We start from the raw sequence: 71,923 nt of genomic DNA on the forward strand, positions 1-71,923 counted from the left end.
CGGATCACACCGCCAAGAGGACAGCGCATGCGGCAAATCTTGGTCAACACAGTATTTCCTGGTCATTGTTTGGGAAAAATAGTTTTCCCACAGCCAATTCCTCATGAGCCACAGCCCATCTCTCTCTCCCCTACATCCTTAGCCATGGCTGGTGAACTGGAAGGAGAGCGCTGCCAGCCTCCTTGGCCTACCCACAAGCTCTTTATGCAGGCAGAGGCGATGGCTGAAACAGGGTCCCACTATTAAAACCAGGCTGGCCCTTGAACTCACTGTGTAGCCCAGGCTAATCTTTCACAATTCGCTTGTTTCAGCCCCCTGGGATGCCTGGCCATCCTATCTGTCTACGGGAAAATTAGAAACTAGCCAAGCATGATGGTGGATGGTGATCATCCCTGCATTCAGGAGGTGGAGGCAGAAAAATCAGGAGTTCAAGGATAGCCTAGGCTACATGAAACCCTGTCTCAAAAAAAGAAACGGAAGGGGAGGGGAGGGGAAGGGAGGGGAGGGCAGGGGAGGGCAGGGGAGGGCAGGTGAGGAAGCAGGCCAGTAGGCCTGTTTAGAAATCAGAGGTCACGCCGGGCGGTGGTGGCGCACGCCTTTAATCCCAGCACTCGGGAGGCAGAGCCAGGTGGATCTCTGTGAGTTCGAGGCCAGCCTGGACTACCAAGTGAGTCCCAGGAAAGGCGCAAAGCTACACAGAGAAACCCTGTCTCGAAAAACCAAAAAAAAAAAAAAAAGAAATCAGAGGTCACAATGGAGAATCGAAGGAGTGAAGGGCCCTTGTGACCATGCCCTACACCCACCCTTGCCCCTTCCAGGAGTATTTTGACACCACATCTGGAAGGCAAGAACAGACTGCCTTTAAGATGCAACCCAGGGTCAGATTCCAGTCATGGAGCAGCAGACCCCACATCCTGCCCTCCTGCACATTCCCGCAGAGTCCTCTCCTCCTCTCTGCACCCCTCCCCCACCTTCCCTCTGCGCTCTCCCCCTTGCATTCCCTTCTTCCCAAAAACAACCTCCAGGGCCTGAAGGATTTCAGGAACTTCCCTTTTCCCTTCTAAAGCCACAAGGTCTTTAACTTTTTCTGCCCATCTTCCGTCATGCCAAATGCTTGGGAGCCCTGAGACTCTGAAACACACAGAATGACAGAGCTTTAAAAACAAACAGCTGGATGTGGTGGTGCACGCTTTTAATCCCAGCACTCAGGAGGCAGGGGCATGTGGATCTCTGTCAGTTCAAAGTCAGCCTGGTCTACACAGTGAGTTTCAGGGCCACATAGTGAGATTCTGCCCCCAAATATTAAATTAAAATTAAAACAGAAATCCACAATAAACCAGGAGGGACTGGTAGGAGCTTGACGGCAGGAAAGGGGACAGAGGGTGGGTGACTGAAGGCTTGTATCAGGCCAAGGGGCGGGCACAGCAGGAGACTAAGCTGAGAAGCCTTCTGTTTGCTTTGGGTGGCTGCGGAGGCGGAAGTAGCAGCTTGGAGACAGCCGCCAGGACTGTCAAGAGAGAAGCCTCTTTTCCCAATTCTCACACTGCCATCAAGTGGCTCAGTGAGCCAGTGCAGGATGCCTGTGACAGCCTAAGGTACCCGGAAGGAGAAAGGAGGTGGGGCTTTACCTAGAGACTCAAAAAGCACCCCTCAGGAACAGAGGGAACAGCCTAGAGCATTGAGCTGTGTGGTAAATGCCAACCCCTAGCAGCATCTGCACGGATGTATACAAGATCTTTCTGGGCATGTGCAGAGTGTCTATAAGCAACTTGCCCTGTGCAAGTTGGGCACATGACTTCTTGCCATATGTGAAGACATCTCTGGAAGCATCAGTACAAAAGTCCCTGTCTCAACTGGGCATGGTGACAAACACTGATGATCTCAGTATGCAGAGGAATCTTTAATTTGTATTTTAAGGGTATTTTTTGAGTATTTTGCCTGCATGTATGTCTGTGCACCATGTATGTGCCTGGTGCTCATGACAACATAGAGAAGGAATCAGGCCCTCTGGAAGAGCAGCCAGCACTTTTAACTGCTGAGCCATCTATCTCTCCAACCCCACAGGCAGGAAGATCTCAATCACAAGTTCAAGGCCAGCACGAACTATGTAACAACCCTGTCTCAGTAATGCAAGGGAAGGGACCAGAAGATAGCTCAGCAGGTAAATGTCCTGCTGCACAAGCATGAGTACCTGAGTTCAGGTCCACAGCACCCATGTTAAGGGAGTGGGGGAGGGGGGAGAGGGAGCTGGACATGGCATGACTTGAACTCTAATCCCAGTGCTGAGGAGGGAGAGACAAGAGGGGCTCCCTGGGACACCGGTGTAACTGAATCAGTGATCTCCAGGTTTAGTGATGGACCCTATCTCAAAACCTAAGGTGGAAAGCAATACAAGATACTCAACTCAGGGCTCTGACCTTTGTATCCACAAGTACACACATACATGTATACCTAACGCACACAATACACACACACACACACACACACACACACACACACACACACAGAACAATTTAGAATCCAGCCGTCCTACATTTGGGTAACTGGGGATAGGAATGAAAAGAGAGGGGATGCCTAAAGATTCAAGCCCTGGTGTTCTCTGTCACTTTATCTCCAAGGAAATAGCCTCCCCTGAGGAAACAGAGAATAGGGCAAGATCCAGGAGATCCAAAGTCAGCTGTACGGCCTAACTATGTGACACCAAATGAGTAGGACTTCAAGCCTCATTCCCTATGGTGGGTAGCTTTAATCGTCAATTTGACACAACCTAGAATCACCTGGAAAGTCTCAGTGAGGGACTGTGAGCTGCCACGTGGGTGCTGGAAATCAAACCTCGGTCCTCAGGAAGAGGAGCCAGTGCTCTTAACCATTGAGCCATCTCCCCAGCCCCTCTATGAGGGACTGTATACACTGGGTTGGCCTGTCAGTGGGAAACTGTCTCAAGTAAGCTGATGCAGGAAGACCCAGCCCACTGTGGGTAGCACCATTCCTAGGCAGAGGGTCCTAAATGCTATACTAATATTGAAATTCAGCTGAGTCCAAACAAGCAAGCAAGAATATATACAGTTATTTCTTTCTGCTCTTGACTTCGGATGCTGCGTGACTGGCTGTTTGAAGTTCCTGCCTTGATTTCTCTCCCATGATGGGCTGTCCTGGGATCTGAAAACTTCCTCCTCCCAGCAACAGAAACGACATTGCGATACTTCTTTTCCAGACACCTGTCTACCTTCACGTTTGGCTTTTGCTTTGGTTTTTTTGAGACAGGGTTTCTCCATGTAGTTTTGGTGTCTGTCCTGGATCTCACTCTGTAAACCAGGCTGGCCTCGAACTCACAGAGAACCGCCTGGCTCTGCCTCCCAAGTGTTGGATTAAAGGCATGCACCACCACCACCACCGGCCACATTTGGCTTTTGAACAAAAGGTTCTATGATGGACAGTCACGTCTGGAGTGAGGTCCATTGCTTTAGACACCTCCTGTCATGCCTGCAGTCACAGCCAGCAACTCATGTTTCTACTTTGTAACTCTAGACCTCAGCCACTGTTGGTTGGTCAGGAAGTGGACACCCCTACAAGAGCCCATTCAAATCTCCCTCCTACAAACCAAAACTGAGTCAAATTTGATCAGAGTCAGTCTTTGCTAGAGTCTAGAGCTGTGCATGTTAACCCAAGACCGAGGTAGCAGAGGCAGCCAGCTGCCACTGTGCACACCCATTCCCTGTCTCCCAGCACCCACCCCCGGCAGCTCTTTCCTGTGACTTGTTCACAAGGACCTCTTCTTCTGTTATCTTCTATGGAGATCAGCCGGGGTCTTGAGCACATTAAGCAAGTGTTCTACCACTGAGCTACATCTCTAGCCCATGTGTGTGTTGTGTGTGTTTGTATGTGTATTTATGTGCAGAGGTGTACATGCAGGTGTAGGCCAAAGGGTCACCTCAGTATTGTCATGAAAATACTTTGTTCATTTGACAAGGTCTCCCACTGCCCTGGAGCTACAGGGGACCACACAGGCTGGCCAGCCAGCCCCAGAGAGCCACCTTTCTGGCTTTGGGGAGGGTGAAGGGGTTCAACTCATATTCTTATGCTCGAAAGGCAAACATTTTACCAAGTGAGCTATCTCCACATTCAGATGGGGTCTCTCACTGAATGGCCTAGGCTGGCCTTTGAGTTTGCAAATCCTCCTGCCTCAGCCTCTGGAGCAGCTGAGATGACAGGTTTGAACCACCACACCCAGCTTCCAAGGACAAGGAGTAGTGGTACCAGTCCCGGCACTCATGATGCAAGATTTGCCTTGAGTTTGAAGCTCGGCTAGAAGCAGGTTCAGGCCAGCCTGGGCTACAGTGTGAAACACACACACACACACACACACACACAAAGCCAGCAGTTTCTGGGCCTGGCCAGCCCGTCTTCACGCCCTGCTCAGGCACCAACTACCACAAAGGTCATGACCCATGTCCCTGGTGCCCTGGGATTCTCAGCATTCCAGAGCGCTGCACACAATGGCAGTGTTTGTGGCAACTCAGAGCATGCTGGGAAACTTAAACGTCCAAATGAATGATGTGGAAAGATGAGGAGAGAAGCCGAAGCCAAGAGGCAGAAGCAGGGTAAGGGCAGCCATCTGGGGCTCCTTTAATAAAGGGTTACTTCCAAGAGCACAAATGTCAAGAGCTGTCAGAAACTGAGATGTGTTAAGAATGTGCAGACTCAGGAAGTCGGCAGGGAAGGCTGGTTGTGGACTGTTGGTTTTATTCAGGCGCTCCCTATCAGTGGCTGGAGGATGTGAGCTGGCTGAAATGGCATCAGAAGATACATAAGCTCCAGTCTCACAGAGAGGAGTCCCTAGAAACCAGGTCCCCACACTGAAGGCCAGGCCCGTTGAGGGTGTCCTGGGTGTCTGTTGATCCCTCTGTGGTGCTATGGTTACTTGCATTGTGCTGGATTCAGGACGTTGTGGCTTGGCCCCAGACCCTCCCTGCCTTCCATCTGCCTAACTCTGATGTTTCATCTGCACTGGACCAGGGACCAGATACAGTCCCATTCCCTTGGATGGCAAGAAAGCAGCACCCAGGCTGGGGATGCAGCTCAGTAGGAGAGCATCTGCCTAGGACACACAAGGCTTGCTTGGTTAATGAGCCCAGAGTAGTCAAGGAGAGACAAGAGGACCAAAGTCCATAGCCATCCTCTTCCACGTAGCAAGTTCAAGACCAGCCTGAGCTACAGAAGACCTTGTCTCAAAAAAATAGATAATATAGGAAGCTCCATTTTGTGGGTGAGGAAACTTGAGTCCAAGAGGCTTTTTCAATGAGTTTAGCTGACCGTGGGAATGGCCAGTTTGGCAGGGGGATGGGTGAAAGAGTAGTCCACCAGGATGGAGAGCCACTCTGCCTGCCCCTTCACCCCCACACCCCCACCCCCTTATGACCTCTGTAGCCTATGACAGCACTGTTTCCAGCTCCTTGTACCTTCAAGTACCACCAGGAAAAGGAGTGGATCTGCCCGGTGCCTGATGCCTCACGAGGTGGATCCTGGAGCTGGCTCTGCTTCACACGCTACCCCCACCCTCCATCTGTGTTCCTGCACTTCTATCTGCCCTAGCTCAGCCCTTCTGAGGACCCAGAGCTGGACAGCTCCACCCCTATGCGGATGAGGCTGTCTCCTCAAACATCCTTGATTACTTCCTAGGCTACTCCCATCCCAGCCTGCCTGGGTAACTGCAGGGCAGGGAACGTGGAGAAGAAACCTTGAGACGCCTACCTACTCCACTCCTCCATCATCCACAAACCAGGCCAGTCCCTGCTCTCCTCTTCCTGGCCCTCCTCTCCCGGTAGCATGAGGTCAGGTGTGCAAAAGCCTTGGTGTAAGTAAGCACTTCTCATCCTCCCAGCAGATTAGTGGCACATCTCTTTCCCCTTTCCTCACAAATCACTCGTAAGGCAATGCAGAGACCCAAGTCTAAAATGAACCTTTCTTATTTTATTGAGACAGTCTCACTGTATAGCCCAGGCTGGCCTCAAACTTAGGACAATTCTCCTGCCTCAGTTTCAGCCAGGAATTATAGCTGCATACCATCACACTTGTTAAGCAGAATTACAAAGGGTGCTATCCTGACCTGTGAAGATTCTGTACTCCGCAGACTTTCAACGTTTTAAAAATAGCTCAAGGTTTGTGAATGAAGGTAAGGAGTTTAATTGGAGGTGAGAAGTAGGTGTCAAGACTGCATTCCACTCTCCCAGCAAAACAGAGGTGTAGTTGCTGACAGGAAATAGCTAAGCAAATCTGCTGGTAGGAGTCAGACATAGCGGTTTAAATTGGGGCTTCAACACTTCCCACTGGCCAACCTGTTAACCCAGTTAATTTCTACATGATCCCAGGTACTGGGTCTACGAAACAGACAAATTAAACATTACTGGTAATAAATCATAAGAGTATTTATTTTGAAACGAGGTGCCTACAAATGAGATGAATGTGCTTTTACATTACATAATTTTGGGTGAGCATTTGATCCTGCAGGATGCAGAGTGCCTTCAGCATTTCAGAGCTGGTCTCAATATTTCAACTTTATAATCACTGATTCAAAGAACACTTTACACAAACATGGCATAACATGGAAGAAGTGTTTTTAGGGTCATTTCAAAAAGTGCTGGAATTCTTCTGTTACCACCAATTCAAATTTTCAAACCATTTTTATGAAACTCAAAAACTCTTGAAAAGCAAAGCCATGGAGGCAAATGACCATAATCATAGCAGTTGGAAGTTACAGGATCTTCATGGGGGAGAACACAGAGGCAGCTAGATCTCTGTGTTCCAGGCCAGCAGTGAGATCCTGTTGTAAATAAACAGCCAGGCATGGAAGCCCACACCTGTAAACCCAGTACTCCATAGATGAAGACAAGAGGATCAAGGCCAGCCTAAGCTACATGAAAATACTCTAAAAAAACGAAGCAAAACAAAACCCCAGCTCCCTCCCAGTGAGTTTAATCTTGTCAATTTACCCAATTCAAACCCTCAAACTTCTAGCCTTCACAGGGTCCAAAGCTGGCCTCAAACTCAGTCCTGCCCCAGCCACCCAGTGGTGTGCCCCCACTCCAGACCCTTCCTTATCTATTAGTGACAGATAATTGCGAGGGAGCTCTTCTACCATGATCATGTTCTAACAAGTGCTGGTATAGTCTTAATTCCAAAGCCAGGTCCTAAAGCGGGCATAGTGATACATTCCAAACCCCCAGCGCTTGGGAGGCTGAGGCAAGAGTCACACAGTGGAGACTGAAATGGGGTGTTAGGAAGAGGGTTACTCTGTCAGTGGAGTCCTAATTAACACAGGAAACAGAGGGCCTTTGGGATTGTGACACAGACAGCATTGCCAGCACAGGCTGTGCCTAGTCTCTGCAAGGCTTTATCACTCAGGTGTTAACTGTCTCGGGTCACTAGAATACACAGGCTCAGCCTTAGAACTTCAAAGTCACACCCTAAGCACAGAGGACTGCTACAGTCAACTCAGAGCCTGCAGGGCGTATACCTCAGGGAAGCCCAGCAGGGCACTGTCTTCAACATGTTCACTTCACATTTGCACACGGAGGCCAGGGCCACCACCCCCACCCCCATCCCGGCCTGTTGAACCACTCTCTAGGGTCAACTCACCTCCCAGCCCCCTTGCTTCTTGGCAAACTCTGAGGCTTTTGCATGAAGCCTCACCATGGTACCAAGTTCCTAATGTACTAATGGGCTTTAAAGGTTCATTTCACAATGCCTTCAACTGTAGTTTTTAATTTGTCTGCAGTGACTCCCCCCACTACCCCCACACACAGAGTAGACAAAGAGTAGTACCTGACTTGGATAAAGGTAAGATTACAGGATTCTTGCCTTCCAAAACAGAAAAAGAAACTGCTTAGTGTAATTTTGTGAATAAATCTATCTAGTTGTACTATAGAGAAATTTTAGTATATTTAAAATCTTGAACATTTCAGAAGTGCTACTGAGTTATGCTCCAGACTTTCAATGACTAATGATTGTCACTCCGTAGTCAAGCTTTCCTACTGGTGGTTCCCACATCACTAAACATGGTCACTTTTACAGATATTCCAGTCTATGTCTATCATCACACTAGCAGCCAGACACTACTACACAGGATCCCTCACCTACTGTCATTAAGGCAGGGGTTCTTAACCTGGAATCTGAGATACTTTCCATGCTGGAAGTCAGGTAGTAAATAGGCTTGCTTTTGTGGGGTGAGGTATGGGCGAGGGCCACAAAGCTCTTTCTCAAAGGGATATTAACCTAAAAGGTTGGTATGCTTTCTAGTTAGTCACCAAAAATCAACATTCAGTTCTGCAAATATACACCAAGCCAAATGTTCTCCAAACCCTTTAATACAGCTGAGGCACAAACAATAACACTTTTTTTATATATATATTAGAAGAAAGATTTGTTGTCAGGATCATACACCAAATTCCCCACCATTTCTTCAGCAGCAATTCCATTATCAATACTCTGGTCCATAGGTTGATTCAAGGTCATAAAGGCAAGTCATAAAGGCAGGTGGAAATGGAATAAATATCAAACCTGCTGGAGATGAAAGGAACACAACACCTGGACTTTGCCTAAGTATGCACACTATATTAGGGCATTTATACCACCTTTCCAGGAAGCTCCATTTAAAATGTTTTCAGTTAGAAAAAACAGTGGCACCCAGCAATACACCTTTGCCTGAGGCAGCATACCAACATGTTGTAACATGCACATTCTCGAACGCTCCTGGCAACCCTCAAGCTGTTTTTTTTATACTACTTTAGTGTTAGTCTTGCCTTCTGGCATCACTTACCAGCACCTGGTTCCATCTATTTAATTTGGGGTGAGAAGAAATAGTGTTCAGCACTTGTTTATATGGAGGAAAGTAGTCCCTCCATAACACAGCTAGTGTTCAAAAGTGGCAATGCTGAAGCTCCCTCCATCAGTCACTTAAGAAAAGTCTTGACTTAATCAGTCTCAAAGTAAAGACAGCATCTCTAGCCTCTCCGCTGCCAGGAGCCAGGCCACCAGGTGCACACTGTAGAACCGTCTCCAAGAGCGCCCTACCCCTCACTTCCCCAACCTCCACTCCCCCCATGGCTCTCTTAGCCACACCTGGGCTGATGCAGGACTTTGTTGGCAGTGCAGTCAATCTCTGGTCACCATTATGATACTCGGGACTGGAGTCCTACCAGCAAAACTCAGCCAGCCTATTTGTAGCATCACACCCCTAAACACACACCTATCTAGAAAGCACTGGCAAGGGTTCACCATCAAAGGCCTGGAAAGGACCTATAGATGCCTCAAATGTGTGCCTCCAGGTCTGGCATTCCACGAGAAAATACTAGAGGTGAGTTGTTCACAGCTGTTATCCATACACTAACCAGAGGCAGAAGCTAGTTAAAGCCTCATTCCAGATTCTTCCTACTAAACTACCATCAGAACAAGCCCATGGTGAGGCAAGTCAAAACAATTCCAGGGCATGGAGGCAGACAAGCTGCCCACGAGAATGCTGCTCGGTGAACAGATACCAGCATAGACCACAAGGTCTTCACACTTGAATCAGGACAGCCCATGTCACCAGGTGAAAGGTTGCTATCTGAGAAGAGATCCCACTGCTTCAGCCAAGTCTCCAGTCAAGATGACACTCTATTGTCACCGTGAAAGATAAATTAGTTAATCCACAGGAAGATTGAAAGAGATACACTGTTAAAAGCAAAAAGGGAATCAACACTTTCACAAGCAGACCATCACAACTGCCTTAAAGACAAGTTTCTGGTTAACTGACACAAGAGTAACAAAATCACTTCACATCAGTAATAACTGACAAAGAAGTTATTTCACTTAGAGGTTTAATTGAGAAATACTAAGTCAGATAAACATGCAAATTCAGAATATAAACAAGTGCAATGCCTGGTTGTTCTGAAATAATCATCAGTCATCAGCTGGAGACAGACCTAAAGACTCTCAACAGAATCAATTAAACTCCACGATGAACAGAGCCACCCAAGAGAAGAGCAGGCTGGATCTCTCAGTCTAGAAAGAGCAGTGAGCGGACAGCAGGTGAGGCTCACCCAGGTCTAATCCTGGTGCTTTCCTCAGCCAGGTGCCTGAAATACTAGGGGTTAGTCCACAGAGGACATTAAGCCACTGATGCAGACTGAAGCTTTTAGGAAACACGGGGAGGGAACGGGATCGCTAACAACACAACAGCACACTTCACATGTCCAAAAGTAAACAGAAAGAAACAGTCTCTGCAAGATTTTAATGCTCAGTTTTCACAAACACAAGTTTCTATCCAATTTGATGACTTACAGTAAAATGTACTAGAGCCTTTAAAAAATGGGCATTATTCAACTATCCTCCGTAGTCTCTTCCAATGTTTTAAAATTCATCACTGTGAGTTTTTACCTAAGACTCTACTGTATTTACATTTGAATTGCATGTCTTAAGAATAAACGAAATCCATGATATTTTGGTTAACTCAGTGTATTTATAAAATGAAAAGTTCTATCAAAATACTTTTCACTGGAAAAAATAAATAGAACAGACAATGGATCTACTCAAAGTACACATTCACTTTGGTAGACTTCAGTGTAGGACAGTTCATGACAAGCATATTTGCCCTTATTCCCCAGAGCCGATCAGCTTCCAAGCTAATGGTTAAATCATTTTTAACTGAGATTTTATCGTGTTGATATCTGGCTCACTCCACATCATCTTCAGCCAAGCTCTGAGCACTTACAATTCTCTGAAAGAAAAAGAAAATTAATTTTGAGAAGTGTCTCATTTCAACTTAAACTGCTCTTCACATTCAAAGAACCAACTCTTGCTAAAATTCTCGGATTCTGACACGGGTTCCACACTTCACACACTATCGTCTGAGAAGACAAAGGTCAGCTGGGAATGGTGACATATACCTGAAATCAACACTAGGGATGCTGAAGAGGGAAGCAGGAGTGTTGGTGATGATGTTGAGGGTATGATCATACAAGCTCCAGTTCCTTACCAAAATTCAAATGAATAAATGAAGTACACGACACAATGCTGTTTGTCAATTATATAATCTAAAGACTTTTCACCTCCACACAAACCAAGAACAGCAATGAAAATTCTTACCAAGCCTTCTTCTATGCTTCATAATTTCCCTTTCCAGCTCACAGCCATTACAGGAAGCAACACTACATTACAAAATTAACACCCGCCCCCCAAAAAAACCCTACATATATAACTTATGAAAGACAAGGTAACAGAGTAATACCAGCTGTTGAAGAATTTAGATGCCAACCAGGCAAATCTATGACGTTCTTACAGTGCTGCTTCGGCCTGGCCTTGCTTTGTTCCCAACAGTCCCTGTACTGGACGCTTAGGTACCAGTGTGGCAGTATTGAGAATCTGGGCTCTTAAGGCCTAGATGACAGTGATGAGATCTGTAAGGTTCCACTCTCCAACTGGATCAGTTCCTGAACGAGCAGCTAAAGCTAAACACTGACTCCCAGCCTTCATTGCCCACCACACAGGTCTGGTTCCCCTTTCAATTCTGTGTCACCATGTGACAGTTGGGTGGCTCCTGGACAGATACAGCCACAACAGCCAACTGCCTCGTCTTCTCCATTCTCAGAACTGGCTGTGATCACCGAAACACAAACAGACTAGAGAGCTACTCCTCCAACAGCACCTAACAGTAACTGAGGTGTGGACAGAATGGAACATATTCTTCTAACTTTAAAAGACTTAGCTCAAGTTCTTGGTTTTCTAAATATTCCTCAAATCTTTCGGGGAATTTAATTTTTCCCGAGGCCTCTAGCTGAGTTACTAAAAAATTTATGAAAATTTCCTTTCCCTTACCACTTTACTAATTCTTAACCATATCAAACTGAAAATCAGCACATGCAGTACCTGTTCTGAGATTCATTTTGGACTCCTTAGAAAGGATTTGTATGAACAGAATCCACTATATTGCATATTTACCCAATTTGTACCTAATGTTTTGAGACAAAATCTCACTAAAAGCCCTGGCTCAGCCCCCCAGAGTACTGGGATTACAGGCATGCACCACCACACTCAACTATATTAACCATGAATACGTGCACTTTGCACTTCTGAGTAGAAATTTCAAAGCACACAACAGCAGCCCAAAGAGGTACAGACAGTACCAAGAATGGACACAGGGACACCAGTATGGTCCAGACTATGCAGTCTTGACTTCTGTATATCCCCTGCTAAGTTAACTAAACTGAAACTTTGATATGATGTCCTACAAGCATGTCCAGAGCCTTGAGCACAATGGACAAGGGCTCCAAAACGTACTGCATCCTTAGCAGGAGTAGCCAAGTGGCCTAATTTAGGGACTCAAATGTAAATAAAGGCCGTACACTCAACACCAAGCATGTACACTTATGATTCTTACCTAACAGATGCCTGGACCTTATGCTAGTCACCTGCACAATGTATCATTAGGAAAACCACTCCCAGGTCTGGCACATTCAGTATTATACGCTCAGTAGACTTGCCCCTGAGCATATAGTTCTCAGGTCAATTCATGTGTTACTCTCTCCAACACTTCAACTCCTTACCTGACTAATGGTGGGAAGCTTGGTCAGAAGCATCTGGAACACTGGTGGTGGAAGAGTTTGCTGTAACACTTGCAGCAGCTGCTGAGGCTGTCCACACACAGCGATTGCATTTGTCAGGTGGTCCACACCCTTCTCGTATTCACCTGCAAGATTGCACATAGTATCTGAAGCCATCAAAATTTAGTCATCAACCGATCCTAACCTAAATCACTAGCAAGTAAAAAATTGATACTGAACTTCCTTGCACCCATGGAATGAACATATTTTACCAACTGACTGCTGTGGATGGACTGAGGCACCAGCATCTAGTGCTTTCAGAGCCTCCCAAGCATGGTCAGAAATAGCTAAATCTCAGCTCTTGTGGGAATTATGGATATCCCACCTATACAAATCAGGACACCACCTGACTGTGTTGCCCGCTGTCATCTGGGTATGTGCAGCCATCACTCGGACTCTGCACGGCCAGTTCCTTTCCTAGGGTACTGAGATGTAATGATGGCCACCAGGAGACCCTGCCCCGGGACAGGCCCTGAGACCGTGTGATGCAGAGCTGAAGGTGACAGAATGACTGGCTCGCTTACTCAGTCCCTACTCTAGTAGACACCAGGCCTCCTCTGAGCCAACACTGGCAATAATCTTTTCTGTTTAACCAGCAGTGCTCATGCTGCAGCTGGCCAGACCAGAGGAACTTACTCATTCCAGGCTGAAGCACCACCCTGGTGCTAAGAACACACAGTGCCTGGGCCTCTCGGGCACCTCGGAAAATCTGTTCTTCTGTACTTAAGATTTGATTACTCACATTGTTCTTAATCTAGGTAAAGTTTGGAAACAAGTTAAGTTTGCTGGTTATTTGAATACAAGAACTAGGGTACCTGACTCTTGGTGAAACTGACTGGACAAACTAAAACACAAAACTACTTCTCTTCAGAAAGAAACATTTCTTCTTTTTGGGCCCAGTGAGGTGGCTCTGCCTGGATATACCTTAGTTCAATCCCCAGACTCACATAAGGGTGGAAGATAACTGTTTCCAAGTTTTCCTCTAACCGCCACACCCACACATGGAATTCATGTACACATCCCACATTTTAAAACTTTAAGAAGTGTAAAGTGGATCACTACCATAAACTTTCCTCATAAAACAAATGGAACACAAATAAATATACATTATGCATGAAGTTGAACTCTATCTGAATCCAATATAAAATCTGAAACATGACACCAATTTTATCAATGATAGCAACAACTTCAAAAATACTTTTGCAATAAAAGCTAAAAAACAATCTCCCTAGGAACCATTTTTATTGTATAGTACAAAATGTTACCCAACTCTAGAACAAAATATACGTTATTAAGATGTTTAATAGCTGGGTGTGGTGGTGAATGCCTTTAATCCTAGCACTAGGGAGGCAGAGATAGGCTGGTCTACAAACTGAGTTCCAGGACAGCCAGGGTTATTACACAGAAAAACCCTGTCTCAAAAAATTCAAAGAAGATATATAAGGAAAAAAAAAACAAAACAAAACCAAAACCATCTTTTAATACAGGTAAGTAAAAAACTAAGACCCAAAGTAATTAAGTATCTAAATTCTGGACCACATAACTGATCAGATTTGAAACAAGATGCTAAAAACACTGGTGTGATGGCTACTCTGCCTGTTGACTTGACTCCATGTAAAAGTCAACGGAAACCCTAGCAGCTAGGCACATCTGAGGTTTTTTTTTAATTATTTATTTATTTTTATTTTATGTGCATTAGTGTATGTATGTCTGTGTGAGGGTGTCGGGTACCCTAGAACTGGAGGTACAGACAGCTGTGAACTGCCATGTGGGTCCTCTGGAAGAGCAGTCAGTGCTCTGAAGCGCTGAGCCATCTCTCCAGCCCTGGCCGCACATCTGGAGGCAGCGCACAGACACGAAAGAAGGCTTTGCTTTTCTGTCTGCTTGCCCTCACTCACCAGCAAGTTAATCTACCCCAAGCCATTCCCTTTCAGTGGTGTTAGAACACATTTCAGGATTCCAACGTAGACTGAAAACTGGCAGCTCTCTACGACATCCCTGGGACTCTAACACCAGATCGGGACTCTAACACCAGATCGGGACTGCTGAGACAGTCTTGTGAACTTGGCCTTTCTGTGAGGAGATGCCATTGTTGACACTAGTTAGACCACAGCCCATAAACCACTCAGGTGTATATGTTCATTCTACTGGTTCTGTTCTTTACAGAATCCTGACTAATAAATATTCCCATGACCCTGGTTAGGTAAATTAACTTTCTTTTGGACCAACACTGAGGAAAAAAACCTGATTAGCAGGTGAGTGTTGGCAAACCCGGCTCACGTCACTTAAGTTACTATTTATACTGCACTATGGATACACACACACACACTCTAAGTGACTTTAGAGTCATCTCTGCAAAAATGAAGTTCTCTCCTAGTTTCACTCAAGTATTATCTTATCTTCCATATCCTGTGACAGAGCAAGTAAAACTCACTTAAAACACAGGGCCAGCAATGGCACCCATGAGCCTGTCTTTCTAGAGCCAGCCTTAGTATGAAGCACCTAACTCACCATGAAATGTTTGAAATCTTTTTTCTAACGACAATTATGCAAGAAAGTCCTGTCATTATAAATTTTTATCAATATGAATAATTCATTCTACTTCTTTCTGAATCCTGAAATGACTATTACCTTGTGCTAATAACTCTTCACCAAGCTGTATCTCTTCAAGGAAGAATTTCTGAACAGCTTCAGCATCTTTTAAGTCAGGTAACTGGAAAAAAAAATAAGAAGAAATTAAACCAAGAATATAATCAACACACAGAAAACCAATTAAAATTTAAAAATGGAGGCAGAGACAGGTGAATCAGAGTTCAAAGCCAGCCTGGTCTTCAGTGTTCCAGGACAGCCAGGGCTACAGAGCCCCTGTCTCAAAATATCCTTCCCCAAACAAAACAAACACCAAAGGGGGAGGGGCGCTCATTCTAAGAAAACCAGAGTCAAAAAAGCTAAAGAGTACAAATATCTATTGTCTATACAGCTATAAAAATCTTTATTACCTAAACATGTATCATCTATACAGTGCTGTTGTAGCCATTATAGATAAACAACTGTCATCCATTCACTCTTCTAATACTTCATACACATTTTCATGTGCACCCAGAGGACTTCTTTGTATTTGTTACACCTGGATATACATAGATATTTTCAGAGATGTAAATTTTCTTGCTGATAGGACTAGAGGTTGAACCTAGGGCCCCCTACATACTAGAAAAGCACTCTACTACTGAACTATATTCCCAGTCCTCTTCTTATTGACAAGATCTTAACAGGCTGGCCATAAACCTTCAAACCTCTGACCTCAGAGGGATCACAGGTCCTTGTCAACGGGTCTGCCAGACTGAGTTTCAAATGGCAGAACATACCACTGAGGAATGACAGCATCCTCATTGTGCATTTGTTGGTCAGATCAGTTACTTCTAATTTTTTATGATAAACAACCATAAGCAATTGACAGGGAAAAGGGTACAGCTCACAATACCCAGTTCTACCTGTTGAATTTTAAATAATATACCTCCCATCAGACTCTCACACTTACACACAGGTCTGAAGTTATCTATCCATATCCCACATCTTGGAAAGGTAGCCTGGACATATTAGAAAAACACAGCAGTTCCCAGCTTCAATTCACTAGAACTTGTCAGCTATGCTGAGCACTCCACTGGATCAAAATAATAATAAAAGTGTAACATTTATCAGTCCCATTTTCCCTTACCTGAATGAGCTTTTAAAAGAACAATTAAGAGCCAGGCAGTGGTGGCACTGTGCTTTAATCCCAGCACTTGGGAGACAGAGGCAGGTGAACCTCTGCAAGTTCAAGGCCAGTCTGGTCTACAAAGCAAGTTCCAAGACAGCCAGAACTACTACACAGAGAAACTCTGTCTTGAAAAATAAAAAAATAAAAGATTTAAATAAAAAAGGGGAACAATTAATGATTTAATAATTGTTCTGCAAATCCGAAGGAACGTCAGCAAGGGGAAAGTGACACGTACAGTGACTAGCACTTGCCTAGTTTACTTACATATCACAGTTTAGTTTTAATCGAGTAGCTAAAAAAGCCTAGTCATTAAAAATTATGAACACAGGACCTATGAAAAGAAATGAAATAATTGACATTCTACAAGTTATGGTTTGTTTCTTAAAATCCATCAGAATCTAGACAATTCTGATCCATAGGTTTAAAAACTTTTAAAGAACTTTGAATTGAATATACAGGGTTCCTTTTGTTATTTAAGACAAGTCCATTATGTTGCCCAGGCTGCCTCTGCCTGAGTTTCTCAAATACTAGGATTACAAGTGTGGATTTTTTAAAGGACACTAGAGGAAGGAAGGGAAATCCAATCAAATGCATTTTAAACCATTCTGAAGTAGCTGAGAACACTTTTACCTCTTGGTGTCCACATCTCTAGAGACCCTCACTCTGCTGCTAACCCAGTAAGACGTTTGTTGTCACCACCAAAGGAAAATATAGCAGGCCTGGATAACCTACAGTCTAAGTTACTCTCTTAGAAAAACACAGACCATTTTATTACCTTGGAAAGCCCAGCTCTCTCCTTAGCAAGCTTCTGTTTCTTTCTTCCTACAAGAAAAATAAAGTAAAATTTCACTTGGCTATCATCAAAAGAATCAACACGTCTAACTGTTTCAGCAATCATTAATTCTACAAACCATTCCTAACCCCAGAATCACTGCCTCCCTGGTCCGTGGTGAGTGAACCGGCATTTCTGGATAGCAGCTTTCACTTTTCCTCTATATCATCAGGTCTAGCAATTCACAAGATAGACTGTTCCAATAGCTGCACCCCAGCAGAACAAAGTTCCCTTTCCAAGGTAAAAGAATTAAGTGTTTGTTGCTGAATTATACCAGATTCTAGCTTTACTATGAAGAATTATCCAGCATTCTTAAGCAACAAGGTTTTGTAAAAACAAAATATGTGACTTTGGTGGAGGTTTTTTTTTTTTAGACAAGTTCTGTGTATCCAGGCTGGCCTGCATCTGTTACATAGCCAAGGCTCCTGCTCCAGCTCCCAAGTTCAGGGATTACAGGCATGCAACAAGGTCCCAGTACTATTTATGTTTGACCAAAAAAGAAAAGGGGAAGAGGTCGTACTCCAAAATGCATTGTTACAAACAGCTGGCTAGTTAAAAATGGCCTCACAGCTCTCTATGGTATGCCCCATAAGAAAGAGCATTAGTGTATGTGGACCATCGACTTACAATAGAGTAAGGTACAGTACCTGGCCCTATTAAAACTGATCTAATAATAGTATTTATATAATTATGGGGCTTCTAGCAGGCTTGTGGGTTAACAGATGCAAACATCTGGCAAGAGTACTTAGGTTCATATTCTGCCATTTTGGCATCCCACAGTTAAATATTCAATACCTAGAAAGTAACAATCACTCAATACTATGACTTAGGACAATAACAAGGTGGCCCAAGTGAAGGGCTCTCTCTAGGGTAAATTTTAAGCAAGAAAATCTAACTTCAAAAAGTCTCTGAAAACCTTAAAGTACTCTACGAATCCAAGTCTCACCGCATGACTAAAGGACCTGTTGGTTAATCCTTAAAATGTAAGAACAGCTACTCAACTACTCAAGCATCCTAACTTCAGAACTCCTGTCCTCAGTGTACAGAGACACCATTCAGATGAAAAGCGCCCCTTAAAACAAAGCAAAACTGTGTAATACACAACAAAAAATACAATGTACTAAACCATAATTTTGAGAAAATAGCAAAATGAATCCCATTAGTTTTCAATAACCATCTAACTTATTAACAGTGCAAGGGCTTAGTTCATAAAAGTGTCTCTGTAATGAAAGGACGGATAGAAAAAACCCCACAATGGAACAAGGTATACATTCAATCAGCAAAATAAGGCCTTGTTTTTTATTTGCTGATATTAATCTCAAATGACATTTGCAAACCTTCGATGTTTAAACAACTATGAGCACTTTAAAAAAAAAAAGTGGTGGGCAGCCTTTAATCCCTGTGCTTGGAAGGCAGAAGCATTCAGATCTCTTTGAGTTCAAGGCCAGCCTGGTCTACAGTTGGAGCTCTAGGACAACCAAGGCTACACAGTGAAACCCTGTCTCAAAAAACCAAAAGCCCATGTAAACCAGGCGTTGTGGCACACACCTTTAATCCCAGTACTCGAGGCAGAGTTCAAGGACAGCCAGGCTTAGAGACCTGGTCTCAAAACCAACCAAACAAAAAACCATGCAAGGCCTAAGTTCAGAACCACCCCAAATCCAAGCCATTATTTAAACATTTAAATAAACTGATTTAATGTATCCCTAAGTGGAGTATCTTTCACAAAGCAGTTACATAAATGAAATGAACCTGAAGTGGGCACAGCAACTATTTAGATACCTGAGATCAAGCCACTGGGGAAAAGTGATGATCATCTGCTTACAGAAGCCAAAAGTCTGAATTAAAATATCTAATTTAATCTCAAACCCTCAATTTAAGCCCCTTTTCATTAAATAACAAAACAACAAAAATGAATTGAGAAACTATCCTTTTACTGCAGATGTAAATGATTTGAGTCAAACTACTTAAATCAAATGACCTAAATCCTTAAGAATCAACTATATAAATAGCTTTAAAGAAACTGAAATTATTCATTACTTGCTAGCAAAAATTAAACAAAATCTAGCATTCATTAATACCATGGTCTGCAACGGTACTAAGGACCCCTAAAGCGTAGATTCGTGTTTGTCACAGTTGCAGTTAGTAACTCACTTAGGCCATTAGAGTCCAGCTAAAGCTAGGAGGAAAACCACCCCACCACCAACACAAACCGACTACAACAGAACATGATAGGTGGGGGCAGTGGTAGAAGACCCAGCCTGAAGAAAAAGGCCATGGAGTCCATCGCCAGAAGGGCACAAAGGAAATGCTGGAAAGGTTATTTTGAAAAGAACACCGCTAGCAGGGCGTTAAGCCCCAAGCCTTTAATCCCACCGCTCAAGAGGCAGAGGCAGGTTGATCTGAGTCCCAAGGCCAGCCTGGTCTACATATTGAGTCCCAGTCTCAAAACAAAAACCACATAACCCCAACAACCCTAATTTTCCTGAAATGACAACTTACGATTTCTTCAACCAAAAACCATTTTCTCACGATTTCCAACAAGGCCTTCCAAAGGAATGAACCTGCTTAGCTATCTCCATGTGTGAGACACACAGCCCTCTGGGGACAGACTGTACTTGTGTACTCAGTCACACTTCGCAGCCAGCATTTATGGAGGGGTCTTGTTCAAGAGGCAACTTGTACTACCTTACTTCACAGTTAAGATAGATTAGGATTTGGAGTTGATGCTGTGGTCAGCAAACAATCTGGTCCCGGAAATGCAGTCTGAAGCCAAGCAGCATTCTTTCCATTATTCTACCTCGCCACGGACAAAAACGAATTCTCTGTATCTCCCTACATGATGAAAATAATGGGCTACTGGAGCACACAGGCTCAGGAAGGGATGGACCTCCTACAGTAGGCAGTAAAGGAAGTGCAATGTCCGATCACCTGTAACTACCCGAAAAGTTAAAAATGATCTAGGATGGCTTAACTAGAGAAGTTCGGTAGAATGAACGGTGACTCTTAAGCCACTGGCTGACCGCCCTACACAAGGCGCAAAAAACGCTTACTATCCCAACAAATGTTCTTTCGGACTGTTGAAAAGTCCCTTGAAATTCAGGGGGGGAACACGCTGGTTAAAGGAGAGCCACGATTTCCCTGGTAAACCTCTTAAAAGATGTCGCAGGTATGAAATAAGACTGAGCCACGTGAGGAGCGCAGCCCTTTGGACTCCCCCGCATTTCTCTAGCATTCACTCATATCTTGGAAGCACCAGAGCGAAGCCACCAAGAGGGTTTAAGAATGCAAGGGTGACACCGCACTGAGTCTGCAGATTCAGGCTCTAGCTAAAACGCGTCAACATTTTCGGGGTAAAGGATTGACTTTAACCATGTGTAGGCGCCCATCTGTAAAGCCAGTCATGAGAGGAGGCACCACGAGTTCGAAGCCATCCTACAAAATACAGCAAGACCGTGTCGCATTTTTTTTTTTCTTTTTTAACAGTGAAGTAGGCAGAGACGGTTCGTGCCTGTCATCACGGCACTCGAGAGTGCTGAAGCAAGGGGGCTGCCATGAGGTCGAGGCTAGCACGGGCGACACCGAAGGACCCTATCGTAAACACGCACACACCCCACAGAAGTATAGTGGCTGGGCGGGAGGTGGGGGGGACGCTCATGCCCGTCGCCACAATAGACCTGAAAGGCTAAGGTAGGAGGACTGCCGTGACTTCCAGCCTACCCGGGACGAATCACTAATCCTAAAAAAAAAATTATAGAGAGGTGGGAGGTAAAAAGTGTTACCCCTCCCGGGAGCCCAGCGTGCATTCCACCGCCAGCAAGATGGAGCCAAGCCCGCCTCCAAGATGGAGGCCCGCGGGCCCAGGCGGGACCCTGGCCGCAGCGCGCGACGCCAGGGAGGCCCCTCGGGGGGCGCGCGGGCCCGAGGAGGGGCAGGAGGCGCGCGGGCCCACTCACGTTCTCGAAGCCTGTTCTTGAAGTTGGGGTCACTCCGCCTTTTGCGGTCAAAGTAGATGCAGTACCCGATGAAGAGGGCACCGCACACGCCCGCGGCGATGGCACTGTTCCGGCCCACCATCTTCGCTCGGCTGGGGCGTGCGCCGGGCCGCCGAGGCCCGCCAAGCAGCGGTTAAGCTCCGAGCGACCGGAGCACGCCGCCCGACCGCCGCCTCCAGCGCAGACGGAAAAGGCCGAGCACCAGCACTTCCGGCGCGCGAGGACCCCGGAGCGTCCGCGGCGGTGCCTGCGCGGGAGCGCCTGGTGCGCACGCGCGCGCACACGGCCTGGGCCGCGCGGCTGGGGCGCCGTGCTGGGAGGGGGGGGAGGGCGTGCACTGCGGAAGGGTTTCTGCGTCACCACGCGCGCATCCCTCCCCCCTCTTTATCCCGCCCCCCTCCAAGGTCTGCGGCGTGGTGGCAGCACGTGGTTTGTGGCACGCTGAGTCAGAGTCCCACAGCCGCCATCCTTTCTGGAGAAAGACAAAGGTGACAGCCCGCTAGGACAGCGCCTCACCTCACTGTGCCCTTGAGGAATCCTGTGACTTAAAGCGCGAGCCTTTGCTTTTTACATTTTGGAGACAGGCTCTCCCTTTGTGTCTCAGTCGGGCCTGGAACTTGCTAGGTAGTCTACCCTACCCTGGCCTCAAACCTGCAATCTTCCAGCTTCATGCTCCTAAGTAATAATGATGGTATTGCAGACCTGGCGGCATCTGCTTTTTGAATTGTGACTGAACTTGGACACAGTAATTGATTCCAAAATAATTGTATGATGTGGCCTCATCTTATGTTGTGGGGGAGAAAACTGGTGTAATTCTTAAAAGAAAAAAACCTGTGAGGGATGTAGAAAGGCAAAAAAAAAAAAAAAAAAAAGTCTAGGGGTGGTTCCTATTTGTGCCCGTAGGCTGTCATTAAACTGTAACCTTAAGTATAGCAATTCTCTGGCGTTTTAAGTGAAATTAATTAGTAATGGAGAGAGCCCCAAACACTTGGGCCACCTATCTGTACTGAAGGGACCCACCCCTCCTGGGGAGCTGAAGCAGAGCTGGGCATTACTGAATACCACAGAGCACTATTGAATGGCTGTTTGTGTGGAGCTTTCCCTGAATCTTTGTTGTCTACACCTTTTTTGGTGCTTTCTGTGAAGGAAGTGAAGCAACCCACATGCTTTAACGCCCCCTGCTACCTGTAGGACATGCTCGAGCTGCTTGTTGGCCAAGACTTACTCCAGCTCCAGAAGGCACTGTCTTCAAACGCTTGTGCTGATCTTCTTGCCATCAAAAGCCATAGCGGACTCTGGATGGCTTTGCACCAAGGCTAGGGTGAGAAGCACTTCCCTTAGTGTTCCAGAATTAGTGCAAAACACGAGGCTTCATTTACATGAGGAGTTGTCATGAGTGGTGCAAGCACTCTCTTCATTCCCTCTTCCTCCCCCACACCCAGGTTGTTCAGCTCAATTTTTAAAATGTATGTGCAGAGAAACCAGAACAGGTCAGCTGGCCTGTCACTATTTTTGAGGCAGGGACAGCCACCCCCTGAACTGGAGCTGGTGTTTTCTCTACTAAGCCAGCACCCCCATAAGTCTCCACTTGCCTGGCTGCGGTTACAGGTTTGCACCAGACACTCCCAACTGATTCTTTTATTTATTTATTTATTTATTTATTTATTTATTTATTTATTTATTTATTTTTAAGATTTATTTATTTATTATGTATACAGAAGAGGGCGCCAGATCTCATTACAGATGGTTGTGAGCCACCATGTGGTTGCTGGGAATTGAACTCAGGACCTCTGGAAGAGCAGTTGGTGCTCTTAACCTCTGAGCCATCTCTCCAGCCCCCCCAACTGATTCTTTTAAACTAGCAACTAGAGGGGTGGCAGTCAAGTGTCAACAGCTGCAACCATGCCACACCACCCCCCCTTCTGTGGCAGTAGCAGCAAGAAAGAAAGGAAGGAGAGGGAGGGCAGATAGAGCAGAACCAAGGATTCAGACAAGGCCCATACAACAGAGCAGCACACAGAGCTGCTTTCTTATACCCTGCATACATTGTGATCTTCCTCATCCCCAAAAGCTACCTGTGAACTTCAACTTCCAGAGCCTTGGGTACACAGAACAGAAAATAGTTACTCAAAGCAACAGAGTTGACATGAGAGGCCTTGAACACCTAACAGTGGGTAGTCTTTGTAGCCATGACTTAGGGATAAGCCAGAACAGGGTACCCTTTTCTTATGTATAATAAATACAATGATTGTTGAGATAGCAACATGTTAACACAAAAACACACCCACAAACTCCTGCAAGGGAAGCAGCCTGGGGGGTGGGTATACACAAGTGTTTGGGAATGGAACCATCAAGGGGTTCTGGGATGACTTAAGTGAGTGATAACCAGTATTTTCACTTTAATTTGCTGTGGTACTATGGATTAAATCAAGAGTGTCACGCATGCTAGGTAGTGCTCTGCCTCATCAGTGATATTTTTAATTGTCAGCAGCATATACAGCCATGTGAAATGTTCATGTTCGTCAAATGTATCCATAATTATTAGTTAATAATGCAAAATTGAAAGTAATTCCATCAGACTCAAATTCCAACCTCTTACTTTATCTACAGAGGTATTCACAAGGGAGTTGGGAGACGTGCTTAATTATAGTCACTGACTTGGGTCAGCAACTTAAACACCCTTTAAATCCACGCAAGGGGCTTGTTACATGAAAGTCTGGGACAGGAACGAGCTATGCTGCAGTCACTCTATGGCGACAAGGTAAAGGGTAGGCAATTAAAGCTTCCCAATGCCTCTCATTGTAAGAATTCTTTAACTACTTGTAACCCTAGCAGAAAATATTTGAGGCCAAGTAAGGGAAAAAACTGTTCATGAGAAAAAAAAAATGACTAATTCTTATGATTAGAAAACACATACCCAGTATTTTTATTACAATTAAAAGCCAACCTCTAACCACTGTTGACCACTCATACATAGTCTTGGGGCTGTAAGTATTTAATCAGATATAACATAAGACAAGTATTTTTCCAAGTTAAAAAAAATTATACAGAGCATCTTAGGAAAATGTTCTATAAAATATTTTTTTTATATTTTAAACATTAAGTAGTACACACATATTCTGCTTATGAAAGTAGAAATCTCAATAATTACACAGTAATAAATTCCAAAACATCTTGGCCAGTAGGATGGCTCAGTGAATAAAAGTGCATGGAGTGGAGAGAACTCCAGAGTTCTCTGACCTCCACATGCAAATTGTGGAATGCATGCACTTGCATCCACATATGCACACACACACACAATAATATGTGTATGTGTGTATGTATATAGTATTATCTGCAATGCTTTAAGCTGCTCACTCACAGGAGTTCTAAGTATGCACACAGATCACAGCTGAACACACAACCTAATGTTGCATCTTTTATATAATTTAGGCAAAAATGCTCAAGAATGATCAAGTAACATTGCTGAGACTTAAAAGATTCTAAATACTGTAAGGGAAACAAAGCATAAAATATCCAGACTTGGATACAGGAAATGGAGCTTTCTCTGCTCTCCAAGAGCTACACTTTCATTTTTAATTGTATGTATATGCCTGTGTGTGTAGTTATATGCATGAGTGTAGGTGCCTGAGGCTAGAGGAGTTGGACCCAGGAGCTTAAGTTACAGGCAGTTGTGAACTACTTGATATGGGTGCTAGGAATTGACTCAGGTTCTGGAAGAGCAGTTCATGCTCTTAACCAGGAAGCCATCTCTCCAGCCTCTAGAACTACGTTTTAAACACCCTGTTAGATTTTCTACATGGTATTTCCTAAAGACAGAAATTTCAAAACTATATGAAAACTCATCCTGTGCTCTTGCCTACCTAAGTGATAGGATGTGCTTTTACTACAGACTCTGCCTGCCTAAATCAGCCACCTTGGCTTACCCCTTCCCATAATTCTCTATCCTGGACCTAGCCTCAGCTTGGTGAGATCAATGTCATTAGCTATAACCAGGCCAAACCCCTAGGGGACACAGCAGTATGCTGTCCTGTCATTCATCTTTAAGTTTTGTGATTTAATTACGATACTTCATTAGGAAATGTTATCATAATTCATTAGGAAATGTTTCTGGGGCAGCTATTTCATTCTGAGTAACACTAATTTAAAGACCACATTTACCTGAGAGAATTTTTCCTATGAAACCAGTTTTTTTTTTTTTTTTTTCCCCCGGGACAGAGTTTCTCTGTAGCTCTGCGCCTTTCCTGGATCTCGCTCTATAGACCAGGCTGGCCTCGAACTCACAGAGATCCACCTGCCTCTGCCTCCCAAGTGCTGGGTGAAACCAGTTTTATAGCCAACCTGTCAAGGACATTACTGACCACTCTCGAAGCTGGCTATGTACTAGAAGTCAGTCACACTTCTCCTGGTGCTCTTATTGGTTAGCAATTAATTAGATGGACGGAATAAGATAGAAATGCAGATTTCTACTACAGGAGCAAGAGAAAGAAAAATGAGAGGTGAAGATTGGGTGTATATTATAGACAGCTCACAGTCTTTCTTAGGGACCATGACTACATTTGGAATCAGTATTCCCACAGTAACCTCTTGAACACCTGGTCTAAGTACAGCCAGTATTAATGTTTATTATTTTTCTGTAAATCCATTTCTAAGAACAATGCTTCAAAGAAGCCTTATATACAATATGGATACAAAACAAAAAAAAACCACAACGCCACTTGGAAGTCTCCACACTTTCCACACAATCCATAAAAGCCCAGACGCTCGTTGCAAGGGTTCACCACAGAAAGGAAGGAGGCAGTTTCTGTCATTACTGCTGGTCTTTTGGTTTCTTTGTTCTGACTTTTTTCTTTTGTCCTTTCTTCTTTTTCATGAGAACTGCCTTTTCTCCAATGAATGCATTTTTGGAATGTCCTGCATCTTTGGAAGTAAAATTAAGTTTTTGCTTCGGTTTACTGGCATTCTTCAAGCTTGGATTTGAACTTTGTTGTTTTAGTTTTTCTTTATTGACAGAACGCATGACTCTCAGTTTTCTTCCCATTAGCTCAGAGTTATTTAACTTCAAAGCAAGATGAACAGCATCTGTATTCTGTAATAATAATAATGATAATAATAAAAAGACATTAATTTCCACCAGAAACTCCTCATATGTAATGAGACCAGTGAAGTCAGAATTCAGGGGTCTGTGTCCGTCTGAAAGCTTGCTCACAGAAGGCAAGGCCTCTTCTCGACTCTGTGCTCTAGAGGTCAAACCCTCCGAGTTCTGGCAGCCTGCTTGAGCCCGTTGTTCCTGGCAGCACTCAAGCTACCTCACCGACTGCTCAGTCACAACCACCGGTTCACTTTTATCATCACATGAGGTTTCTTTAAAAACGGAAGACAGCCCACAAGCCAACTTTCTGTAAAATTTCTGTTGTAAGTGGAAGGCAGGAAACTCTCCTACTGTCCCCAAGATGTGGGACTAGAGATCCTAGAAGGTTCTACAATTCAAATTCCTATTCCAACACAGAACGATTAATATTTGAATGTTGAGATGTTCTCAAAGAGGCAAGTTACATCTAGACAAACACTTAGCAGTGCAATAGAACAACACAGACTTCACACACACAAGACTCTTCGAGAATCTCCCAGGCAATACCTATCAAGAGTCAAAGAGCCTTGGTGCTGGACAGGTATCTCACCCAGTAGTTAAGAGTACATGCTGCTCTTAAGGAGAATTGGAGTTCAGTTCCCGGCACCCATGTCAAGTGGCTCACAACCACCTGTAACTCCAGCTCAAGGGGGATCCCACACCTCTGGCATGAGTACCTACACTCACATACACATTAAAAATAATAAAAATAAATCTAAATGCCATCAAGTAGTAGGTATATTCTTCTACTGCTTAAGAATATTGGGAAACACTGAAATTTCCATCTAATGGTCAAGTGTTTGCTCCATCTTACAGAAGGTAAAATTTAGAGGTTTTAGTTCCTCTAACACCCAACATCTGGAGTATTACTTAGTACTGTTAGCATGAACAAACAAGGAACTACAACATGTTTTGCTTGGGACAGCTGTAGCCACAGCACTCTGTTGTGGTGGTTATGAATTTAGCGTCCCTAAGTAAGAACCTGAGAATTCAAATAACAGCATTATCTGAAAGACAACACAGTACTGACACCACCACCACCCCCCCCCACACACACAGGCATTTCAAGGAGCATCAGTACATTAGTCTCCCATACCTCAAAGAGCACATAGCCAAACCCTCTGCCGACTCCTGTGAGTGGGTTTCTCAAGATCCTCACTGCCACAATGCTCCCACAGTCCAGAAAGTGTTCCTCCAAAGCAGCCTCTTCAACTTCTACAACAAATCCAAGCACAAATGAGGTGAACATGTGAACCTCCTTAGAAAGCTAGAGGGGTTTGATATTACTTTGAGTTAAGCAAAGCCCCATAAAAACACAGCATTATACAGCATGCCTTTCAAAGGTGGTCATAAGCCAATCATTAAATTACTCAAGGTTTGTCTGTGTGGGTTCTGGGAGTAAGGGAATTGAATTCAAAGCCTCACAAATGCCAGGGAGGTACTCTGCCACTGAGCAACAATTCTAGCTCTTTCTACATTTTCCTGGGGCAGCTAAAAGTTGGCCTTCACCTTTCAATCTTCCTGCCTTGGCCTCAAGTAGCTGGGATTAAGATATGCACTAAGCTACCACACCCAGATCTACTCAGTTTCCTTTTAGTTTTACTGTGCTGACTACTGTACTCATGAATGGTAGGTAAGCCCTGGCCACTGAACTATGCCCTGCTCCTTCCCTATCATGTAATAACAACAGTTAGACTTTTATTTGCTTAAATAAACTTACTGTAAGGAAGATTCCCAACAAATACCGATCTCTTGTCCCTCTGAAACAACAATGATGAATAAAAAACAGTCAGTGTATTAGAAAACACAAACTATCCCACACCCCACCCCCACCCCACATCTCCCTCCACTGGCTGTACTCATCCACTTCCTGACTTGATCATATACCTGCCCATGTCTGTTCTTATCTTCACTCTGCATAACACGAGAGCACCAAAGAGACTTCATTCATAGCATCACTCACAGGCAGTGCTTAGGGAAGGCCTGCTATTCAAAAGTTTTACCCATGAGAGGCCAATCAGCAAACACTTTAGGCTCTAGGGCAGTGGTTCTCAAACTATGGGTCATGACCCCTCAGGTAATGGAATGACCCTTTCACGGGGATCACCTAAGGTCACTGGAAAACACAGATATTTACATTACAATTCATAACAGTAGCAAAAGTGCAGTTATGAAGTAGCAGTGAAAACAATCTCATGGTTGGGGGTCAGCACAATATGAGGAAGTGTGTTAAAGGGCCGCAGCATTAGGAAGGTTGAGAACCACTTAGAGTCTAATGACCACATGATCTCCACTGCAATTTCTCATCTTGCTATAGAAGCTTTAGAACTGCTTAAGACATAGAAACAAATCTGTGGTGTGTGCAGTTAGTCTTAGTAACAGAGACGGCCAACACCACAGTTTGTTAGACCCTCTGTGGCATCTATCCCCAGTCCAGGCGGAGGTTTTGCTCTGACTGTTGTTCTCTTTCAGCTAAGTAACCCTGACACCAAGAGAAGCACACTTCTGTGGGACTTTTTTTTTTTTTTTTTCCGAGACAGGGTTTCTCTGTGTAGCTTTGCACCTTTCCTGGAACTCACTTTGGAGACCAGGCTGGCCTCGAACTCTCAGAGATTCGCCTGGCTCTGCCTCCCAAGTGCTGGGATTAAAGGCATGCGCCATCACCACTCGGTGAGAAGCACACTTCTGCAGGCTAACTCTACAATCCTTCTTCACTGTCTGAAGACACAGCTGCCATATACAATCTGGTCACACTGCTCCTGAACAAGACCCAGACTTTGCATGAGATGAGGCAAAGCAGGGTTTCATGGTTTGCCTGCTAACCTATCTACCCAGCAGCACTCTTAGCCCCACACACCCATTAGCCACACAAAGCTCTTGCCATTCCCTGAGCAAGTCAGGTTTCTGTCCCCAGTGCCTATACCTCACAGATATTGCCACAGTGCTTTGAAAACACTTTCCTCCCCAGGTAAATCTTTCAAGACTTCTATGAGATCTGTTCTCCTACAAACTGTCCTCCTTTCTTTTTGGCCTATTCCCAGGTGCACCATGCTGAGTAGACAAAGCACCCTGTGCTTATGACAATATTTACATAAAACAGAGCCACAGCCTGTCCCTCTATGTGCCTCCAGCACATTTCAAGCACACAGTCTTCAGACTGCTCCTTACATCTAACAAATAACAACTTTGCTTTTGGTTTCAGAGACAGGGTCTCACTGTATAGCCCAGTGTGGCCCAAAACGTGTGCTTCTCTTGTCTCTGCCTCCCCAGCACTGCCACAGGCATGAGCTAACAGCCTAACAGGAATAACAATATTCCCGACTTCAGTCTGTTAAAAAGGTGCTGGACCTGATGACCTCTTTCTTTCTCTACGAATGGAGAGTATCTTCAAATGCAAAGTGACCTGTTTGTGAAGGAAATGTTCACCTGAGTCCTGTGACCCTGTGGACACCGATACTGTGTCCCTAAAGAACAAAGGTTTCTTTCTCCCATTTCCTTCCTGCCCACACGATTGGTTCCACCTTTCCACAAGGCTCATGTTAAGATCTTTTTGTTGTTGTCTTGTTTTCTTTTTCACTTCTTCGGGACACAGTCTCACACTGTCACCAGGTGAGCCTGTAATTCCTGTCGCTGCTTGTCTCACCCTCCTGATGCAGGGATTACAGGCGTGAGCTACCATCTCTAGCTGTCTTGTTAAGACTGTTAAACAAATCACATTCTACTTACAGAGGTGGTTTCAGATGCGATATCAACTCGAATACGAAATCCTTCTGCAATCTGGGCCCCATTTCTAATTATAAAGACAAAGGGAATGATTGCTGAAAATGAGCACTCAGTTATGGAAACACTTGCTGTAGTAAAGCCAATAAGTCAAGTCCATCTCTACAGGACAGAGGACTGTAATGCACCACCCCAGCAATAGTGAAGCCAACAGTAAACCCATCTCTACAGGACAGAGGACAGTAATGCACCACCCCAGCAATAGTGAAGCCAACAGTAAGCCCATCCCTACAGGACAGAGGACAGTAATGCACCACCCCAGCAATAGTGAAGCCAACAGTAAACCCATCTCTACAGGGCAGAGGACAGTAATGCACCACCCCAGCAATAGTGAAGCCAACAGTAAGCCCATCCCTACAGGACAGAGGACAGTAATGCACCACCCCGGAAGTAGTGAAGCCAATAGTAAGCCCATCCCTACAGGACAGAGGACAGTAATGCACCACCCCAGCAGGTTACCTCTGCAGGGCTTTTGCAGCAGAACTCTCATCCTTAAACACTACATATGCGTTGATGCTTTTCTGGTCAGGATGAAATTTACGTCTACAGAGAAAACAGAAGGGAAAAAGATCATGTAAAACTTGCTAACCTCAAGCTACTCAAGAGAAAAATCTAGTTTCACTTTCTACAATCAATACATGATAAGACTTCCAGAGTGGAAGTTCCACATTTTCAAGTAAAGATGCAGTAATTTAAAAAGGAACACGGATCTATAAAGGTAGCAAAAGAAAAAAGAAGCCTACACTTTCTTGGGAGTCATCACTGTGAGGGAATGGTAAGAACAGGACACCCACATATGTCACCTGGAACAATAGAAGGATTAGAAATGTCATCCTGGCTTCAACTCTGTACCTAGCAAAACTGTTCTTTTTCACTGCAAGACACACACCTAGAAAGTGCACATCCACAAACAGCTCAGCACACAGGAGCTAAAGCCCTGGCAACCACCACCCACCAGGAGCCCATCCTTCCTTCTGATGGTCGCCACCATCCCTAACTTCCACACAGACTGCTACCCTCTTACAATACGGCCCTAGGGCCCTATCTACTCCCATACATTGCACTCTGACTTGTCCATTCTCCTTTCATCTGTCTCTGTTTGACCTGCATTATTTCCAACAGCCTGAATTTGCTGGCTGTGAGAAAACAGTTCAACATGCATCTTTATCTTCTGTATGTTGCAAACTTGCTACTGGATCCAAAGGTTTAATCGGGCTCTGACGAGGCCCCTTGGTCAGGACCACAGTTAAGTGTTATAATCTTTCTTAGCAAGGCACGTTATAGCTGCTCTTCACTTTCGTGTGAGTGTGCTTACACATATGTGCATGTATGTGTGGAGGCCAGAGTCAACCTCATGTGTCATCCTCAGGTGCTGTCTACATTTCTGCGTATATTTTTAAAACATTTGTTTAGTTGGTTGTAGGTAAGGGAACATGCACACTCATGTGGAGGCAGGGGACAACTCACAGGAATTATTCCTTTCCTTCCATTATGTGGGTTCCAGAGACTGAACCAAGGTCATCCAGCTTGGAAGCAAGGACTTTTCCTTGCTGGGCCATCTTGCAGGCACTACTTACATGTTTGAGACAGGGTCTCTCACTGGCCTAGGTCTCACCATCCAGGCTTGACTGCCTGGCCACTGGATGCCAGGGATCTACCTGTCTCACCTCTCCAGCACTGGGATTACCAGTGTACCAACCACTATGCTTGGCTTTTTCACAAGGGACCTAGGGATCAAGCTTAGTCCTCACGCTTGCAAGGCAACCACTTAACCAACTGAGCATCTCCCCAGGCTAGCTCTTCACCTTTAACGATTATGGCCAACGCTGCTGCTCAAGACCTACACTTGCAAAAGGGCAATATAATATGGATGTGATTCTGTAGGAAATAGTAATTAATATTAACGGTGAGACAGACTGGGGCTGGAGAGATGGCTGAGTAGTTAAGAGCACTTGTTGCTCTTGAAGAGGATCCTGGTCAGTTCCCTGCATCCACAGGGCAGCACACTATACCACCTTAAGTCTTTTCTTTTTTTGCTGAAAAAAAGTAATTTTTCAAGCCAAGTACGGTGGCATACACCTTTAATTCTAGTACTCAGGAGGTAGAGACAGACATATCTCTGTGAGTTCAAAGCCAGCCTGGTCTACACAGCCAAGTTTCAGGACAGCCAGGACTGTTACACAGAGAAACCCTGTCTTAAAAAAGCAAACAAAAAAATCATTTTTTATACAATGTATTCTGATCAGTTTTCTCTCCTTTATCTTCTCCCAGATCCTCCCCTTCCCATCCAATTCCATGCCTTTGCTCTCTTTCTCTTTAGAAAACAAAAACAGACAAACAAACAAACAAATAAAAACAACAAAACTAACAGAAAAAATAATAAAGCATGAGAAATGTGCAAAAACTATAATATATAAGCAAAACACCAGTAAGGTCAAAAAATGCCCAAACAAAACAAGACCCATCAAAGGCAAAAGGCTGAGACTAGCCTAAAAGACGGCTCAGTGGGTAAAGATGCCTGCCACCAAGACTGACAATGATCCTCTAGTACCACTTGGTAGTAGAGAGCCAACTTCCACAAGCACACTGTGGCACATGCATGCCCACACACATACATTATAAATAAACAAGCACTAAAGCAGGGGACCTGGGGGCCACAGCAAGGAGTAGCTGACCACAGCTCCTTGACAGAGCCCTGGGCCTGCCTGGCTCTGAGACTAGGCCAGGCCAACAGAGCTTTGCGCCCTCATTCCCACTACACTACAGGCTCACTAACAAACGGCAGCACTCTGTACTGATCCTCAATAAGATGTGAAACTTCTTATCCTTCTGATCCTTTCAAAGACACCACAGCTCTTAAAAGTATGTGGAATATATAACTCTCCCACTCCTTGTCTGTCTGTCTCTCCCTCAGAAACAAGAGAAAAAAGAATGTAGTAAACAGGTGAAGTTTTTACAGTAATCGACCAAACATGGAAATACCCAGTAAGCACATAAAAAGATGTTTGTCATCTTAAACTGAGAAAAACACAAAAGCATAGCAAGAAGCCTGTAGAAAGGCTAACACCGAGTGACTGGCAGCACCTAGTGCTGGGGAAGACATGAACACCTGGTGTTCTCACTTACTGCTGGTGGGATGGAAAACCATGCAAAAATGATGGGATGGTGGGTGGCTATTTTTTAGGAAGCTAAAACACACTGACTATAAGGCGCAGCCATTCTACCTCAGGGACTTTGTCAGAAGTAACCTGCACACAAATGGTTTTAGTCCTTTATGCATGAAAGGTAAAAACTGAAATCACCTAAATGTCAAAAGGCTAGTGAATAACCAAACTTTAATGCTAATTTTCCACACAAGGAAACAGTATAGACAGGGAGCAGAACACTGATGCACACAGAACAATCTCAAAACCATGCTGAGGAAAGTCAGACCAGAAGATATAGTGGGCTAGAGTGTGCTCAGAGGTAGTGTGTGTGCTTAGCATAAACCAGGTCCCACGTCCCCACCCCAGAATCCCCAGAATCAAGGAAGCAAAGCATCCATGAAGTGTGGGGAGTCTGCTTACATAACACACTAGCACATATAACTCAGAGACAGAAAGTAGGTGAGTGAGCAGCTGCCTACGGACAGACATGAGGGACACACTGCAAGGGCACAGAAGTAGACTAGGCTAAGGAGGCATTCAGGAGGAAGACTGTGGCAATGCTTTCACCAGAGCCCAAACGGTGAGTTAGGAGTCACACTCCTAACGGCGGCCAGATGTGGTGGTATTCCCCTATGTGCTCACACTCAGGAAACAAAGGTAGAAGAATCAGGAGTTCCATGCCTACTGAACTACACAGCAAGATACTGTCTCAAAACGTAAGGGCTGGGTAGGTGTAGTAGTGCACACCTTTAATCTCAGCACTTGGAAGGCACAGACATGCAGATCTCTGTGAGTACAAGGACAGCCTGCCATCCAGGCCTATATAATGAGACCTTGGCTCAAAAAACCAAACCAAACCAAACAAACCAGGGTTGAGTGTAGTCCACTGGCAGAATAGTCACCTAGCATGTGCAAAGACAGAGTTCAACCCCCAAAATAGCAAAAAAGAAAAGAATCCTAGAGCCCTACATCTCTAATGTACAATTATACTGAAGGCAAATTTCACTTTTAATCAAAGAAGAAACAAAAACAAACCTAAGCATAAAGTTTCCTATGGCAAGATTCCTCATTACCCACCTCCAAAAGTAAATGAAACATCTGTAACTTCTACCACAAATGGCTGGCTGATTTCATCCCTATCAAGCAACTAAAAAAACCAATATCTCAACAGCCAAAAAAAGAGTAAAAGACAGCAACCTCTCAGATAAAAGGCGCAGGAATGCCCCTGTGCACCAGCAGATGCTCAGTCACCTTGAACCACAAAGACCACTTTTTCCTTCCAGGCTGCCCTTGACCAAAAAAAGCCCAAACCACAATTTTTATAAAATGTGTGACTATAAATAGGTGACCAACGCTGAGGGACAGCAGTCAAAATTATAAATGCAAAGTATCCTTACTACTTCAAGTTCATTCTGCAGAAAAATCAGCACATATACACAACTACCCAGATATAAGATCATTAATTCCAGTTATTTATGATCACAAGACTGAAAAAAAAACTATAAAAATCCATTAATTAGCCATCAGCAGGTATACTTAAATAAGATATAAGGTAGACCTTACAGAACAGAAGGATGGTCTAAAAAAAGAAAATAATCTAATTATAAACTTACTTTATTGCGGCCAACTTTTTGGTTAGTGTTCCCTCTGCTGGCATCTTTTAAGAAGAAGAAAAAAACATTTAAAATTTTGAGTTTGGAGTCTTTTTTCAAAGTGGTTAACCTTATTATTCCTCCCCTTTTTTCAGTGCTGGAGACTGACTTCAGGGCCTCATGCATGCCAACACATGGTCCACCTCTGCTACACCTCCAGCCATATAAGTTACATTTTAGTTTAAAATATTCTAACCACATATAACTCAAAAGGCTTTAGGGAAATTGAATCTAAACAGCTATCCTAATGCTTGTGAGTCAGGAGTTGTGGCACACATCTATAATCCTATAATCTCAGCACTCTAGACAAGAAGATAAGGAATGTAAAGTTATCCTCAGCTACATAAAGGGTTTGAGTTCAAGGCTACAGGAAGCCCTATCTCAAAATAACTGAAGGGGGGGGGAGACCACGAGGATTAAGATACAAGGAACTGCCGGGGCGGGGGTGGCACACGCCTTTAATCCCAGCACTCTGGGAGGCAGAGCCAGGAGAATCTCCATGATTTCAAGGCCAGCTTGGGCTAACAAGTGAGTTCCAGGAAAGGTGCAAAGCTACACAGGGAAACCCTGTCTCAAAAAACCAATAAAAAAAAAAAGATACAAGGAATTCCATAACGACATCACACTCGACCATCACTCTTGAACAACACAGGCACAAGTACAAACAATGGGCGCTCAAACAACAGGATAATTCCAAGATAGTAGTCAGGACAAACATGATGAAAACAGTTTTGCAAAGTAAATGTGTGTGGGGGGGGGGCAACATTAATAAATAAACCTTACTCTTCACTCCATGTAATTTAAAATTGTCTAAACTGGCAATAAGGAAACTTGATTTCCTTTGTATCTAAGGGATCATATATCAAGTGGGCCCCCAAATTAGTGGAGTCTTTATTTATTTGTTTGTAGCCCAGGTGAGCCGTGGACTCAGTGTGCAGTTGAGGATGATCTTGATCTTGGTCCTGAAGAACACACTCCAGGAGAACCAAGGGCACACTACACCAGCAGCACAGGGAAAGCAAAGTGACAGAGGAGCAGCTGGTCACTGAGGCCAGGAAATGAGCGGCTTCAGGGCAGTAAGTGCTGCACTGAAAGAGGAGGCTGGAGAACCCACAGGGCCACCACATGCCAGTAGCCCGTGGGGGCTGTATAAGTGGAAGGGGATTGAAGGGGAGAACCACAGCATGGTCAGCTGTTCTAACAAGAGGAAATAAAATGGCTGCAGAGACAGCTCAGCAGTAAAGAACACTCACTACTTTTCCAGAGGACCTAGACTGTTCTCCCAACACCAACATGAGAGCTCACAACTGCCTGGAACTCCAGTCAAGTCCAGGAGATCTGATGCCCTCATCTAGCCTCTAAGAGCAATGCATGAATATGATGACGCAGTCATAACTGAAGGCAAAACACCCACCTATACACATAAAATAAAATAAATCTTAAAAAGAGATTCTCAATAAAAATAAAAGACTTAAAAAGGCCATGAATAGACATAGGCCAAGGAGAAAAGGAGTGACCCAATTAGGGAAAACCCCATGTGCTGTGGAGGAAATCCTTTTCTACAGTGTGAATATGTATTACTCTCACTGGCTAATAAAAGCTGATTGGCCAATAGTCAGACAAAATATATAGGTGGGGTTATCAAACTGAGAATACAGGGAGAAAGAAGTGCGGAGTCAGAGAGAGTCGCCAGCCAGTTGCCAAGGGAGCAAGAGATGCTAGAGGGCAGTTAAAGCCACAAGCCATGTGGCAATACATAGATTAATAGAAAGGAGTTAATTTAAATGTAAGAGTTATCTAGTGACAAGCCTAAGCTATTGGCTGAGCATTTATAAATAATACTAAGTCTGTGTGGTACTTTGGAAGTGGCTACCTGGATGGAAAAACTCTGCCTATACACATGTGAAAAGCAAGCAGAGCAAGTAACAGATAAGGTGGTCCAAAGGAGTTAAGGCAATGCCACATCTTGCAGGGGGTAAACACAGGCATCCACAGGGTGTGGGCCAAGACACCCACCCCAGTTAGTGGGTCAGGTAAGAGCTTCATATTAGGAAATAAAGAGCTCAGAAGAACAGAAAAAGTAATTAATAGTGGGGGAAAACACACATCAACAGAAATGATGAGGACTGTTAAAATATTAGAAAATGTCTTTTTTGTTGTTGTTTTTTCTTTCTTCCTTTCTTTTTTTTTTAAAGATTTATTTATTAGGTATACAGCATATATGACTTCAGGCCAGAAGAGGGCACCAGATCTCATTACAGATGGTTGTGAGCCACCATGTGGTTACTGGGAATTGAACTCAGGACCTCTGGAAGAGCAGTCAGTGCTCTTAACCTCTGAGCCATCTCTCTAGCCCTTTTGTTGTTTTTTCAAGATGGGGTTTCTCTGTGTATTGACTGTCCTGGAACTCACTCTCACTCTGTAGACCAGATTGGCCTCAAACTCACAGAAATCCGCCTACCTCTGCCTCCTGAATGCTAGGATTAAAAGCATGCGCTACCACCGCCCAGTTAGACCGTCTACTTTTAAAGAAGTCAGTTTCTTCCACAGGACACTTGGCAACCTTCAGGGATACCTTGTTGGATGGGGAAAGACTGCAGGTAATTAGTGAGTAATCCCAGGGATGGAGTGGAACATCCTGGAACACATACAGCAACAGCCACAAAATCATCCAGCTCACAATTAATAATAGTGTGGAGACTGAGAAACTACACATGCCAGGTAAGCATTCCACTGCTGATCTATGCTTTCAGCCCTGAGAAGTCCTTGGAGAATCATGTAAGAAAGGGCAATTAGAAACAAGGTAAGCACTAACCTGTGCATGCCAAGTACACTGAAAATGCTCAAAAACATACAGCTGGGTGTGATGATACACACCTTTAATTCCAGCACTCAGGAGGCAGAAGCAGATGGATTTCTGTGAATTCTAGACCAGCCTGCTCTATTCAGTGAGTTCCAGGACAGTAGGGGCCATGTAGTATGGCACTGTCTCAAAACAAACAGAAACATATACTTTACTATGTATTTCATCTTCTGAGAACATTGGCATAACTGGCTGAGGGTGAAAGTAGATACCAATCACTTCTACAAGTGCCTAAGACTGCCTGCAACAGTCACACTCATCTCCTGCATACAACACTGCTATGGAATAATCTTTTTGTAGACTGTGAAGATACATCTTTGCCAAGGTGCCTTCTGATTGGATTAATAAAGAGCTGACTGGCCAATAGCCAGGCAAAAAGAGGTTAGGCCAAATGGAAAGGACAATGGGAAGAAGGGCATTCAATGGAGTTAACAGGAGATGTGGAGAGAAGCAAGAGGAATACACCATTCTGGAAAAAAAAAGGTACTACCACATGGCAGAGCATAGATAAGAAATATGGGTTAAGTTGTCAGAGCTAGTTAGTAACAAGCCTAAGCTACCAGCAGAACATTTATAGTTAGTACTCAGTCTCAGTGTGGTTATTGGGAAGCTGGCAGTCCTGATGAAAACTCCACCTACACAACACAAGTCAGGCTGCCTGCAGCTTGAGGGAGGCTGCTTGGTGAGGAGCAACGCTTCTGCCCACTCTACTGACAGCAGATACAATCATCTGACTGCCCACCAAACCCCAGGGCTAGCCTTGGTGACAGATGTCACCTTACTGTGTGAACTCACGCAGTTACCTACCAAGTGTAGGCTCAGCAGTGGACACTAGACACCATGAGGCCTGCAACTTTGATTTACAGATAAAGTACAGTGAGATGCATTTTTCAAGGGGAGAGTACACTTACCACAGAACGAAATCGTACAGATTCTATCTGTCCATACTCTTTGAAAAATGACTTCAGCTTCTAAAATAAACAATATACACATACATGTTAGTTAACACTCTGAATGTATCGCAAAAGGAATAATGTGAATGGTCTAAGCACCCTTCACTGCTATACTTTATTTTCAGAACATTCCAGAACCAACTGTAGTAGCAAACACCTGTTATCCCAGCATTATAAACACAAAGTGGAAGCAAGATTAGTGTTCACATCCAGTGTCTAAAAACCAAGGAGTATGTCAGAAAAACAGGTGACTATTCAGCTGGATGGACAAAAAGATTTTACAGAAACTTGGGAAGAAGAAAAACACAATTCAGGTTCACATTAGCATCCATTCATGACCTGTATGCTAGTTGTGTGTTTCAATGCTTACAATCTGTGAGACACTTAAATTGAGGTTAGACTTGTATCTTGTACATATTCTCTGATCTCTTTACACTGGCTGAAACCAAAGTGCCTTTTATGATGCTGCTCCATAGGGAAATTCTCCAGCTGTTTAATTCAGAACACCAATGTAAGGAGAGCTCTAGTCAGTCATTTTGGGCACTAGTCTTTGACTATTTCAAGATGTGAAGAACATACATTGTTAAGGAGTAGGACAGTAATTTCTATGACTAATTCTAATTAAAAAGCCATTTACTGTATGAATATTTTTGCAGAGCAACCATATCACACTCCTCTCCTCTGAGTTCTTATGATCTAAAAGAAAGATCATAACCAACAGCCAAATGTATACAGGAGGCTGAGGCAGGAGGATTGAGATTTCAAGGCTAGCCTAGGGTATACAGGGTGATTCATAGGGCGATCCTTACCAAACTGACAAGACACCTGAGCATGGTCTCTCATCCTAGCACTTGGGAGGGAGAGGCAGAAGGACTGCCATGAGTTAGAGCCCAGAGTAAAGACATAAGGAGATCTTGTCTCAAAAAGGAGGACTTGGGAAATGGCTCAGCAGTTAAGAACACTGGTTACTCTGGTTTTTTGAGACAGGGTTTCTCTGTGTAGTTTTGGTGCCTATTCTGGATCTCGCTATGTAGACCAGGCTAGCCTCAAACTCACAGAGATCCGCCTGCCTCTGCCTCCCGAGTGCTGGGATTAAAGGTATGTGCCACCACCGCCTGGCCACTTGTTATTCTTGGAGACGACCTGGGTTTGGTTCCCAGCACCCAAATGGTAGCTCACAATCATCTGTTACTCCACTTCCAGGGGATCTAATGGCTTCTTCCGACCTCTACAGGCACTAAACATAAATGTAACATACATACATGCAGACAAAATATTCATACACATAAAACATCTAAAAAGAATATATATATATATATATTTTTTTTTTGGTTTTTCGAGACAGGGTTTCTCTGTGTAGCTTTGCGCCTTTCCTGGAACTCACTTGGTAGCCCAGGCTGGCCTCGAACTCACAGCGATCCGCCTGCCTCTGCCTCCCAAGTGCTGGGATTAAAGGCGTGCGCCACCACCGCCCGGCCAAGAAGATATATTTTAAAGGATAGCACATGATATCTTTATAAATCAAACAGTAGGGGAGAGAATAAAAGTCAGTGTTTCCTAGGTTGTTTTGTTTTTAAGGAAGGAGAATAAACATCCTTCCAAAGATGAGCAGGATTTGGGCCTGAGGACTGCTCACGCAGTGACTACCAACGACATGTACACAGAAGGCAGAGGTAGGGCTTTAGTGAACCAGCAGAAGAAAGGCACCTAAGTGCTCATTCTCGCACACAGCCAACACTCATTGATCCCGTGCTGTGTGTCAGGCACCCTCCCATGTGTTCTGGACAGAACAGTGAAGAGAGAGAAATCTAGTTTACATTATAGTGGCATTAACAGGAAGGAGTCTGAAGAGAAAAAAGCCAGTAAAAGCCACTGCCATTTCAAACATGACATTCAGAGGCCTGAATTAGGGCTGGGAGCCAAGCCCCAGTACCACACATGCATACACAAACACACAGCAACACACAGCCCAGGTTAAGCCTGTGACTACAGAATCAAGGAGGTGTCGGCACCAGAACACATCTACGGTGTGGTGATTAGGAAGCACAAGGAAGCTATAGCAATGAGTTATCAACTATTGGCTCAATAAAAAAGCAATCTTAGTCGATAACTTCCCTGGGTTTATACTATCCCTCCCACTCACCTTCTTATTACATGTGACAGGCAAATTGCCAACAAACACGGTCCTCTCGTTTTTCAACCGCTCTTCTTCGGGGTTGAGTGGGATTTTTGTTCTTTGGTCCCCATCGAGGCTGAGGGCAACACCAAGCGCTTCTCCACCTGCTGCTTTACCACGAGACTGAGACTTTCTCCTTTCTTGTCCCTGCTCCTGATGAATCTCTTCTTCTAGATCAGCACTTGCTAGAGCACTTTCCCTAGTTTTTAAGGAACAATCAAAGAAGAGTCAAAAACAAAACAACAAACAAAACACCAGCACAAGACAAAGCCAGTCCTGCCTCCTCAGTACAAAAACCTCCCCCTGGCTTCTGCCTCCCAAAATAAAGCTTAGCACTCAGAAATTTACCAGAAGTGTCAAAGCAGCATTCTCTTTAAAAAGGTGACTGAGACCTTAGAAAACAAATGCTAGAATTTCAGAATTTAAGTAAAGTCTAGTATTTGAAGATATACTAAACAACCACGCAACAGCAGCAGCACAAACATTCTATAGAAAAGCCAGTCCAATTAAAGCTCTTTAAAGTTTAGTTTACACCCCACTGACACTAATGTATTATCATTCTCTGCCCTAGGACCTAGACATTCTGCAACATTCTCTAAGAATCTAAAAAGGCTAAGATGCCCACCAAACACTCTGAAGAGGATCTTGTCCACTGAGCAAACCAGAGTCCCTCCTTCTAAGAGTTGTGTCTAGTTGAAGGGCTGCCCACTACAGTGAGCTCTGAGATGGTAACATAACAGACGACACCAGTGCACGTGGACACTGAGGTCTGATGTTACACTGACTTGTCAGAATGGGCAGCAGGAGCCATGCAATCAATCGCGCGCTGGCTTCCCAGTGAGCTCCTCACAGCTTTTCAGTAGTGCACTAAAGGGGCAGGCAATGATCACATGGCAGGCAATAGCTAGAACACATGGTACAGAAACCATAAGAGAGAGAGTGTGTATGTGTGTGTGTGTGTGTGTGTGTTTGTGTGTGTGTGTGTGTGTGTGTGTGTTTTCTTGGTTTTTTGAGACAGGGTTTCTCTGTGTAGCTTTTGGAGTCTGTCCTGGAACTCACTTTGTAGACCAGGCTGGCCTTGAACTCACAGAGATCCACCTGTCTCTACCTCCCAAGTGCCAAGTGCTGGGATTAAAGGCATGAGCTGCTACCACCCCCAGCTTTGCACTACAGAAAGGAAAGGAGGGAAGAAGGAAGGAAGGGAGAAGGAAGGAAGGAAGGAAGGAAGGAAGGAAGGAAGGAAGGAAGGAAGGAAGGAAGGTGGGAGGGCAGGCAGGAAGGCAGGCACACAGAAGATGGAAAGGGAACAAGGTGTTTAAGAGTGAACAGGAAAGATACAGTCACGACCGCACAAGAACAAGCAGGCCAGCTAGAGCAAGGATGGAGATGGAAGGAGGACAGACTAAAGAGAATTAAAGAACAGTACTATTTCAATGACTCGAAGCTACGGCAGGAGGATATTCAGCTCAGGAATAACAGACTGGCTTACAAAAACATAGTAGTTAGACTATTCGTTTTATTTAAAAAAAAAAGATGCTGGGGCAGTGGTGGCGCACACCTTTAATCCGAGCACTCAGGAGTCAGAGGCAGGTGGACCTCTGTGAGTTTGAGGCCAACTTGGTCTACAGAGTAAGTTCCAGGACAGGCTCCAAAGCTACACAGAGAAACCTAGTCTCGAAAAACCAAAAAAAAAAAAAAAAAAAAGATGAAGAAGAAGACAACAGCTTCAGGGCTTAACAACTAGGAGTTCTACGTGGAATCAGGAGAGCATTGGCTTAGACAACTAACTAGACGTGAAGTGCCATTAACGCAGGAGGATTTCAGTTTGAAGCATTATTTTGCTTTTGGTTTTTGTTTTAAGAAAGGACTTTCTGCAGCCCAGGCTGGCCTCAGACTCACTGTATAGTCCAGGATAGCCCTGAATTTCTGATCCTAGTGCTTCCAGCTCTCAAATGCTGGGACTGCAAGTATGTGTTACCACACACGGTTTAGGCAAGAGCTAGGGACTGAACCTAGGGCCTGTGTGCTAGGCAAACACTCTACCAACTGAGCTACATCCCTAGCCTCATGAAGCATTATCTTAAGGTGAACAAGGAACACACAAGTGCAGATGCTGCCAGTCAAGACTGGAAAGGTCGAGAGATCAAGACAGACATCCATGGCAGTGCCTACATAGAACAATTGTGAGAAGACGACTAACATGAACTCTGAGGAGACATAGTTTCCTAAGAGCAATCTGAAGAAAAGGTGTTCACCTTAATTTGGAGAGAAAACAGAAGCAAGAGAAGAACAGAAATATCGCTCACAGAATCTACCAGTTAGCAAGTGTTAGCAACAACTAGTCCTCCGAACATGGGTGATGGGAGGTGGGGAATAGCACAAAGGCTCACTCAGCAGGTAACGGCATTTGTCACCAAGCTGGGTGAGCCCAATCTGATCCCTGTGGCCCAGATAGCAAAGAGACAGAAAATGGACTCCTGTGAGTTGTTCTCTGACTTCCACATGCCACCATGGCATGGGCGCACCAACACACACACACATACAATAAACATAATAAAATATATATGAGTGTTCTGTTTGCACATATCTCTGTATACCAGAGGAGGGCAATCAGATCTCATTATAGATGGTGATGAGCCACCATGTGGTGGCTGGGAATTGAACTCAGGTTGTCTGGAAGAGCAGCCAGCGCTCTTAACCACTGAGCCATCTCTTCAGCCCAAGAAAATAGGTTTGAAGAAGTGGAAAGGAATTAAAAGCCAAGACTTTGTGTCACATGGCTACAATCCAGAATTGGGAAATAGAGGTGGGAGGGTCAGAAGCTAAAGTACAGCTCAGGTTACACAGTGAGTTCAAGGCCCACCTGGGATATAAGAAACCCCTGCCCTACCTCATCTCCCAAAAGACAGTGCAGAACAATAACTGGAAACGCAGTAATGGTGTAGCTATTTGAATACTCACTCAAATATTCTGTGAAAGAATTTAAGTTAACGAGGGAAACTTGGTTCCCAAATGAAAAACCAAACTCATGTTTGACAGACACTGACATAAACCACAGGGTTACTTCCAACCTGCAGGGAACAAGGATGGCCCAGAAATAACAAGAGGCAGGGACAGAAGTAAAGTTAAAGATCTGAAAGGCTGATCTAGCAGTAACTCATCACTTTGGATAAATGGGTTTCTTACATTTTTAACTCTGTCTACTATGAGACTTTATATAATGTATTTTTTAATTTTAGAAATATGCAATGAGAAAAAATTAAGATAACATTCATTTTTAAAAACTGCCTGATGCATTTAAACACAACCAAAGGGAGAATTTCACCAACCTGTTTGCCAGCCTCTTGTCTGCATCAGAGAGTTTCTTCACTTTCGCTTTTTTTGCAGGTTTTTGCAAAGCTGGCTTTGTCATCTGGGATGTCCTTTCTTCTTCTTCATCAGGTTTTCTCTTTTTAGAGGTTTCCTTTCAAAAGTTTCAAATCATACTTAATATGTCAAACTCTTAAAAATTCTGACCCCAAGGCTGTGTGTCGTGGCCTCTGCCTGTGATTCCAGCGTTCAGGATGTAGAGGCAGGAGGAGCTGTGACAGGCCAACCAGGGCTACATAGCAAAGTCCCTGGCTCCAAACCCCTGAGCAATACTGTGGTGTCTTTCTCAATTGATACTTCTTCCTCATTTGTTATAGGAAGAAGCTGAGAATTCTTGACATGAGTCATGAAACCATAGTTGGTGGGCTTGGTCCACATGCCTGTAATACCAGCCATTCAGTGGAAAGCTGAGGCAGGAGTACACAGCGTGTGCTAAAGGTCAGCCTGGGCAATTAGTGAGACCCTGTCTTAAAATAAAAAGTAAAGTCAGATATGATGGAGCAGCCCTGTAATCTCAGCACTCAAGAAGCTGGTGGAGGATCGGGAGTTTAAGATCATCCTTGGGTACATTATAGAAGTTGAGTCCTAAATAGTTACAAGAGACTCTGTCAATCAATAAATAGGGCTGAGGGTGAAATGCTTGTCCAGCTCAAGGGCCCCGACAGCTACGGCTGTCAGGCGAGTTACCCCCTCGACCTAGTTCTAAAGGGACACTCAAGACGCAGCCCCGGCGACTCACCTGGGGCACAGGCACAAACACAGGTGGAGCCCGCGGCTCCGCGGTGCTGAAGAGAGCGGCCAGCCGTCCTGTCCCGCCTCCAGGAGGGCGCTGGCCGCCCCGCAGGCTGTCGGCGACCTGTCCCACCAGGTAGTCGGCGGCCGCATTCCCCACGCCATCTTCAGAGCTCTGTCTGCAAACACAGGCACACTCTCAGCCACGCCGCGCGTCACTCACCACCCCCCACCCACACCAACGCCGCGCCCACTCACCTCTGCTCCCGGCCCTTCTTTCTCTTGGGTTCCTTGCCTCCCAAAACCATGCTTAAACCTGAGCTTCCGGAAAAGCCGCAATGCTAGTCCTCACTTCCGGGCTCCGGCTAGTCCTGCGTTCTCACTGGTTCCGGGTTCCGGCGGCCTCCGGGTTCCGACTAATTCCATTCTGGGGACTTTGCTCTTCCGCTCAGGACCACGCCCCTTCCTCTCCAGACAGTCCGCGGCTGCGCAGGAGCCCCACTGGGCTTAATACTAAGGCTCTGTGGAACTGAAGGTTTAGGAGCGAGCTGGTCCTGTTACCTCAGGTTGTCGTGGAAACCAAGGCTTAGGGGTACTCTAAGTCTAAGGAGTAGCCGAGGCCTCAAGTGCGAATGAGGGTCAGCCAGAGCCAGGCATGATGGCTCATGTTTTTAATCCCAGAATTTGGGGGCCGAGGCAGCTGGATTGCCACGAGTTCCAGGCCAGCCTAAACTGAACAGCTCTAAGATAGCTTTGGCTACAGAGTGAGACCTTGTCTCAAACAAAACAAAAAACACCCGGGTTAGGGTGGGGTGTTTGTTGGGTGTTCCACAGTTCATTGAGGAAGATGATTTTAAAGAAAGGAGGCTACGGTGTGTGTGTTGGCAGTCTGGAAGTTGGTGTGAAGGGCAAAAAAAGCTCTGAGAGGTAGAAGGGTCTTTACACCTTTTCTGAAGTTTGACATTTCAAAGTAAGCAGAAGGAAGCAGTTGGGGCCCAGCTCTAACCGGTCACATCCATGTACTGTTCTGGTTTCAAAGCTGTCTTGCCATTCTCTCAGTAAATATCTGGTACTTAAGATCTTTTATGATGGCTCATACTTGTAATCCCTGTGTTCCACGACTTGGGCCAGAGGATGGCCATGAGTTTGAGGCCAGTCTGGGCTACACGGTCCAAGCCTCTCTGGACTGCAGTGAGCCTCAGTCTCAAACTGTTCACACCCATTCTGACCTCCATAATTAGCCTTCCCTTCAGGGCTCCTGTTCCCTGACTTCCTTCTTTCCACTTCAGAATAGGTATCCCTCCTTCAAGCCCACTTTCTGACTTACAGACATTGTTACTTGGGAGCTGTAGGCAGTCAATGACTGCTAGGGGAGGGGAAATTATTGTTCTTCAGTACTATAGCCACTGGGAAGGTGCTCGTGCAAGTAACCCTAATTAAACGCAGTGGGTCATTAGAAAACAAAAAGACATTGTGGGGCTGGAGGTGTGGCTCAATGGTTAAAAGTACTTGTTGCTTTTCCAAGGGACCCAAGTTCCAGCTGCTCACTGAAAAAATGAAATAAAGGAGGATATGACCGCTCCTAAAGTATAGAGAAGGTTTTTTATTGTAGTTATAAGGGAAAAATAAAATTCTAATTTTGACAGGCAGTGGTGGCACACACCTTTAATCCCAGCACTTGGGAGACAGAGCCAGGCAGATCTCTGTGAGTTCAAGGCCAGCATGATCTACAAAGTGAGTTCTAGGACAGCCAGGGCTGTTACACAGAGAATCTCTATCTCCAAAAACAAACAAACCAAAAAGTTTTTAAGAAGACATGAAAGGAGGGGGACTGATGGGGAATGAGAGAGGGTAATGGGTGAATATGATCAAAACATCTTTTATACATGTATGAAATTGTAGGTCAGTAAATCACAAGATAGCTTCTTGCAGTACAAATGAAAAATCAGAAAGTCCTAACCATCTTTATAATGATCATACTATGTCTTAGTAGTATTAGCAAACTGCTGCTTTGTTTTGTTTTGTTTTGTTTTGTTTTGTTTTGTTTTTTGTTTGTTTGTTTGTTGAGACAGGGTTTCTCTGTGTAGTTTTGGTGCCTGTGCTGGATCTCGCTCTGTGACTGTAGATCAGGCTTGGCCTTGAACTCACAGAGATCCACCTGGCTCTGTCTCCCAAATGGGGGGATTAAAGGCGTGTGCCACCACCGCCTGGCCAGACTGCTGCTTTTTATAGTCAAAGTTCAGCTACCTGCCCTGGTGAAGTCACAAACCCTTGGCCATCTCCTTGTGGGTAGGCTGTGGGCAAGCTGACACATATACAGACCAATCACTATACTGTGCACTGGGGTGTTATGTACATTACCCCTTGCGTGTTCCAAGTGATCCTCACAGGTCTCAAGTTCATGTGATAGATGTGATGATGCTCAAGAGGTGTCAAGTATGGGGCTCAGTTGAGTGCAAACAGGCTTGATCAGTTGCATGTTTCCTGTCCTGATTTCCCCGGCTGTCTTCAGGCAAGGGACATTCCTGGTGAGGGACCCAGCTCTGCTCTATCAGCCACCAGCATTCTGTGCAGTTGGGAAAATGAGTACTAGAGAGGGAGAACAAGGGCCATGCAGCACCCAGATGAGACTCCCCTTTGTAGGTCCTTGTTTCTTACCAGTTTAAGACGAATAGGGTGAGCTCTGCCGATCTGAACAGCCCTGGGCTCAGATCCCAGCAGCAGCTCATTTGTGCCAAGTGGCAACGTAGGCATGCATTTTCTCATGCCTTTTGTAACCCAATGACACCAGATGATGGCCTGGGCACACCTGTTTACACTCACACATTGTCCCAGCACTGCTGCCACGTGGCTGTGAGAGCATGCCTGTTCATTTGCTCTCCGCGGTCCTGCACCACCACCTGGTGGCCTGGGCTTGCCTGTTTACAAACATGCAGTGTCCCAGCATTGCCAAGGTCAAGCCTGGTTGCACCTGTTTGCACACCTGTTGTTCTCCACCACCAAATATAGTTCGGTGGCACGGTGCTTGTACAGGGACCTGGGCTCCATCTCCAGCACTAAGACTGTATAAATTGATGGCGTAACTGCTCCAAGTTAAAGCAGAAGGTTTTCTATTGTAGACATGAGAATGAAAACATCCAGATGTATCTGGAAGAGTCCAGAGCAGAGAGAGAAAGTAATAGACTGAAGATATCCAGCAGACTAGACTTGACCATTAGGGGAGAGGGAGAGAGGAGGTAGTGAGAGATGAAGAGGAAGTGTTAATCCCAAAGACAGGAGGAGAAAGGCCACTGACCCAAATCATCATGGCCAAATTAACTAAAGCATGTCATTAATTAAAGCAAGCCTTTTTATTCATGTACACAGGCTGCCTCCCCCTAAGGCAGGGTTCCGGAGATCAGCATTGGACGTGAGGGAGACAAGGCTTTTACAGCTCAGAGGTGGGGGTTTTCAAATGGGAGGAAATAGGCAGTGTTACAGGATCAGAACAAAGCAGGTGGTCCAAGCAAGATCATCACAACAGGCAGTCATAACAAGGTCATCATAGGTGGTCATACAACCTTTTGAAGCAAAGATGGGGGTACAACATGGTTATAAACAACTTTTTGAAAGAAAGACATGATTGCCATTCCTGGAACAGGCGGTACAGAACCATTGGCAGTTATGTTACAGATGGGACCGGGCAGACGACTTTAATCCCAGTTCTTGGGAGGCAGAGACAGGCAGATCTCAATGAGTTTGAGGACAGCCTGGTCTACATGAGCGAGTTCTAGGACAGCCATATCGATTACACAGAGAAAGCTTTTCTGTTGTGAGAAACTAAAAGAAAAAAAAAGTTCAGATGGGAACATCACCCAATCTTTGAGAAACAGAGGCTTAATATAAACAGGAATAAACTTAGTTTGTCTTTACTGTAAGATGGCTCTTAAACCTAAGATGGAAGCAGGCTGGTTCTTCATTCCCCCTTGTCATGTGTGTCCCAGGTAAACCCTTGATAAGGTCTTAGCATTCTTTATCTGGGGGAAACAAAATTTGTAATGCATCAAAAGATGCATTGCTCATTTATAAATTATACCTGTTTGGTTGGCGTAGCTAGAACAAATATTTTTAAGCCATATAATCATAGCCATTTTGTCCCCTTTGCTAGGGAATTTCCTTAGACCTAATATTCCAGCCCTTTGTTGAGGACAAGGGGTGATGTATTCTCCTTTGTAACTCCTGCTGAAGTTAGGATACTGTTTTTACGACACAGGAAGGCTAGAATATCAGCCAAGACATGTGGCGATATTTTAATTAGAAATTCGTCTACAAAGACAGGACGGGATTTGGGCAATGGGGCATTCATCAGAAGCATCTGGTTTACTGAGGCAGCTGAAGAGACAGGGAGCAATCACATTGACTAGACTGGTTTACATCAGCTTTCAGCAAGTCCAGGGCTTCAGTTTAATAGGACTACCTGAGTGTGTAGATCACCTTTGGAGCAGTTTGTAGTCTGCAGCTGATTTCTGGATGGTGTTTACCAGCTGAGTGGAACTCTGACAAGACAGATACACACTAGGGACAGAAGTTAAAGTAAAAGAACTTAAAGGAAACTTTTATATTTGGACCCCCCCACACACACACACACAGAGGAATAGGCAATCGGCAGGGAAGCTTAGGCTGTTGATTGACAAGGGTACTTATCTGGCATCCATTTGACCTGAGAGGTGGATCTAAGTCTTATGATTTTTTTTTTTTTTTTACTCCCTGAAGCTTACAATACCATTGTTTTGTTTTGTTTTGTTTTTTTTTTTTTTTTTTTTTTTTGGTTTTTTGTTTTCGTTTCGTGCAGAGGGGTAGGTGGTTTTTTTTTTTTTTTTTTTTTTTTCTGAAACAGGGTTTCTCTGTGTAACAGAGTCCTGGAACTCACTTTGTAGGCCAGGCTGGCCTCAAACTCACAGAGATTCACCTGCCTCTGCTTCAGGAGTGCTGAGATTAAAGGTGTGCGCCACCATCCCCTGCTTCAATACCATTGTTTGTAATATTATTTGCAAAGCAAGTTCTTTAAATAATAAAAGTTTCATCTGAAACCTGTTTATCCTTCAATATGGAGCCTGTTAGTAAGGCAAAGCTGCCTGTGAGTTTGCCTTTTTTAATCAAGTGACCTAAAAGCTCTTGAAAGGAAGGCCTGGTTTTTATATGTGAAATGCATTAACCAAGCAGCTGCTGCTAAATTGATGAAGTTATAGTTAGCTATCAACACAACCAGAGATCTGAGAAGGATAAGTTACAGCAGAAAGTTTAATCCGAATAGCCTGCATAGCAATTAAAGTGACAGAGACTTACCCATTACCTGGATGGTTGCTTTGGGCTCCGCTGGCCTTGATGGCTTACTAAGGGCAATGGTTGTAGGTCTTTGACTGTCATACAGGACGGCATTAAATCTTCAGCTATGATACAGGACAGCATTGGCCTTTGGCTGCCAGACCCAGGTCTGAGAGATTTTCCTGTAAAGGAAGAAGCTGGGGGACTGACCTTACGTCGACCAGACACAGGAAAACAAACCAACAGTGTTCACGGTGTGAGCAGAGCGCTGGCAGCAGGTGAGGCATGGGGCAGTTTTCCCTAATGGTTAGCCTTACCACAATCCAGGTGGAGTTGTTGTGCCCCGTTATCTTCTTTGGATACCTCAGGGTTGCTTCCAGGAGCTGGAATCTCTGTCTGTCACAGTAAGTTTTTGACATTAGACATCTCAAGTGCCGTATTCAGCGGATCTCTGAAAAGTTTGAGAGCTGTTTATTAAGTATACCTAATTTTAAATAAACCTTACTTGTTTTTAGTTATTTGTGCTACATATATAGGAAGCTAAATAATGCTTGCCCCTGCAAATGAATTACACTTGTAAAGAATTTGATCATTTATAAGGTGACTATTAATCTGCATGTCTTAATTATCTTTAACAGTTTACAACAAGTTAGTAGTTTTCATAAGATTAGTATTCTACAGTTTTATCCATGTTAAGTTTAGCCTTAAAAATTATAATTCTTGAACTGAAACTTCTTTAGTATCAAAATAAAACTTTAAATCTTAACTACAGTCCATAGGGAGACTGACAGCTTTACTTTCCTGGTCCTTTCTTAGTACACCGTTGCAGAAGATCGTGTGCGACACGTTTATCAAAATACCTAAGCTTAGCAAAGTAAGCAAAGACACGAGGGCTGGATACACATTCTTAAATCAGTCTCTGTCAGCCTGAAGAGACCTTAGGTAGGGGAGAGACTTTTTTGTTTTTTGGCTTTTTTGAGACAGGGTTTCTCTGTATAGCTTTGTGCCTTTCCTGGAACTCACTTTGGAGACCAGGCTGGCCTCGAACTCACAGAGATCCACCTGCCTCTGCCTCCCAGTGCTGGGATTAAAGGCGTGCGCCACCACCACCTAGTGAGACATTTTATAGGTTTTTTTTTTTTTTTCCAGACTGCTTAGATCATTGTCTTGCTGCATCATAAGATAGGGATATCCCAGTGTCTGATGTTTAGTAGTTGTGCCCCTAAATTTAGTTTGCTGGTGACTATGCTGGGTGTTTGGGATTCTAGTGTAACCTTGACTCTTTCTCAGGGTGGGCCTTTAAGCTTAAAAAACCATGTTTGGGGTTGACATATTTCAGTTAACAAAAACCATCAGAAGCAGAACTACAGGGTTTTAAAAACAAGGTTAGCACATTTGAATATTAGCCCAGCACTATCGACATTGGTGGATTAGGTCTTTTTTTTTTTTTTTTTTTTTTTAAGATGTATTTATTTATTATGTATACAGCATGTATGACTGCAGGCCAGAAGAGGGCATCAGATCTCGTTACAGATGGTTGTGAGCCACCATGTGGTTGCTGGGAATTAAACTCAGGACCTCTAGAAAAGCAGTCAGTGCTCTTAACCTCTGAGCCATCTCTCCAGCCCCCAGGTCTTTGTTTTAAGATTACCGATGTAGCCTTCTAAATATTAACCTTGTGTTATAAGTTTTAAATCAACTTTTGTTACAGATTCTATAAATTTTTAACTACATCCAATAAACTTATAAATCCCGAGGCACAGAAAGGCTCATATAATAGAGATAAGGTTTATATCTTAGTAAAAATTTTAGGCAATTAAAACAATAGTCATCATCATTGCCCATACCCAAAAGACATTTGAATCCCTGCTGAACTTAATCCAATAACCAGAAAGCTCAGAGATGAGGAATTCAGAGCCTTGGCTTTCAAAGCAGCTATGGCAAGTGGCAGTGGTGGATGTGGGCTTGGGCTGGGGGAGTGTGCAAAGGGTGCACACAGGGTGGCATGCTGGGCTGGGGGAGTGCACAAAGGGTGCACACGAGCTACCATGCTGGGCTGGGGGAGTGCACAAAGGGTGCACACAGGGTGGCATGCTGGGCTGGGGGAGTGCACAAAGGGTGCACACGGGGTGGCATGCTGGGCTGGGGGAGTGCACAAAGGGTGCACACGGGGTGGCATGCTGGGCTGGGGGAGTGCACAAAGGGTGCACACAGGGTGGCATGCTGGACTGGGGGAGTGCACAAAAGGTGCACACGGGGTGGCATGCTGGGCTGGAGAGTGCACAAAGGGTGCACACGGGGTGGCATGCTGGGCATGGCACCTGTATTGTCCCAGCCTAGCAGCGTGGGAGCGGTGGTGGTTAAAGCTTGGTCCAGCTCCAAAGTCTACCGGTAACTGACATAGAAATACACACAAAACTGGGCAGTGGTGGCTCACGCCTTTAACCCCAGCAGTTGGGAGGCAGAGGCAGGCAATTTCTGTGAGTTCAAGGCCAGCCTGGTGCTCAGAGCGAGTTCCAAGACAGGCTCCAAGGCTACAAAGGGAAACCCTGTCTCAAAAAAAAAAAAAAAAAAAAAAAAAAAAAGAAAGAAAGAAAGAAAGACACACAAGAGATGGAGAGAGGGCAAACAAAGTCAACACATAGAACTCACCACCCCGTTTAGAATGCACAAAGGCGAGCAGCACACGAGACAAGACACAGAGCAAAGTGACAACACACCTGTGTTCACCCAGAGTGTCCAGCTGGAGCCTCCGGCTCGCCCCTGCAGTCTGGGGAGCCCCATTCCTCTCTCCCTTTCTCCCAACCCCACCTGTTCAGAGTCTCTGGACAAAGGGAATGCAGGAAAAAGCCCAGTTCTGCAGTCTTGGTGGCTACTGCAGCTGGACAGGGGAATGCCTGCCCCCCCTCCGCCCCCCCTCCATCCCCAGATCAGGATCCCACAGAATCAGAAAACCAGATGTCATAAACAAACAAACAAACAAACAAATGCAAGCAAGCTTCTATGACTTACCAGAGGAGGCCTCTGTGAAAAAGAAAAAAAAAAAGGTGCGTGTGCGTGCTTGTTGTTTCTCTTTCTATCCTTCTCTTTTTCTTTTCTTTTTTCTTTTTTTCTTTTCTTTTCTTTTTTTTTATTTTGGTTTTTCAAAACAGAGTTTCTCTGTGATTCCTTCCTGTTCTGGAACTTACGTTGTAGACCAGGCTGGCCTCGAACCTGGAGATCTGCCTGCCTCTGCCTCCCAAGTGCTGGGATTAAACCAGCTGTTTTTCTCTTTCTTTTTTCTTTTTTTGATGCAGCTATTCACTCAGGCAGTCTGACAAACGGAAGTCACGTCTCAGGGCCCTGGAATATCTCTAAAGTATGCACGCCCTAGAGAGCAGTTCTTCAGTCCTGGAGGGCTTCCTGCTTCTGACTTTCTGAATTTGGGTTGGGGGTCTTGATCTTGCTGGGGGACTCCAAATGTTAATCTCAATGATGGGAGGAGAAAGACCACAGCCCAAATCATCATGGCCAAATTCATTAAAGCAAGCTTTTTCCTTCAGTACACAGGCTGCCACCCCCTAGAGCAGGTTTCGAGAGGTCAGCATTGGGTGTGAGGGAGACAAGACTTACAGCTCAGGGGTGGGCAGCTCCCCAAACGGGGGAAAATAGGCAGGGTTACAAGACAGAACATAACATGGTCAAAACAAGATAATCACACAGCTGTTAGGATTTGCGAGAACCTGGAAATCAAGTGTGCCAAGTTTTAGCCATTGATCTGTACCGAGGCCAAGCCATTTGAGTCAAGGAGAGAGGGTGGGAAAGAGAAATTCTGCTGGAGGGAATTTCTATAAGCTCTGAGAGGGAGCTGAGAGACTAGACACGGAGGGACAGCAGGTGGGAGCTGAGAGCTAGTGTAGTGGGACTTCAGTTCCTAGGGACAGGTGAGGAAAAGCTAGGAGACAGCAGAGGAAAGGGAACTGGTAACTGTCTTTAGTAGAGAGATGGTGTGCCGCAGGTCAGAGCCGAAAAATACAAGTTGAAAGTTGCCCATGTGGTGGGCGCCCCGAGGGCATAGCAGAGTCCCAGGAGCCAGAGAGACACGGAGGACATAGGAGAGGAGTGGTTAACGGACAAGGAACAACGTGCTGGAACTCCACCGAGGGAGGGTTCCAATAACATAGAAGCCACAAGGGCACAGAGAAGCTGCAGGACTTCCGGGAGGGAGCTGAGAGACAGGAGGGGCAGGGTCGCAGAGGACAGAAGGACTTAAGGAAGCTGGGGGACTTAGCAGGCAGCTCCTAGGGGGAGAGAGCGAGCAGGTAGCCAGAGTAGCAGAGGAGAAAGAGCAGGAGTGAAGTGTCCACATGGGTCTAGCAGGTCAGAGGCATAGCAGGCTGCAGGAACTGGAGAAACACATAGGTGCCCGCCCACATGGAGGGCACAGCCCACCAGAGCCCGGAGAGACACTTAGATGACGGACAAATAGTTAGGAAGCAGGTAGAGGGAAGCAGCAACTGAGGAATCAGACTCTAGACTTTGGACTCAAATTTTGTAGGTGGCAGAAGCCAACAGAAGTAAATGATCCATATATAACTTATATGTCAGCTGATTTGACAATTCACACTTACTGCTCTCAACCGGTTAGCTTAACCATTTTGATCTCAAGTTCTTTGAGCTAATGGTTTGTTTCCCAAATGTCTAATTCCCAAGCCTCATATTGCCCAGGAAGGCATGGCTGCCACCTAGTGGTGCTCCATGAAAAGACAAGCTGTACAAAAGAAAAAAAGGTTTCCCTCTTTCCATAGAATTCACTCAATCCACACAAATGTTAAAAAAAAAAAAAAAAAGTACTAAATGCTCTCTCGTGCATGGTGGCACGTTCCTGTAATCCCAGTACTCAGGAGGATCACTGCAAGTTCACAGTCAACCTGGATTGCATAGTGAGAACACACACACACACACACACACACACACACACACACTCACTGCTGTGAATTGTCCTATCTACCAAATGATCAACAACAACAACAAAACCCCACTAGTTCCTTGTCAGTGTGGTTTATATATGAGTGCACATGCAGCAGCATACAGTATACAGCTCTGAGAGAGCCTTGGCTATTTCTTCTATGCAAGATACACAAATAATTTCTTTATAAAAATTTTTTATGAATGAAAAAAATGAGATGACTGCTCCAGTGTATGATTGAGGAGAAGGTTTGTTGTAGATATGAGGGAGAGCATAGCCAGAGGCCTCTGGAAGGGTCCAGACTGCACACAGCTAGCAGACTGAAGCTGGCCATGAGAGATGAGAAGGGAGGAGAGCTAGAGAGAAAGAGAAGAGAGCTGGGGGCAAGAGAGGAGCTGAGGACCAAGAGAACCAGAGGCCACATACCCAAATGGCTGGGTTATATAGGGGAGAGAAGCAAAAGCTCAGAGGTTAGAGAAGTTTAGGGTGGGGAGGTATGTCAGCCAGGATGACTGTGTAACAGGTACCTGGCATGCTGTATATTAAATAGGCACCACAGCTAGCCACTTGTCTGGAGTTTCTTTGAGACAGCAATTTATACGAAAAGCCTCTTTGCAGAACAAAGGGGCTCAATCACTACTATTTTACTGCCATTTGTTTTTCACTTAAAATAATTGGAAAATTAAACAAAAAGCTAATTAGACTGATCATCCAATTAAGTGCTGCATTAGCCCAATACCATTAAGGTTTGTCCAGTAACTGGTAGGCAGTGGTATTATAAAGCACAAAAGAGTTCATTTATACAATAGGGTTAAACATGTCTGCATTGTTAGAACTCTGACTTTCTTATTCAAAGCAAGAGAACTCTAGTAAATACCTTTTATCCTTTCATGAGAATCAGGAACAAAAGCTTGTGAACAGTGAAAATATATATGAAATTAGAAAGCACATGCTTACCTCATCTCTGTTGCATAGTTAGTAGTCTATAGCAATCAAACTCATATTCATGTTAGATATTATAATTCAAGGTCAAGCAGAGATATATTTTAGATAGATGGTCTTCAAACACTTCAGAGATCTACAGAATATGGCATTTAAGATATTTTAATAACATAAGACTTTTTATGTCTGCTCCTGGCAGCACCAAATTTACTTCCAAAAAGGATGATGGGCATCAAAGAACCTCCATATGGAGTTTCCTTTCATTGTGGCAAAGTTAGTCACTGGGCAAGAAACTGTCCTTGCTTCAACTGCTGACAGTATGCTGTCTAAATTGGACAAGCAGGACACAAAAGAAGGCAACTGCCAAACTTTGCCAAGACAAGGTAGGACAGTCCTTCAAAAATTCCTGCTTCACAGAAAAGTCTGTCAGATATAGTAGGCCTGTAGGGCAAAGTTGGATGCCCCAATGTTAGAAAAGAATTTTGGGTGACTGTCCAGGCAGCCAGATGTCTCTGTCATTTCTATAATTTTGGAAGTTGTTTGCTCTGCACTTCCTGTTTACTCAGGTAATATAATAACCTTCTTGTGTTTCTGATGGTGTTGACGACTAGATAGTTATATTTACAATTTTCCTTGTTACCAAATTAAAAAAAAAACTCACAAAAGAGATGTAAAGTTTACAAGGTTGAGAGACATAAAAACTTGTTTACCTAAGTAAATGTTTTAAGGTCTAAAAAGATTATTTTTAGGATGGTAATACAAATTATGATAGAAAGTAAATTAAGTACAAAATTTTAGACTCAACAAAATAAGATAGATAATAGATTATTTTCTCCAAATTTGTCAAATAAAAATGGACTGAACATTGTGAATGTAATTCTTATCTGATAATTATTCTTATTGTATATAGTTTTACTGTGCTACAGTTAAAACCTTTTTTTTTATTTAGACAAAAAGGGGGGAATGTTGCAGGATATTTGATTGCACAGTGAAACACTCTGAGAATGTTAATAAAGTTAAACCTTGAATCAAGTGGCAGAATCCACAACTAGCCGACCAGAATTAGCCATGCAGATTTTGGAGGGCCAGATAGAGAGGTACAGAAAGAGATAAAGAGGGGCTTAGAGAGATTCTCGGTTTTTTTGATTGGAGAAGGTGGAGAGAGAGGGTCAGCTATTAGTTTCTCTGCTGCTTTCTTAGTCTATCAGGTTTACACCCCAATATCTGACTCCTGAGTAAAGCTCACATGAGGCAAGAAGAGCAAAGAGCAAAACATAGGGTGCTTTAGTGCCCCTGCTAGGCTCCCACTTTTTCTCTTCCTTCAGACTCCTTCTCAGGTTCCCAAGCTCTCACTAGACCACGCGCGACAAGCAAGGACGCCTTAGAAAATTCTGATAAATATGACATTCTGATTCCTTTGTTTTCTGTCTTCGTTTTTTGAGCTGTAGACAGAACCCAGGGTCCTGTGCAAGCACCCATCTAAACCCCATTCACTTTAAACTCTGTGAATTCTTTAAAAAATTTCCGGAAAACCTTCTCATTGTCTTCACAAGGCAGGTGTACAGAGAGCATAATTAGAAGTGCTCACATACCCAGCACAGAAGCTAGTTAAAATGGTCACACAGGATGCCAAGCACAGGAGAAACAGTGCAGTGGAGAGATTTAAGGGATGAATCTGGGACCACCAAAAAAAATTTTTTTTAAATGCTGAATGAACTGAACACACATTTAAAAAGAATGAAATTTAACAGGCTTAATCTCTTAAAACTATTTTAATTCTATTTAAAATATAGAATAGAAACTGCAGCATTTTAAAATAAGGTTAAAACAAACCCTGAAAAGAAAGCATTCAGACTCCCTGACTGCATTTAGCACAGAAATACTATAATATGAGTATTCAAATTTTCCAGAGAGTTTTGAATGGGCATTAAATGCATATAGCATAAAGTTTAAAGAAGGCAAATGGAAATTTAGTAAAAATGAAGCCTTTCTTTTCTGTCCCTGAGCTATCCAACCCCATCCTCAAAACACAACTGCACTTTTGATTCTTTTCACCTGCCTTGGTAAATTAATTTCTAATTAGGAAATAACGATCTCTTGGACAGCTCATGACTTGCAGCTTAGCAGTGGATTTTCAGACATTCAATCAAGGCAGTATTTTCAAGATGGGATACCCACAGAAGAAAATGTACACTGAAGGGGCATCAGAGTTGGCACAGAACACACCCCAGACACCAAATTCTCAGCACGAAGGGGATTTTATTATCTTGAGGGGGTGGTGCCATGCTGCCTCTGGACTGAACAAAGACAGTAGCAGATAGCTCTGCATCTGTATATTTAATTTAATTTCATTATTTGTGTATGAGAGATAGATATCTGTGTTAGAATAGGGAATTTGTGTTAGAATGAGCTGGTAAATCCCAATTGGATATGATAGTCACTGTAGCCAAATAGTGAATTTTGATTGCTGGACCTTGGTGTTTTGATAGTTGGACCTTGGAGTTTTAGCTAGGTATAAGGAAGTGGGCTAATAAGGGAATAGACTTTGGGGACCAGCTTTAGGAATGGAATCTAACGGTTTAGAAAGGGAACCTAGGGAAGAGGAAAGGGCCAGACTTGGCCGGCACCATGTTTCCAATGCTTGGATCTGCAGGAGTTCCCTTCATAATTATTATTTTAAACAGTTAATATAGGTTCCGCTGCCATCTCTAACTTAGAGACAAAGAAACAAAAGTTCCAAAAGACCAAGTTAATCACTCAAGTAATCGAGTAAGCATCAGAGCTTAACACCAGACGCCTCTCTGACCTCAGAGCTCTGAGATCTGCTACACTTTCCTGACTGTCAGGACGACAGGCATTCAAAGTTAGTGACCAGTGTATCGGCTGGCTTCAGCCGGTCTGCATTCACTGAAATACAATCTGACACCGACAGCCGAACGACTGCAGCACAAACATGGAAGACTCACATGTACAATCCGCCTGAAAGCTCAGAGACCGTCACAACTGTCTGTCTTCTGTTCGCCGTTAGGAAACTCCCGGCACGGCTCTAGCTCGTTGAGATGTTCTGTAAAGAAAAAATGGCAAGATACAATCTGAGTATTATTAGACTCGCCCAACAACTTGAGTCCGTACCAAAAGCCATAAAATAATTAATGTATTTATTACAGAGCATTTGAGATTTTTGTCTGATACGATCAGATAATGATGGCAGTAATAATAAAAATGGCAAGGTAGCTTGTGTTTACTGTTGTGGAGTTGATGCGCACTGGAAGAAAGCTGCTTAAAGAAGTACTTGCTTCTGTAGTCCACATTCAACAACTTTCCTCCTCCTTCTCCTCCTCCTCCTCTTAATGTATATGAGTGCTCTGTCTGAATGTATGACTTTATGCCAGAAGAGGGCATCAAATCCCACTATGGATGGCTGTGAGCCACCATGTGGTTGCTGGGAATTGGACTCAGGACCGCTGGAAGAGCAGCCAGTGCTCTTAACTGCTGAGCCATCTCTCCAGCCCCACCTTCCACTTCTTAAGTCCAAGTTGTGAGTGTGTCACAGTCGCTCACTTTGTTTGTACAGGAAAGCCTGGGTGCCAACTGCTTCGGAAAGGGAGCCTGCCCAGGGTTGTTGTCCACTGCAGCAGAAGCAGCAGCTCTGGCCACCTAGCAAGGTAGTGATCCTGGAACTTGTAGCTTCCAGGCTTTACATTTTTAAAAATAATTCTCAACCAGCTCCAACAATGCAGCCTGACAGCATTACCTGCAATGATGAATACCACACCTTCATGGCCACTGGTAAAGCATGTCTGTTGAGCCCTTGAAACATGGCTACTACGATTTATAGAACTGATATTTAAAATTCTCCCAGTTTAAAGATAAATAGTCATTGTCCTCACTCCATTTCCAGATTGTGTTCAAAGCACTAGCAGCTAGTGACTAGCTGAAGCAATAAGGCATGGAAAATAAAGTTATACAAATAGGAAAGGAAGAAATCGAACATTCCCCATTTGCAGATAATATCATCTATATGGAAGATCCCAAAAATTCTGCCCCCAAACTTCAAGGGCCAATCAACAATGTCGACAAGGTAGCAGGATACAGAAGCAACTTGCAAAAAAGCAATAGTCTTTCTATGTAGCAATAACAAACGTAAAGAGAAAGAGACCGTGGACACATTGCTAGTCACAATAGCTTTGAAAAAACCGTCTAGGAATAAATCTAAGAAAGGAATTGAAGGGCCTCTACAATAAAAATGCTAAATCTGTTGGTTTGGGGTTTTTGTTTGGTTGTTTTTTTCTTTGTTTGTTTGTTTCTGTTTTTTTGAAACAGAGTTTCTCTGTGTAATGTCCTGGCTGTCCTGGAATTCACTCTGTAGACCAGGCTGGCCTTGAACTCACAGAGATCTACCTGCCTCTGCTTCCCAAGTGTGGGGATTAAAGGTGTGCTTCCCCGCCCAAATGTTAAATCTCTTCATATAGAGATAAAGACACTCTGAAATTGAAAGTCATATCAAGCTGGGTGTATTGGAGTATGCCTTTAACCTCAGCATTCAGGAGACAGATACTGACAGATCTATGAGTTCAAGGCCAGCCTGGCCCATATATTAAGTTCTAGGCCAGTCATGGTTACGTAGACCCTGTCTCCCCATAAAAACAAAGCACGCTTCTTTATGTTTCTGTTACGGATTGGAAATGTCATCAGTCTGTCTAGACAGTTATGCCAGTACTACATACAGTCTGTGGAATATTAGGGGTTTGGAGCGATGCAGATTTAACTCTATCTTTGTGAAACTGACCCTGTCACCCTAGTTTCTCTTCTCAGGTTCTCGCGATGACTCCCCCTCCCTTCTTTCACAAAGCCAGCAATAGTTTTGTAAAACTCGCTGTGTGTGCCCGGAGATGGGAGCCATGCATGCAAAGCCCTTGATTTATTTCCTTCTCTGGGGGCATGCTCTCAGAGTGAGCATGTGAAGGTCAGAAGACAGCCTGTGGGAGTCAGTTTTCTCCTTCCACCATGCGGGTTCTGGGTTTAGGACTCAGGTTGTCAGGCTGGCTGGCAAGTGCCTTTACCCATGAGCTACCTCACAGGTCCCTGAAATAATTCCCCCTTCGGTTTTTTAAGACAGGGTCTCTCTGTGTAGTCCTCACTGGCCTGGAATTCACTCTGTAATTCAGGCTGGCCTCAAACTCCCAGAGATCCACCTGCCTCTTCCTCTCAAGTGCTGGAATCCAAGGTGTGTGTCATCACACGTGGCTTTGAAATTTTTTATTGAACAGTTGCAGCAGCTTTTCTTCCTCTTCCCTTGCTTCCTCTGGTTCTTTCTCCTTTTCTTTTTATATTTTTAATCCAATGTGGGATTCTTTTTGTTTGTAGCTTTTTGTATATTTAATTTAATTTCATTAAGTTTATGTATAAGAGATAGATATAGAGGAAAAGCAGCAAGAACAGGGAAACAAAAATAGAGAGGGAGGAAGAGAGAGAGTTGGGTTGGCTGTGATCCAGACACATTGTAGGCCACAGTGCACAGTGAGCTCGGCTTTAACTTCATCTTGGTTATTATGGGGCTCACAAAACAAAGAAGAGCATCAGCTAGTTCTTTGCTTTTATTAAAAACAACAGTGACAACAAAACTATCCCTTTCATTGCCTATGGCTTCTGTGAACAATTTTTTTAAAAAAGAATGCTTGTATACTCCTTCCATCATCACAAAGCGTTAGGGTTTGGGGTTTCCACTTCCTTGTGCTGCACATTTTGAACTTCCAACCTTTAAGTGAATTTGTGGACCAAATTGAAAGGGACTTTGTGTGTAGTCAGTTCTTGCCAAGATAGCTGTTAAAAATACTCAAGGAATGGATTCCTATTGATGTTCTAGTGTTTATCAAATGCTGAACAAGGAAACTTAGGCATTGAGTTATTATAGTTTGTGCAAACTTGTATGACAGCACACAGTCTTTGCTTCCAAGATTTAGGTTGGGGATCAAAGGATTCCGAGCCTGGCAGGACTCTGCTTTCTTCTGACATTCTGTGGGGCAGGGGTCACAGTTAATGACTTGTGTTCCTATGCTCTGTGACACAGGCCTAGTCATCATTAACTGGATGTTAGTCACGTTTCTAGTAATAGAACTCTCCCACGCTTAATACCATTCAGTTCTTGTTTTCATAACACTTCACCAGTTTTGTGTTGTGTTTCTTAGACTAAATACAGAGTTAGAATAAATTAGAATCGGCAATCTAATGGTTAAAATTCCCATCTGTTGTTTATTTTCTGGAATACATAGTTATTTGTTCTGGCACTTTGGTCACAGAAATAATAAATATATCTTATAAACTAAAATTCCAGAGATCTAAAAAGTAATGGGCTGGAGATACAGAGCAGCAGTTAAGGGCCTTGCTTCTCTTCCAGAGGTTCTGAGTTCAATTCTCCACACCCACAACAGGCAGCTGCCCACTGCAATCCCAGTTCCAGAGGATCCAACAGTTTCTTCTGGCCACCAATCTCTCAATATCTCTCTCTCTCTCTCTCTCTCTCTCTCTCTCTCTCTCTCTCTCTCTCTTTCTCTCTCCTTCTCTCTCTCTCTCTCTCTCTCTCTCACACACACACACACACACACACATTTAAGTATGCACACACTTATGCATGCAAGTACATACACACACAATCACATATAATTAATCTTAAAAAAAAATTCAGACCCAGAACTTAGAGACCAAGTCTCAGTCTTGTGTTGTGTGTAGTGGAATGTTTTGATAAGGGAAGTGTGGGGCCACTCATCCATGTGTGAGCTTGAGATTCTATGAACACCAGAAATTGTTCAAACCAAAAGGGGTAGCAAATATTGTATGTAGGTACACAGCAAATTCTGGGGCCATCCAGGGACACAAATTTAATTCAGTGGAAAACAATAAAAAATTCATGAATAAGTGGAACATTTTTTAATAGAGTTCACTTGAATGAGGCAAATGGGATGGGCAACAGGTAATAGCAACAAAAAGAGTTACTCTAAAGACAGGACTCCTGCCCCGACACCCCAGATTCTGAAGAAAATGGAACACAGATTTATAAGGATCTGGTTAACCATATTTACATGTTGATGACGAGGAGATGGATCCTTAGATGGAAGAAGCTCCTGAAATCAGAGTATTAGTGAAACAGTAAAGTTAAACTTGAACGTATCAGTTTTTTAAAAGTAGTTTAGCAGAGGACAGGAAAGCAAGAAAGTCTGTCAGACTTATACCAAATTAAGAATGTTGAGTTCTGTTATAAATGTATGTAACTTAATTTTCTTCAACACTACCTACCAAAATAAACTTTATTCCCTATAACTTAAAATGTATAGAATGTACAGGTGTGTGTGTGTGCGCACACACGCACGCACACACACACACACACACATAAGCACGCATGCCTGTCTGTCTGTCTCTCTGTGTCTAAGGGTGATTCTGTGCACGTGTTTTAGTTTTTTAATTAAAGGACTCTCATTTAAAAAACAAAAACCAAAAACCTCTGGGTTTACTACTGTGCAGCTTTAATCCCAGCACTTGGGAAGCAGAAGCAGGTGGATCTTGTGAGTTCAATGTCAGCCTGATCTGCACAGTGAGACTCTATCTCAAAATAAAAACTAAATTAAATTAATTTAATTTATGGCTACTCTTAAATAAATGAATGCCTAATAAACAATTAAGTAAAAAGCTGAAAGGAACATTGCATACAGGGTTTTAAAAGTAGAAAAGGTGCTGTAAGTTTGGTAAAAAGCAGAATAAAGAGATTTATTCAATACAGCTACATAGGAGAGAGAGCCAAAGAGAATCTGTCAGCCCCCCTTCCCCCACACCCCACCTCCTAATAGGAAGGTGACAGTTAAAGAGATAATACTACTTGATTATTAGTACTAAGACATACATTCGACATAATTTTGAGCGCCTTACTTCTTTCATGGCATCATCAGGCAGTGATACAATGTAACCCAAGCCCTGAGGGTAAAGGAGGCAGGATAATCAAAAGGGCTGCTGGATACGAGATAAATTAAATCAAATTAAAATGTGAAATAAAATCAAATAAGCTAAAATATACATGAGCATGGAGTTTCCTCAACAAACTGAGAATGAGTTTGGAAATAAGAATGGAGGCCTCTCTTCCCCTCCTCCCAACAAGAAGGTAGTTTAAATAGAAGACAATATCTAAGTACTCGGTAATGGTATGGTCCACCCACATTGTTTCTCCTCTCCAGTCTCTGACACAGGGTCAGGGTGCTTTGAACAGACAATGGCCTTGAATTTCTAATCCTTCTGCATCTACCTCTCAGTTTCACATCCCATTTTCTCTCATCCCAGTCTGAGACACTAGAATTACATGCCACACAACTCATTTATCAATATACCTGTATCAGTGTAGTTTATAGGCCACTGTGGGTTAAAGAGACCCACAACACAATTCAAGGAAAAGCAAGAACAAAGCAAACACGAAACCACTGGATGGCAAGAAATAATAAAAATAAAAGCTGAAATTAATAGACGTAGAGAGTCTGTGATGAAGTGCAACATGCCTTTGTGACAAAAGTCCCCGAGAGAGCAGGACTGGAGAGAACGCAAGTCTGCACAGTGAAAGCTACAGAAGAGAAAGCTAAGGACAACAGTCTAACCTGAGAAAACCAGAAGCAGCCCAGCGGGACCGGGCCAGTGCCCCGTGAACACCTACTGCTCTCCAAGGCCCATCTGAGGATCAGAGCTTCATGGCTGTCCCTGAGGACTTTTGTGTGACACACAAAAAAAAAAAAAAAAAAAGTGTTATTATTTTTTAAAACACCCCAATTCAGGCTACATGCATGGAAGTTTGGAAGTTTCCAAAGTCTTCCCTGCATGTCTCTGCAGGAACCTACCCTGCATGTCTCTGCAGGAACCTTCCCTGCATATCTTTGCAGGAAACTTCCCTGCATGTCTCTGCAGGAGCCTTCCCTGCATGTCTCTGCAGGAACCTACCCTGCATGTCTCTGCAGGAAACTTCCCTGCATGTCTCTGCAGGAAACTTCCCTGCATGTCTCTGCAGGAGCCTTCCCTGCATGTCTCTGTAGGAGCCTTCCCTTCATGTGTCCTGAGGAAATGAGGAGACACATAGCAGGCTGGCATGCCACCTACTGTCTGTCCTTTTCATCAAATGTCATTAGTTGCTTGGGGGGGGGTGCAGACACACAGAGACACAGAGATGCAGAGAGACAGAGAACCCTCCAATGATTCCTAGCTGTCTACTAACCTGAGAAACCCCATTGTATCCACATGCCACCCTCCAGTTGGAGTGAGAAGACCATGACGAAACAGAAGAAAGGGTACGGCTGTATTCACAGGGAGTCTGTGGTTACAGGGGTGTTCCATTTTTTATATAGATGGTGTAACCTGGGAATTGCTTTGTTGGGCTCTAGTTTTCACAAACATTGCTTGTATTCTTCTGCACAGGGGAGAGCAGCTGTAAAAAGGCAGGTGGAGTCAAAAAGGCTATGAAAAGACCAAAGTGTGGAGGAAGAGCTGTGATCAAGACGGCAGGACTGGGGTCTGGGTGGAGGCTGGAGAGATGGCTCAGTGGCTAATGTGTGTGGTGCTCTTCCAGAGGACCTGGTTTGGTTCCCAGTGCTCACATGGTGGCCAATGGCCACCTATAACTCCAGTTTCCGGAGGTCCAACACCCTCCTCTGGTCTCTGCAGGCACCTGGTACACACATGGTGTACCGACATACATGCTAACAGAATGCCCATAGATGACATAATAAAATAAAATCAAGAAACACACACACACACACACACACACACACACACACACACACACACACGAAAGAGAGAAGATACATATAGATCCCAGTACCAACCAGAATCAAAAAGCATTCCTTCGACAGAAAACTCTGAGTTTACCCAACTAGAGCCGCAGAATGGCAGAATCATGCAGCCAATAAGAATGACTTACAACCCAACACCACAGAAATGCCCTCATTTATGTAATAAGGACAGCTTGTTGGGAAATGGTTTGTAGTCATTCACCCTGACCTAAGAGGACTGATGCTTCCTGATAGATAACCATGAAACCAGCCAGACTGAAGTCCGTCCTTCCTCCTCCTGTGGTGGTGTCATCCTTGATTAGGATGAAAGTACACCAGTAGGCTGGTGTCTGAGGCCTGACTAATCCATGGTGTAGTGACCCCTTATACTTCTGGTGTCTTAAAATAAATGTGGCAGTGCCTTCAATAATCAGAACATGTTAGTGTCTTCATGTAGAAAGATATTGGGGTGTATGTATGCAGTTATGTTTCTAAGCAAAATGGGACAATTCTCTAATTTGTTTATTTATCCTATGAGGATAAATATTATGTTATATTATTATAAATATATATATATACTTATAAAAATAAATGTTACATTATTATAAATCCTACTAATGTGGCTCACAAAATGTTGCATCTAAAACTATTAGTTTTGTGGGCTTTACTTTTTTTTTTTTTCTCCAAGACAGAGTTTCTCTGTGTAGCTTTGGAGCCCATCCTAGAACTCACTCTGTAGACCAGGCTGGCCTTGAACTCACAGAGATCCACCTGCCTCTGCCTCCCAAGTGTTGGGATTAAAGGTGTGTGCCACCACCGCCTGGCGGGCTTTACATTTTTATATTAATGCTTTATTCACTTCCCATTAAAGTAGATATAACTGACTTCTGGGATATTTCCTGGTTCTGTTTGCAGCACACTGGTTGCTAGGTTCCTGAATTTGTCATGAATGTTCTCTTGGCATGAGGAAGCTCGACCTCACACTCTGCACCCAGTGCTCTTCATAATGTCTGCAACGACAGATTCGTCTGTGGTGCCACTCACTGAGAAAGACTCCGGAACAGAGGGAGTTCGTTTCTGTTGGTGTTCCTGTTTTGAAGACAGGGTCTTATGATGGCTAGCCGGGAACTCTTTGTGTAAACCAGGGCTAGCCTCTGACTCCCAAAGATCTGCTTGCCTCTGCCCTCCTCCTCAAGTGCTGAGACTAAAGATGTACCCTACCATGCTGAGTAGAGCATTGCTTAGTGTTTCCCAACCACAAAGGAGCAAGTTCCTACTAGCTGATTACAACACATGCCATTCCTTTATGGGAATCAGGACAGTGATTGAATTTCATCATCCAATGAGAGAACTCTGAGCGGGGCATTTGGAGGCCAATGTCCCATTGGACTATGTGCTGGCTGGTTCTTGTCAACTTGACTTAAGCTATAGTCATCTGAGAGGAGGGAGACTCAACTGGGAAAAGACCTCTAGAAGACCAGGCTACAAACAGACAAACCTGCAGATAATTTCTTTAATTAGTAATCGATCAAGGAAGGCCCAGCCCATCGTGGGTGGTGCTACCCCTGGGCTGGTGGTCCTGGGTTCTGTAAGAAAGCAGGCTGAGCAAGCCATGATGAACAAAGCAGCAAGCAGCACCCCTTCATGGCCTCTGTACCAGCTCCTCCCTCCAGGTTCCTGCCCTGCTTGAATTCCTGTCCTGACTGCCTTCAATGATGAACAGTGACGCAGATGTAAGCCAAATGAACGCTTTCCTCCCCAACTCGCTCTCGTTATGATGTTTCTTCACAGCACCAGGAACCTTGCTAAGACAGATTGGACAGAAGACACTGGCCGGAGTTCTCCAATGACATCAGTGCCCTGGGGTTCTGTAGCCATGTCATGGGACCAAAAGACCTTTGAACTTTTGCCAAAGGGAGGGGTGAGCATAGCTCTCGCTGGAAAACCGAGTGTGCCTTTCCTTCTTGACTAGCTCTGGATTTCTGATTCCCCAGATACCTTCCACTGTGGAGTAGAGAGGAACTGTGCTTGTGCTGACAGTGACCCACGTCCAGCCCGGCTGCAGGCTTTGGAATGACCAAGGCAACTATGGCAGAAGACACAGCTGAGGTGCAGTAAGTCCTTACTTCCACAAGGTGGCGCGCCACGCCTGTAAGGCACATCTCATTCCCTCAGGACAAACACATGAAGACCATTCACCAGAAGAGGTCGCAGAAACCCCATCCTTCATTTCTCCACCTGTTGCCGGGACCCTCTTTATACACAGCCCAGAACTGTAGTCGGGATGGAGGCAGGTAATATTTTAAGCCCTGTGACTCTGCATGAATTAGAATTTGGCGTGTGGCCCTAGTCTACCGCGCAGTTATATTGGAGGTTTTAGCTAGTTCTCGCTGATAGAGAGGAATACAAATAGAAAGGCAAATCATTTTTATCTGTTTATGGTATGATAACATTTTTGAAAAACACAAGGTCATCAATGAAAAAAACACTATCAACATTTAGGAAAGGTTCCAAGCTAGATGACCGTTAATTAGTATATATGAATTAACAATTTAAAAAAGCAGAAACATATCCTAATGAATATCAAACAAAAGACTGTATATAGCTTTATTTTTAAATTTTATTTAATTCTCTCTTCCTCCCTCCCTTCTTCCCTCTCTCCCTCCCTCCCTCCTCTCTCTCTCTCTCTCTCTCTCTCTCTCTCTCTCTCTCTCTCTCTCTCTGTATGTGTGCACATAGGTGCATGTGCACACAAGTACCACATGGTCCGGGACTCAAAACATAACTGCACACAGAACTCTGTCCTTCCCAGGCAGCGTTCCCAGTAGCTCTGATGTGGAGTGTACACTGAACTATTTGACTCCATGAGGAGAAGTTGCTTCAAGTTGACAGTGTTACAGATGACACGGGGTTTTTTTGTTTTTGTTTTTGTTTTGTGTGTGTCTAATTCTAAATCTATTTTAAAAATTATTCACTTTCTCTTGTGTGTATGAGTGTTTTCCTGCATGTGTATATGCTCACTGTGTGTATGATGTGCCTGTGAAAGTCAGAAGAAAGTGTTGGATCCCCTGGAATTGGAGGTTCAGATGGCTGTGAACCACCATGTGGGTGTTGGGAATTGAACCCAGGTCCTCTGCAAGAGCAACAAGTGCTCTCAGCTACCCAGCCATCTCCCCAACTCCCCAATTCTAATTTTTAAACCACAGAAAATATATGCTTTGGAAATTCTCCTTCCCTCACCATACTTTCCCCTTGCACCTTTCCCTGGTCTGTGGATCATTCAGTTTCTTCCTAGGACCTCCTGCCGTTATTACAGAAACCCAAGCAGAGCTGCAATGGCCTGCATCCCAGCTTCTCTGCACAAATGACAGCACCCTATGGTCACTGCCAGGCTCCTTGCTTGGTCACTGATACTGTCTCAGAACAGCCCTCCTTACCTGCCTCTGCTTTGACAGTGGGTGTGATGTGGGTCTTTGCCATGAGAGGGCAGAGGAGGATCGCTTTTAGAGGAAGACACTCTTCCAGGTCCAGTGAGTCTGTTTCTGTCCAGCGTGCTTCTTAGCCCGATGACACCAGACATGGGGGTTTCATCCTGACACTAGCATGCCACACTACCCTGTCCTGTGCCCCAGAGTGGGTTTTCATTGAGCTAGGAACAGCTCTTGGTTCCATGCCTGAGATCCTTGATTTGAAGCAGGGCTTGTAAGGAGATAAACAAATAAGAGTGTCCATTGCTAGTGGGAGTGAAAACTATTATAGCTACGGTAGAAACCAGTGTGGCAACTCCCTGGGAAGCTGGGAATAGATCTACTTCAAGATCCGGCCATACCAGTCTCAGGCAGATACCTAAAGGACTCTATATCCTCCTACAGAGATACTTGGCCATCCATATTCATTGCTGCTATTCTTAATAGCCAGAAATGGGAAGCATCAATGGAGAAATGGATAATGAACATGTGGTACATTTACACAATGGAATATTGCTCAGCTGTTTAAAAAGTTACCATTAAGTCTACAGGTAAATGGATGAAACTAGAAAAGAATCATCCTGAACGAGGATCCCAGACCTCAAAGACATACACTGTTAAGTTTTCTATAAGCATGCTACACTCCATATAACCACACAGGTTAGTTATAGAGTTTAATATATATATATATATATATATATATATGTGTGTGTGTGTGTGTGTGTGTGTGTGTGTGTGTGTGTGTGTGTGTTCCATGCCTTTTTAAAACTCACACCGTGGGATCGAACCCATGGCCGACACTGCTCAGGTGACCAAGAAGTTGACACTAGACAGGCCATGGACATAGGGAAAAGCCAGACACTACTGGTCTGCTAAAGGTCTGCAGCAATGAAATGACTCGAAACCACTTTCTGCTATCCTCATAGATCTGTGTCTTGCTTAGTCATCATCCGAGCAGCTTCCTCTTGCAGCAGACAGGAACTAACACGGAGACTCACAGCTGGACAACCTGTAGGGAGCAAGAGATTTTGAAGCAGTCATTCCTAAATGGGATGTCTTCATCAGATCATCCTCCCAGGGCTCAGAGAGCTATGTGGAAGAGGAGATAGAAAGACTGTAAGAGCCAGAGGGGATGGAAGACACCAAGGGAGCAGTGTCCTCCAGACACAGCAGGACTGACTCACATGTGAACTCACAGAGACTGTGACAGCATGTGCAGGGCCTGCACAGGTCCAAGCCAGATGGGTGCCAGCCCTGAGAGGGGGAAGTGGACATGAGCCCCCATCCCTAAGTAAGATGCAATCTCCAATAGATAGCTGCTCAAAAAGGAAAAAGTAGTTTTTACCAATGGAGTCCCCTTGGTTATACAATCCACACGTAAGGGCAGGCCAGATGCCCAACAGCAGATGAGCAACACAAACGGACTCAGTGGTGTTTTGGAGACTTTTTGTCTCACATTGTTTTGTTTGGGCACTTTTTGTATTACTGCTCCTTTGCTTGTATATCCCGTCTATACTTATCTCTCTTTCCCTCCTTCATCAGAGATCCACACTTCCCATTTCTCTCTTCAAATCACATGTACCCTCTTCCCCACCCCCACTGCTCCCTGCTGTAGCCCCCTTTACTTTCCTGGTTCCTGAAGTCACTCCAGATTGTACTCTCACATCTGAAGACTTAGAGCTAGGAGCCTCAGATGAGAGAGAGCATGCCGTGTTTGTCTTTCTGAGTCAGGGTTACTTCACTCAATAGGTCTTTCCTATTCTATCCCTTTACTTGTAAAGCCCACGATTTCATTTTTCTTTACAGCCCAATAATATTATGTAGGATGTAGTGTGTATATTATGTAGTATATAGTACATTATGTAGTACATATGTACCACATTTTTACTATCTGTCAGTTGAAGGACATTTAGTTTGTTTCCATGTCTTAGCTATTGGGACTAGAGTGGGAATGGACACAGACGAGCAAGTATCTGTGGAGAAGGATGTGGATGCTTTGGGCACAGGCTGAGAGATGGTATGGCTGGGTCACATGGTAGACTTACCTTAAGCCTTTTGAGGGTTCTCCACACTGATTTCCAGAGCGGCTGGACCGTTTGGCAATCCCACCAACAGCGAATGAGGGTTCGGCTCTCTGCATATCCTCTACAGCTTGTGTAGCCATTGTTTTGTGATATCGGCCATTCTGACCAGGGGAAGATGAAACCCCAGAGTTGTTTCTATTACCATTTCCCTAGTTGCTAGTAACAATGAGCAGTTTTGAGATATTTCTTAGCCATTTTTTATATCTTCTTTTGAGAACTCTATTTAGACCTCAAGCCCATTTTTCTGAATGGGTCATTTTCATTTGTCTAACTCTTTGTTTTTTAGTTCTTTATATATTCTGGAGATCAATTCTCCATCAGATGTGTAGCTGGCAAAGATTCTCTCCCGTTCTATGGGCTTCT

General features: G+C 44.2%; 2 protein-coding genes and 1 non-coding gene across 3 annotated transcripts; all 3 read right to left on the bottom strand.

Annotated features, from left to right (window-relative positions):
* Positions 1-6,407: 6,407 nt before the first annotated feature.
* Positions 6,408-21,422, bottom strand: Tomm20 (translocase of outer mitochondrial membrane 20). Its single transcript, XM_028887831.2, has 5 exons — positions 21,181-21,422; positions 17,168-17,214; positions 15,267-15,348; positions 12,579-12,721; positions 6,408-10,753 (listed from the first exon to the last, which is right to left on the bottom strand). The coding sequence occupies exons 1-5, from the start codon at positions 21,299-21,301 to the stop codon at positions 10,709-10,711; spliced, it is 438 nt and encodes a 145-aa protein (XP_028743664.1). The 5' UTR covers positions 21,302-21,422; the 3' UTR covers positions 6,408-10,708.
* Positions 20,383-20,515, bottom strand: LOC114705781. Its single transcript, XR_003736441.1, has one exon. It is a non-coding gene; the product is annotated as a small nucleolar RNA SNORA14 (small nucleolar RNA).
* A 2,699-nt stretch (positions 21,423-24,121) lies between the features above and the next one.
* On the bottom strand, positions 24,122-45,414 carry Rbm34 (RNA binding motif protein 34). Its single transcript, XM_028887835.2, has 11 exons — positions 45,280-45,414; positions 45,029-45,200; positions 44,250-44,383; positions 40,888-41,119; positions 38,703-38,762; positions 34,890-34,933; positions 30,590-30,673; positions 30,077-30,140; positions 28,071-28,110; positions 27,447-27,565; positions 24,122-26,308 (listed from the first exon to the last, which is right to left on the bottom strand). Exons 1-11 carry the CDS (start codon positions 45,327-45,329, stop codon positions 26,030-26,032), a joined length of 1,278 nt encoding a protein of 425 aa, XP_028743668.1. The 5' UTR covers positions 45,330-45,414; the 3' UTR covers positions 24,122-26,029.
* Positions 45,415-71,923: the final 26,509 nt, after the last annotated feature.

This window comes from Peromyscus leucopus, chromosome 5, assembly GCF_004664715.2.
Source record: "Peromyscus leucopus breed LL Stock chromosome 5, UCI_PerLeu_2.1, whole genome shotgun sequence".
Lineage (NCBI taxonomy): Eukaryota > Metazoa > Chordata > Mammalia > Rodentia > Cricetidae > Peromyscus > Peromyscus leucopus.

Excerpts from the sequence above, each read along its gene's own strand:
- Rbm34 (XM_028887835.2), bottom strand. The coding sequence starts at position 45,329 with ATGGTTTTGGGAGGCAAGGAACCCAAGAGAAAGAAGGGCCGGGAGCAG. Across the intron at positions 38,763-40,887 it reads CTGTCACATGTAATAAGAAG|AAGCTGAAGTCATTTTTCAA; the intron begins GTGAGTGGGAGG and ends TGTTTATTTTAG. Across the intron at positions 26,309-27,446 it reads TTGGCTATGTGCTCTTTGAG|AATACAGATGCTGTTCATCT; the intron begins GTATGGGAGACT and ends TTATTATTACAG.
- Tomm20 (XM_028887831.2), bottom strand. The coding sequence starts at position 21,301 with ATGGTGGGCCGGAACAGTGCCATCGCCGCGGGCGTGTGCGGTGCCCTC. Across the intron at positions 15,349-17,167 it reads AGAGAGCTGGGCTTTCCAAG|TTACCTGACTTAAAAGATGC; the intron begins GTAATAAAATGG and ends TTTTTTTTCCAG. Across the intron at positions 10,754-12,578 it reads AGCTTCCCACCATTAGTCAG|AGAATTGTAAGTGCTCAGAG; the intron begins GTAAGGAGTTGA and ends TTTTTCTTTCAG.